The 71758-nt window shown below is 38.1% G+C and overlaps 5 protein-coding genes across 7 annotated transcripts; 4 read left to right on the top strand and 1 right to left on the bottom strand.

The window, feature by feature from the left end:
• Positions 1-17503: 17503 nt before the first annotated feature.
• AKINBETA1 (5'-AMP-activated protein kinase beta-2 subunit protein) lies at positions 17504-19861 on the top strand. 3 transcript variants are annotated; one of them, XM_089600875.1, is made up of 4 exons: positions 17504-17767; positions 18386-18531; positions 18618-18780; positions 19049-19861. In XM_089600875.1, the coding sequence occupies exons 1-4, from the start codon at positions 17588-17590 to the stop codon at positions 19379-19381; spliced, it is 822 nt and encodes a 273-aa protein (XP_089457001.1). In that variant the 5' UTR covers positions 17504-17587; the 3' UTR covers positions 19382-19861. The 3 variants fall into 3 exon arrangements, with proteins under 3 accessions (XP_089457001.1, XP_089457002.1, XP_089457003.1); XM_089600876.1 differs by having other exon boundaries at positions 17505-17740; XM_089600877.1 differs by having other exon boundaries at positions 17506-17722.
• Positions 19862-22930: 3069 nt separating this feature from the next.
• LOC149381011 (calmodulin-7) lies at positions 22931-24688 on the bottom strand. The gene is made up of 2 exons (XM_089600879.1): positions 24438-24688; positions 22931-23643 (listed from the first exon to the last, which is right to left on the bottom strand). The coding sequence occupies exons 1-2, from the start codon at positions 24511-24513 to the stop codon at positions 23270-23272; spliced, it is 450 nt and encodes a 149-aa protein (XP_089457005.1). The 5' UTR covers positions 24514-24688; the 3' UTR covers positions 22931-23269.
• A 10285-nt stretch (positions 24689-34973) lies between these two features.
• LOC149381010 (uncharacterized) lies at positions 34974-37559 on the top strand. Its single transcript, XM_089601266.1, has 7 exons — positions 34974-35411; positions 35528-35594; positions 35664-35839; positions 35922-36412; positions 36536-36679; positions 36852-36928; positions 37009-37559. Exons 1-7 carry the CDS (start codon positions 34974-34976, stop codon positions 37557-37559), a joined length of 1944 nt encoding a protein of 647 aa, XP_089457392.1.
• A 14127-nt stretch (positions 37560-51686) lies between these two features.
• LOC149381009 (Ubiquitin-associated/translation elongation factor EF1B protein) lies at positions 51687-56431 on the top strand. Its single transcript, XM_089600686.1, has 2 exons — positions 51687-51920; positions 54329-56431. Exon 2 carries the CDS (start codon positions 54352-54354, stop codon positions 56293-56295), a length of 1944 nt encoding a protein of 647 aa, XP_089456812.1. The 5' UTR covers positions 51687-51920; positions 54329-54351; the 3' UTR covers positions 56296-56431.
• A 5420-nt stretch (positions 56432-61851) lies between these two features.
• On the top strand, positions 61852-66061 carry LOC149381008 (uncharacterized). Its single transcript, XM_089630443.1, has 4 exons — positions 61852-62365; positions 63116-63475; positions 63678-65663; positions 65729-66061. Exons 1-4 carry the CDS (start codon positions 62191-62193, stop codon positions 66055-66057), a joined length of 2850 nt encoding a protein of 949 aa, XP_089486569.1. The 5' UTR covers positions 61852-62190; the 3' UTR covers positions 66058-66061.
• Positions 66062-71758: the final 5697 nt, after the last annotated feature.

The following is a 71758-nucleotide window of genomic DNA, read 5'->3' as shown; positions in this document are numbered from 1 at the left end:
CCCTCCTCCCTCGCCGGCTTCACCTTCGACGGCCGTTTATTTTTTAATTAAAACAACGCCCCTAATACTCGTTTTTTTTAGATTTTTTGAAGTTAAATAGGTGCAACTTTGGGTGCGACATGTCGCACCGAAAAGTGTCGCACCTAATATGTGATACTTTTAGGTGCGACGTGTCGCACCCGAAGCCTTTAGCGATAGACTTTTGGGTGCGACAATGTCGATACTAAAGTCACACCCGAAGAACTTTCGGGTGCGACATTTTAGGCATCGGGTGCGACTTTCGTCGCACCCGATGCCTATATTTGTAGTAGTGGAAGAATGAAGAAAGACGAGCTGCGTGGGGAGACGAGCGATTCAACCTCCACAAGCTTCTCAACGATCAAGCTTCATAAAAACTAGTAAACGTGTAATCACTTTTAGATAGTTTTAATAATAACATGTGCTTGCTCTTTGTCTAGGTTAGTAAAATCGTTTTACTTGTTTAAAAGAAAATTTTATATTCTGCCACATGCTAGAAGCGATAAATCTTTTCTTAACCCTAGATCTATTCCAACAAATGGTATCAGAGCTATGGTCAAAATTAAGCATGTACATGTGATTAACTATGAGCTTGAAAATCGTTTTTGAAAGATTACTCGTTTTTTGACAAGTTAGGATTGTTACATTAGATTATTTTTAATTTATTGCTCTTGTATTTTATTTAAAAATCATGTTGATTTTCTATGACCTTGGGATGTTATTAAAACACATTATAATCAGTTCTAGAAGTTTGAGAAATTTCGGGTAATTTTATTATAATGAAAAAACGTGTTTTTAAAGTTTGAGAAATTTCGGGTAATTTTATTACTAGTTATGTTGTCTTGATAGTTTTATTTATTTACTCGATTAGTTTTATGTTGTTGTTATTTACTTTTATACTATGTTATTACCATGTTAATAAAACACATATAAAACCATTAACAACTCTCTAACCGTTCCGTTACACTTGATTCTTTTGCACTCAAGTCCAAACTTTAATTCTTTCAAGTTTTCTTCGAGCTCGAGAAAAATCCACAGTAAAAGTGGCATAACTCTCAGCTAAGAATTTGAAATTTAATGATTCTTGAATAAAATTAAAGGTCTATTTGTCTTCTATCCAATGCAATTAGTTTTAGGCCAAAATGATGTCGTAGCCGCAAGTTATGGTGATTTTACTCTGAGGTGCGCAGCTGTTCCGATATTCCAGTTTTTAGAATTCCGGATTTCGGACCCCACTCCATGAGTTATAGAACTCTAATAAGAAAATTTCCTTGAGCAAATTTTTTTTTCATAAGATAATAAAAATAATGTGAAAGATTAAAATGTTTTGATTTTTGAAAAATTTACTTGAATCGATTTTTTTTTTCAAAACTAATTTGAATTTTGAAAAACCGTTTTCACTTTCAAACTTGAAAATATTTTGTCATCCAAATCAAATTAGTTTTGAAAATATTTTCAAAACTATATCTATATCACATATGTTCAAAATCTATATCCTCTTGAAAATTTGAGTGGGAGGTCTCCTCGTAGACGAGCCGAAAAATAAAGATGTGTAATCTCAAACTTTCAAGTGTTCGAGTTGAAGTTCACACTTCCCTCATGCACTTTCCCGAATAAAAAATAGGAAAATGTCCGAGTATGTACCTTGTGCCTTTATGCACTAACACCGTTCTTCCTTGAACATGAAGATCTAGGATTCCTTTCTAGAAGTCCACTCTATCTCTCCAAGCACTAGGAAAACATGTTTCCGAAATGTATTAGAGACGATGTACCTTTTCTAAAAACGAAGTGGGAGGGTTATACTTGTTGTTTACAACCCACGATCCCCAAAACTAATGAAAAATGTAATTGTCGCCAGACTAAGAGTCATCCTCGTGGCCCTCTCTTAAATGAGAGTACTCAACAGTGCTTTGCTCTTATCATTGCTCAATGAGCTACGTCCGAGAGTGAGACAATGAGACAAGGCCTCCCCTCAGTGGATTGTTTTTCAAAGTCGATCTTTTGGACTAAGTGGTTGGTTACACACTTAGACTCCATCCCTAGTAATCCTCCCCCGAGGCATTGCGAAAGGATGTGAGTGATCAAACTTTTTTATAAGGTGGCTAGTCAAATATGATGTATTGACATCTTGGCTATTCATTGATGATGAGTCATTTACTTATGAAAGGAGACTCGTTGCGGCCTTCCCTCGAAGGAGTAAAGTGTCATTTCGTTCATAACACCTTTGGATTTTTCCTGTCTTGTTCATCATAAAAACTTTAACAAACTTAAATCCTAAACCAAAAGACTAATCATAAACTTGTTTCAAATTTCAGCAAGATGTCTCCCAACCATCTCTCAACCGTCATTTCCTCAGAACAAACTCGAAACAAAAAACTACGTAACCTTAATATCATCCTTACCATTAACAAGCACAAATGGGTACTCACCACCCCGTGTCCTCCTCAGACGAATAATGATTCGACTCAAGAGGACAAAGACGCCTTGACGGCCTGGCTCCACTCCGATGAGATTGTGAGGTGCTATATCTTAGCATTTATGACCAATATGCTCCAGAAGCAACATCGTGAGATTGAGATAGCCGTCGACATGCTCTATAATCTCCATGAGATGTTTGGAGGGCAAAGGCGTCAGGGTAGACAACAAGCAGTCAGACAGTTTATGAACTGTCACATGAAGGTTGGGACTCCTATCAGGGACCATATGATGCTGATCATTAGTTACCTGAATAATATGGAAATCCTAGGATCCAAGATTGATGGGGAGACCAAAATAGATATCATCTTGGCGACTCTTCCCGAATCTTTCGACACCTTCAAGCTGAACTACTCCATAAACAAGCTAGAGAACACTGTTACCGAGCTCATGAAGGAGCTTGACACTGCTGAAGGTCTCACTAAGAGAAAGAAGAATCATGGAGAGGCATATGCTACTAAGCACAAAGCCTCCACCTCTGGATCTAAGAAGAGACCTTACAAGGCCAAGAAAAAGTACTGTCCTACCTACCTCAAAGCAAAGGAACATAATATTGTACTAATTACCGAAGCATGCTTAGTAGCTGATAATGTATCAACGTGGATTCTTGACTCCGCTGCTACTAACCATATTTGTTGTTCCTTGACTGGTTTCAAGAAAACGAAGAGCTTAGAGGAAGGCGATTTCTGCTTCAAATGGGGTGATGGGAGCTTGGTGTCTGCGAAGGCTGTGGGATCTGTGATGCTGTCTTTCGAAGACTGCACTTTAAACTTGAATAATGTTTATTTCGTTCCTTCCTTTGGGAAGAACTTAATATATGTTGCTCATCTTCGTGAGCAAGATTATTGTTTAAAGTTCATTAAGAATGGAATTCGTATTTCGTTTTCTGATAATTCTTTTCTCACTGATGCATGTATGAAGAGTGCTCTTTTCTACATTTATCCCACGCAACCTTCTCTTTTAGACACTGAAATAGATAACGATCTAGTTAGGGAGCCAAAGAGGATCAAACTTTCTGATAACTCTGATCTAATAAAATTAACATATCTCTGGCACTTAAGACTTGGTCATATCAATCTAGACAGGATTAAGAGACTTGTGAGGGACGGTCCACTCCAATTCTCTGCAATAGGTTCACTACCTACTTGTGAATCTTGTATAGAAGGAAAAATGACCAAGCGACCTTTCTCAGCCAAGGGTCGAAGAGCCACTGAGCTGTTGGAACTCGTACATTCTGATGTATGTGGTCCGCTCAGTACACAGGCATGGGGAGGATACGAATACTTCGTTACCTTCACCAATGATTACTCGAGATACGGTTTTGTCTATCTGCTCAAACACAAATCCGAGACCTTTAACGTATTTAAGGTCTTGCGGGCTTTAGTGGAAAAGCAAACTGGCAAACAGATCAAAACCCTTCGATCTGATTGAGGTGGTGAGTATATGTCTGGAGAGTTTGATGACTTTCTTAAAGAAGAAGGTGTCGCTTCTCAGCTTACAGCACCTGGCACACCTCAACAAAACGGAGTGTTAGAGAGAAGGAACCAAACTTTGATGGAGATGGCTAGATCAATGATGAGTTACTCATCACTCCCTCTTTCCTTTTGGGGATATGCCCTCGAAACAGCAGCCTACATTCTGAACCAAGTTCCGTCTAAAACGGTTCCTGGTACTCCTTATGAACGATGGACTGGCCGTAAAGTAAATCTAGGCCACATCCAAATTTGGGGCTGCCCTGCACATGTGCTAAGGCAAAAGACTAGCAAGTTGGCTAGTAGGTCAGAATTATGTTTGTTCGTTGGATATCCAAAGAAAACCAAAGGTTTCACATTCTATAGTCCCGAGGACGACAAGACTTTCGATAGCACGAACGCTCGTTTTCTTGAGGAGGACTTTATGAAAGATGTAAAACCTAGAAGCAAAATTGTGCTTGAAGAAAAGTTGGGTGAGGATGCTTCTACCTCATCTGTAAGAACTGTTCTTACCCCAACTGAAACACGACCTAACTCATCAGAACCTCGTCAAGTAGTACTTCGACGTAGTGGAGGGCTACTCAAAAGCCTGACAAGTACATGTCTTACGGAGATACTCTCGTAGTTGTCTCTGAGATGGATGACCCTGCTTCCTATAGCCATGCAATGGCTGGTTCTGAATCAAACCTTTGGCTTGACACCATGAAAGTTGAAATGCACTCGATGTATGTCAACAAAGTCTGGAAACTTGTAGACCTTCCCGAATGGATTAAACCCGTAGGGTGTAAGTAGATATACATTAAGAAAAAGGGTCCGGATGGGAACGTCGAGACGTTCAAAGCACGACTAGTGGCTAAGGGTTATACCAAAAAAGAAGGGATTGACTATGAAGAAACCTTCTCGCCATTTGCGATGCTTAAATCCATCCGCATACTTCTATCCATAGATGCAGCTCTCAACTATGAGATCTGGCAAATGGATGTTAAGAGTGCCTTTCTGAATGGCAATCTTGATGAGCGCATTTATATGGCTCAACCAGACGGTTTCGAGGAATAAGGTCAAGGGACCAAGGTTTTTGAGTTGATTAAGTCCATTTATGGATTAAAGCAAGCATCTAGGTCATGGAATATTAAATTCGATGAAGCTATAAAAAGCTTCGGTTTTGAGTAATCGATAGATGAGCCTTGTGTTTACAGGTTAATGCACTAGAGCAAAGTTGTGTTTTTGGTATTGTATGTCGATAATATATTACTCATAGGCAATGACGTGGGTAAGTTATCTGAGGTTAAAATCTGGCTAGCAAAGGAATTCGATATGAAGGACCTAGGAGAAGCCGCATACATTATGGGGATTTAGATCTTTCGAGATCGGAAGAACCAGACTCTATCACTCTCTCAACCATCTTATATTGATAAGGTGATGGATCGCTTCTCGATGCAAGACTCCAAGAAAAGCCAAACACCCTTTAGGTATGGAGTCTCACTCTCTAAGGACCAGTCTCCCAAGACTACACAAGAGATTGATGACATGAGAAAGATTCCTTACGCCTCAGCCGTAGGAAGTCTCATGTATGCTATGCTTTGCACTAGATCAGATATCTGCCTTGCAGTTGGCGTAGTTAGCCGTTTTCAATCCAACCCTGGACCCGAGCACTGGATTGCTGTTAAGCATGTTCTTAAGTGTGAGACCGACTTTTGTACACGTCAGATTATGTAAAAATTTACTCTCATTAATAAATAAAAGAAATTTTCTTCTCTCTTTGTGTTGAATGAATTACAAAATTCAAAATCCCTCTCATTTCAGATTATCAGAGATGTTCTCTCTATACTTTCTCGTTTCACGTTCTAAGTGAAATTTTAGAATTTCAGAAGAAATTCATAATAAATTTGGAAAAAAGAGAAGAAGAAAGTAATATTTAAGGTTGAAGAAATTTTGGAATAAAAATATTCGAGTAAACTCGATATTATTTTTATCTTTCCGAATAAAATTATTCGGAACATACTCGGATATTTAAGAATCCCGAGAGTAAAAATAAATTCTGAAAACCCTTAAATATATTCAAGGTAGCGGGAATTAGTGAGAATTTTCTCGGTTATTTCTCAAGAATATTTTCAACTAATCAAGGACGAAGTTGTGAAGTTTTATTTTGGAAGGACTTATGTGCAACAAAATGAGGGACGGGATTGAAAAAAAAATGAAAATGGGCTGTTTGGATACACATGTGTCTAGTAGTTGAGCAGCCACTTGTCTCCTACGTGGCTTGAGGAGGAGCTGCCACATGGATGTTTTATTTCTCATCCTCTCATTTTCGGCCACACTTCTTCCCCCCCCCCCCCCCCCCCCCCCCCCCCCCCCCCTTCTCTCTCTTCTTTCTTTCTCTTTTTTCTTTCTTCTTCTTTCTATTTCTTAGTCTCTCCCGCGCGCTCAAACTCTCAGACCTGCAAGCTAAAAGAAAAAAAATTGTTCGCTTAAATCATCATCAGCGCCGAGCCTCGCCATCACCACCCGACCTCGCCTCTCTTTTTCTTCCTCTTTTCTCTTCGCGCGCCACCAGCCGAGCTCTCTCCACCAGCCATTGATTTCGGATTTCTTGGTTTGAGTGGATTTCTGCCGAAAATCTCATGAACTAGGTTTTGAATTTGGGGCTTTTTGATTGTGCGTTTTAACTGATGATTCTGAGACGTGTTATGACTCTTTTAGTATTTGGGTTTTGGTTGAGAAGCCTCGTTTTGAAATGTTATGATTTTTGGACGAATTTCTTGAAATATGATGTCTTGGCCGTGTATGGTTTTGAGGATAGTTTGAATTCTGAATCCTGTTGTTTAATTGTTTCTGAGGTTGTGATGATGTGTATGAGATGCTGAATATTCTGGTTTGAATTGTGGGTTCGGCCATGTGAAACTGTTTTTGGCCGAAAGTCTTGTCTTGGCCAAGTGTTGTTTTGGTCGTGTGAAATGCTTTGGCTGGTTAAGTGTCGTAACGTAATTTGAGCCTCGTTAAGTATTTTGTGGTTGTTTATGATTGAATTGAAGTATATCCGGGGTCGTTTGAGTTTCGTTGTGATTTCCGGTTTGTTGAGAACGGTTTTTGGTTTAGTTCGGGTTTTGGGTCCAGATGCCGGGATTTGAATTTCAGGATTGATTATGAGTTTGGAATCATGAAATTGACTCGTTATCGGATTCCGCGACCTGATTACAGATTTAGACGGACGAGCGAGAACCAGCAGAGTCGAAAGCAACGAAGCCGAAATTAGAAATTTTCAAGAAAAGAGTTATCGAAGTTAAAGCTCGATTAACTCGTGAGTCTTTTAATCGCTTATAGCGTTTAAATACTCTTAGATTGATTATGTAATGTATTTCCTTTATTTAAATAAATAATTTATGATTATTTATTTTACAACGTTTAAGAATTTAATTTAATTATTCACTTTGGAATTCTCAGTTATTTTAATTCGGATTAATTAATTTATTTAAGACTCATAGTTTGACTTTCGAAAAACCAAAAAATAATGAATTAAATTCTCGAATTCCGAACCGACTCGAATCTAATCCCGACAACGAACCATATCTTCTTCAAGTAGATTCAAATCCAATAACTAACGAAGTTTCAACTTCGGATTCTAGTTCTCTTGACGCTTCAGGACGTGCTAAAGGTCTCGAGAAGCGTGTAAAGCAACGAGACTCCGAAATTTATCAAGTTCTCCGATAAACTTTTTCGGGTAAGTGGGATTTAGGTTTGAGGCGCCAAAAGGGGAATGGTGCCTAGTAGAATAATTGTTTATGTTTATTCGTTTAATCCTAAAACCAAGAGAAACCCACAGTTAGACAAGACGACCGAATAAGGCTTCGGCCACTAACTAATAAGATAATAAATGATAGGGTTAAACGATTAGCGAGTTAAGAACCTTGAAGCCTTTAAAGCCATGTTAAGCTTCTGTAATAGGTTTTACCCCTTGTCCTGATGAGGAGGGCAGCAGGAGGAGGAAAGACGGTATCCTCCGGATTCAATCCCGAGAGGAACTGTTCTAGGAAGAGGTCCAGCTTCACAGCTGTTGACAATTCTTTCTAAAATACGTAAAGAGCCATACAGTGGAACTAATAACGTTAATGACGGGCTTTATCCCGATAAGATCTCCTCCTGCAATAGGATAGACATGTAGGCTGTGGACAGCTTCTATAAAACACAATGAACCCTTGTCGGCAATGTAGTGGGTGGCATCCCCAGAGACCCTTTAATAGGAAGTCGACGGGTGGCTTCAGGTAAGTCGATGGGTGGCTTACCTGTCCCGAGGGGAATATGAACCCTGGATCAACCAGGGATTGGTGAGGGTTTGATCCCCTCTACCAAATGCGCGTTAAGGCCCTCTTACATGTGCTAGTGGATCCCAGACGTTAAAACTTAGGCCTTCCGAGGACTACGCTCGAGTTCTCGGAATGGTTTACTCATCTCTTATGAACGGCTGTGGAATGAAGTGTTGATTGGCCAGTCCACTGATATAAGGCGCCGAGATGAGTGAGATTGATGAGTTTCTAGGAAGACGGTTATTAGCCGGATTCCTATACGATTCTGTGTTTGATTGTTTTATAACTGAGTTCTAAAACTGGTTATGTCTCTGTTGATTGAATGATTGAACTTATTTATTCTTTTGAATCTGTCATTTGCATTCATCATCTGCATATGTGTATCTCATGTAGTGCTAGGTTAGATATCCTGCTTACTGAGTCGGTGTGACTCACCCCATAAATCCATCTCCTTGTAGATAAAGGAAAAACTCAGGCGAAGCAGGAGTGCTATTCGAGGAAGATCTCATGACGGCCTGTGGCATAGGAAATGTCTTTTGAGAATGGGTATCAGTTTTTGAAAACCGAGCTTGTATGCTCGTGAAAGTTTTTATATAGCTTTTGAAAGAACTCCTGTAATATAATAACTTATAGATAACCAGCCCGAAACTCTTTGTACGTTTTGAAACTCAGTTAGCACGATTATGGGCCCGTGCTTACGAATAGGAAGCTAGGGTAGTCCGCATTTTTGTAACTCTTTTAGAAGCGAACAAATTTACTGGTTTTTAGCGAACTAGCTCTAGGAACCCTTGCTATTCTTTATATGTAAATTAATTTTATTTTCGTTGTACGTTTGATAAAAGCGTGTATGTAAAGTATGTTTGAAATGTTTTCTTTCCACTTTCGGTTGGAAATATAATGGATTATTAAAATAGTTACGGGAAAGGTCGCGATCCAAGGACAACGGGTGTCTTACGGGTCGTGACAGATTTTTTGGTATTAGAGCCACAGGTTTAGTATTTTCTGTAGACTGTGGGATCTATTAGTCGACTGAGCATCTTGTTTACGGTCTGAGTGTCTAATGTGTGACCTTTTTTCTATGGTTACTAGGAATATGAGGGTGTGAATGTGTCGGTGTGCTGTGTTTCCCGTTTGAATTCGTTGAAGTGTATGAAATGCTATCTTGAGCTTTTTGGCGTCCCTTAGTTTCTGACCTGGCTATTTTTATGAGATCCCTTCAGAATCTGGGAGTAATGGCGGAAGAAGGGGAAAGTCTTGACGCTCGTATCGCAAGGATAGAGCAATCGTTGGAATGACAGGCTAGAGAAACGCAGCAAAGGGATGAACAAACGGAGAGACAGACTCGTTTGATGGCATTGCTGCTTGAGCAAATGGATCGGCAGGTTCAACCGGATCCTCCTCTAGTTGCCGAGAACCAAGCTCAAGGACCTCTTCCAGCCTTACCGGTAGTGAGAGCGGAGGAGCTGAACTACCGTATTCCTGAGGTAGCCCCTGTTGTAGGAGAGCCAGTGTACGAACGATTCCTGAAGCAGAAGCCACCAGTGTTCGAAGGAGGTCCAAACCCTGTAACAGCTGAGAATTGGATCAAGAGGATCCAACAGATCGTCAACTACATGCAATTGTCCGACGCGGAGCGCGTAGCTTGCGCGATCTACCAGATGACTTCTGAGGCCCGAAGCTGGTGGGAGGTAACTGTCATGTCAGAGGATGTGAAGACCATGACATGGGTACACTTCATCAACCTATTTCACGAAAAATACCTGAGCGAGGCAAGCACATCCGGCAAGATTCGAGAGTTCATGAATCTGCGCCAAGGGAAGATGTGTGTTACGGAATACGTTGCAAAGTTTGACGAGCTGGCAAAGTTTTCTACGTCCGTGGTTCCGACTGATCAAGCACGGAAGAAAAAGCTTATGCACAGTTTGAACGTTGAAATCATGAAGTTGGTGGAGAGCGGAGACACTGGGCCCAGAACCTACGCTAGTGCAATTCAAAGGGCGTTGAGGATCGACGCTTGGCGTGGAGATGTGGCAATTTCAGCTCCAACCCCTCTGACTGTAGTGCCGCCACCACAAACTAATTCAAACACAGGGAATCAGTTCAAGAGGAATCGCTTCCAACAGCAGTCGGGACACCGTAATCCGACGAACTATGGAAATCAACCTCACCAGAGGAATCGGTATCAGAGCGCTAAAATCGGTTTTTCACATTCGTTTATCGTTGGATCATTGTGAAATTTGAATAGAATATTTGTGACACATATTCCTTTATTCTGCATGGTTGGATTGTAATTTTGGGCTCTTAAAGTTTGTCTGTCGGGTGACGAATTGCGGATTGTATTTTTCGCAACAACTCTACTCAGTCCATCCAAAATTGAGTTTTTGCATTCGTCACCCGTTGGATCATTATAGAATTTGAAAAAATATTCATGATAATCAAAGGTATGTTTTGAACGGTCGGATTGTAGTTCTGAGCTTTTTAAGTCATTCTGTCGGTGAATCACACAGCTACGAATTGTTTGGGTATTTTGTTTTGCATTGGGCATTTTGGTTGTTTGTTTGCAATTTATTTCAATTTGCATAAGAGATTATCTTTTTGGGGGAAGTTTGGATTTCTAATTCAGGCTCTTGAAATTTGGTCGATTGAATTTTGGGCATTTCTTCTATGGACACGAATTGTTTGAGCAGTTACATGTCTCGCACCCTCATGCCATGTCAGTCTCATCTTCTAAGGGTTTGTCACTGTCATTTTCTAGTATCACATGTATTTCTACATGTCTTCATTTGTTTCATTGTCTCATCATCCTTCTATTTCTATTATGAATGCTGGTGGTATTCCTATGTCATTGAAAGGTGTTGATCATGTTGTCACATCTCATGTCTCCCTTTATAATGTCTATTATATTCCTAGTTTTACTTTAAATCTTGTCTATGTTAGTCAATTGTGTAAATCTATTTATTCAATCTATTTTCTTCTTCCGACTGTTGTATTCAAGATTCGCGATCTCATAAAGTAATTCGGACAAGCCGTCTATTTGGGGGGGGGGGGGGGGGGGGGGGGGGGAACTCTATGTCTTAGACAAACTCAAAGTATCACTTGTTACAGCCTCTAGTGGGGATTTGTACTCTTTTCAATTGAGTCCTCCATTCTCTTATTTTTATCTATGGCATTCTTGTTTGAGTCACGTTTATGCGTCTCGTTTGCATTTTTTGGTTTCTACGGGAGCTTTAGAAAATTTGCACACTCATGATATCTCTTATTAAAGTGGTTATAAATTGGCCAAATTTTCAGCCTTACCATTTTCTAAAAGCATTCCCTCTTCTCTTGCTCCTTTTGACATTGTGCATTATGATGTGTGAGGACCCTATCATGTGGCCACTAACGGGGGTTCTAGGTATTGTGATTCTTTTATTTATGTTTTCACTTGTTATACTTGAGTTTACCTAATGAAACGTAGATATGACTTTCTTACCAGTTTTCGTGATTTTTTGAGCTCTCATAAAAACATAATTCTCCGCGATTAGAAATGTTTTTGTTTTGATTTGGGGAGTGAATACACTTCTAACGAGTTTTTTGTAGCTATTTTCTTCTGATGGGACAATACATCAAACTTCATGTACTAACACTCCTCAACAAAACGGTCATGTCGAAAGGAAACACTGTCATCTTGTTGAAACAGTCCGCTCTTTTTTGTTGTCATGTGATGTTCCTAGTGTGTTTTTAAGGGGAAGCAATTCTTACCACTGCTTATCTGATCAATAGAATTCTAACCTATCACAATTCAAGTTTGTCACCTTTCGAGAAGTTGTATGGGAACATGTCTTTGGTTGTGCATGTTTTGTTCTCCAACCTCATGTTGAGCGTACAAAATTGTCTCCTAAGTATGTCTTGTGTGTGTTTTTAGGTTATGGTACTGGTCAAAAGGGATATCGTTGTTTTGATTTGATTAGTTAAAAATTGTATGTCACTCGCCATGTCGTATTTTTAGAGAATATTCTATTCTTCTCTATTCCTGATAGTTAACATCACATAACACACTCAGATCTTATTTGTAATGATCATGTCGATCATGATACTAACAAGGCTCCACCCTCAGACTCTGATACTTTAGTTCTCAACATATAGACGCATATGGCCTCTCATCTGACCTCATCGCCCACTACTTGTCAATCATCTCATGAGATTGTGTGCGATCCTCTTCGGCGTCAGCCCACTCGTCCTAGTAAGTCCACTAAACTTTATGACTTTTCTTATTTCTCATACTTTTATGCGTTTGTTTTCTTTCTCTTGTCTATTCACTCTCTGTATGAGCCTTTAACCTATAGAGAGGCTGTTTGTTGACCTCATTTGACATACTGCTATGGCTGAGGAACTTAATGCTCTACATCATACTCACACTTGGGACTTCGTACTGCTGTCGTTAGGGAAGCGACCCTTTGGCTCTCATTGGGTCTATAAGATCAATACCAAATATGATGGTTCGTGGAGCGATATAAGGTCCGTCTAGTTGCAAAAGGCTATTCACATGAGTATGGTATGGATTATGAAGAGACTTTAGCGCCAGTTGCGAAGATGACGACCATTCGCACTCTGATTGTCGTGGCTTTCATTCATCAGAAGATATCTTAGATGAATGTTAAGAATGTTTTTTTTGTATTGTGATCTTCACAAATAGGTCTACATGACACATTTTTCGGGTGTTGCACACCAGCATGTTCATGTGTGCAAGTTGCGCAAAGCTCTCTATGGTCTCGAACAAGCTTCCGAGCTTGATTTGAGAAGTTCTCCATCGTGATCACCTCTCTTGGTTTTTTTCATAGTCAGCATGATTCTGCCTTGTTTGTCAAGCGGACAAGTACATGTTGCATCCTTTTTTCCTTGTACGTTGATGATATGATTACTATCAGTGATGATTATGATGGGACTGAATCATTGAAGTCTGACTTGAAACCAATTATTGATGGGTATAGAGGTGGCATTCTCTCCGAAGGGCTTTTAGCGCACTCTTCTCACTGACAACAGGAATGTTGACACTCCGCTTGAAACCAATGCCTTCTATTCTCCATCTTACGGGTCTCCTCTGCCCGATCCTAGTCTATATCGTACGGTGGTAGGGAACTTGGTTTATCTCACGCTCTTATGTCTAGTAAGCTCATCCCACTTGCACCAATGGATTTTTCGTTCCTCCCCGCTATTGCCCCACCAAAACTTGGTCACCGCTTTTTGAATAGCGGTATTCTCCGATATTCTCCGGAGAGTAGAGGGGGGACGGCCGATATTCTCCGATGGCACTTTTCCGAAGACGGCGAGTATTCGGTGAGGAGCGGCTATTGGCGTGCGTGTATCTCCTTGGTGAGGCCGAGCTCTTTGACCCCCTCGGCCTCGGCAACTTGGTGGAACAGTCTTTGGAAACTCTCGGTACCCCGGAAGATTAAACTCTTTATTTGGCGAGTTTGCAAAGGATGGATCCCGGTGATGTCTCTCATTTATCAGCGAAAAATCGCCAATAACGACCAATGCCCATTGTGTCATGGAAGACCGGAAACGGTCAATCATGGTATATGGGATTGTAATTGGGTGAAAAAGTGTGGGCTCTAACGAACTTCGACGTGATCATTAAAAACAGCCGAGGGAAAGACGTGGTGAGAACCTTCCTTAAAATTTCAGAATCCATCGAGGTTAGTAACTTTGAATTCCTTATTGTCTTGGTGTGGGAAATATGGAACCATCGAAACAAAGTTCTTTCCGGGAATTCGAAGTGGTCTACCGAGGCTCTTGTTGATTAGGCCGGAGGCTTCCTTGAGGCCTATCGTGAGGCTAACAAGCCAAGGGAAAGTGAGGGCAGCAAGGATACGGTCTCGGTTTGGCCTCCTCCGAACCCCGGGGTGTGTGCGATTAGTGTGGACGCGGCGGTGGATGTGATGGGCAGTCGCTATTGATCCGGGTGTGTGATTCGAAACAACCGGGGTATGGTGTTGGCTTCGGAGGTTGCGGCTAAAACTCTTGGGCTCTCGTCGGAGCTTGCGGAGGCGAAATCCATCCTTCAAGGACTTGATCTAGCTAAAGGCTTGGGCCTCGAACGGGTGGTGGTGCAGTCCGACTGTCTCCGTGTAGTCAATGCGATTAAGAAAAGAGATATCCCTCCTACGGAGCTTGGTACTTTACTAGAAGACATCAAGGTTAGTTCGTTGAACTTTTTGGATGCTTCTTTTATTTTTATCCCCCGCTCTTGTAACATGTTTGCTCATAACTTGGCTAAATATGCCCTTTTTGTTAATACGGAGGCTCGGTGGTCGGGGCTTGTCCCGCCTTGTGCCGTCCGTGGTGCTCTTAATGATATTACTTCTTTGTAACCACGGTGTTCATTCGTCATACGTGAGGGTGTTAATGTTACTTCTCGTGATGCCGTCCACGTTTTAAAAAAAAAAAAAAAAAAACTAGAAAATATGGTTTGGAAAGAAAGAATTTAGTGAACAATTTGTTCGAGGAAGGAAACGAATCGTACGGTGAATAAGAAAATATAGGCTTCTGATGTTATATTAAGGATATACAAATGCTTGGTATTTTGGTTCACTAGTTTTTTTTTTTTTTGTGTTTTTAAATATACTTAGCATAATCATCCTCCTGAGTTTTTGGTTTATAATATTTGTGTCTGCAAGAGCTACACGTGGGTTAAAATTTTCTGGTTAATTTATTTTTGTCTATAAGAGCTTACACGTGGGTAGAAAAAATTATGATAAGCCATTTTCAAGCGTGGCCCTGTAAAGAATTTATCAAATCATTGCAAGCAGAAAAAAATTGATGTCTTGACTATAAAGGGCATCTCCAAATTGATAACACTATATTTAATGTAATTTTCATATCAAATATAGTATAACTTTTACACCAAATTTTTATTTTATTTTAATGATACACCACCAAACTTTACACTAAAGAGAATAGTCTAAGAATATGTTTTTTTTTATTAAATTTCGTAACTTCCTTAATTACTAATTATATGTCTAATTATATATATATAATAATGTAATTATATTTTATTTATTAATTACGTGTAATATTTAGTATAAATTAATAATAAATTATTGGGCATCGTAGTTTAATAGCCAATAAAAATATTCATATTTTGGAAATAGTCAACGTTTGCAAATTTTTAGAAAAATAGCCAAACAGTTTAGGTGATATAAGTGATAACTAATAAAAATTACTTTTATGACCTTAGCTTTTAAATTCGTCACTTTCTCTCTCCTACTTTCTTTCCTACATTTTTTTCATAAAGACTTCAAAAATTCATATCTATCTCCTACGAACTCGAAATTGAATGATTTCAAATCCTACGGATTCGGGGCGTCGAGATCTTCAAAAATAGATCAATTGTGTTTGATGAAAAATCATGTTTAATGCGTCATATTTATGTGTGTTTCTAATGACTTTTATTTCAAAAAAAAATTCAGTTATATTCATATCTAAGACAGTAACGTGATTTTTCTACTTTTGAAGATCTCGCGCCACGAATTCGTAGGATTTGGAATCTCTCAATTCGAGTTCATATGAGATAGATATGAATTTTTTAAGTTTTGATGAAAATATGTTTAAAAAAATAGGAGAAAGAAAGTGACGAATTCAATACCAAAAGATAGAGAAATTGATGAATCTAGAAGAAAAAAAAAACCGCTAAATTGATTTAAGGACACATTTGGAATTTTAATCCATTACCCCAACTGCCACCTCATACATTTGGCTATTTTCCCATAATTTTTCAAATGTTGGCTAAATTCCAAACGTTAAGATTAAGATGCCTTAGTTAGTTACAAATTCTAATTTAACATATAAAAATATAATTATAAAAATTTAAAAATTAATAAACTTCATTACATATATATTAGAAAATTTATTTTTTGAATAAATTATACACCATATAAAAACATAAGTATGAAAATTACATATCATTAATTACTATAGAAATAAAAAAAAGTACATAAAAAATTAGCATACTAAATTATTTAAGTTATATTGAATAAAATAATAAGCTCTAAACAAGTAAAAATAATAATTATTAAACTTAGGTTAACTCAAATATGTGTGTTTTAAATCATGGATTATAAATTAATTATATTACAATAATACTTAAATATTTTGTGTAATGTTGACACCAAATGAACAGTGTTACGTCAAATTTGGTGTAACACTGTTAATTTTGTGTCAAGATTACACCAAATATAGAGTTTTAGAGTTTTGACCATTGGAGAACTCTAACTCTATTTATAGAGTTTTGGAGTTCTCCATTGGAGATGCTCAAGTAAACTTTTGATAATGTTAGTGGCTAAATTTGTTGAATATAAGGAGGGATAATTTAATATAAGATACGATATGATTTGAAAAAAAATTAAATAAATAAATAATGAAGGATAATTATTTAAGCAGCTATTAAATTAGAGAGTTAGATATATTTTCTTTATTAAAATTCTAATTTAATTATTAATAAAATAAATTTATAAATAACTAAGCTACTAAGAGTTTGTGAATTGTTAAATAGTTAATTTTTCTCTAATTATAGGTAAATTGTAATTTGTTATTTGTCATCATGTAGATAATTTAAGCATTCATATATATTTTTTTGTATATTACGTAAATTTGGATATTTATATAAATTTGATCATTAATAAAAAAAAAACGTGAATATTTATTTACAATTAACTAAAGGAATAGTTCTATAGTAATTTTATTATGGTTATAGGCTATATATCTCGAGAATTCTTAATAAAATAGTTTAAATCAAGACTCTATATATATAATGTTATGAGAGAACTATAATTTAAATAAATAAAATTTGCGTTTTGAATCATTAATGATAAAGTTGAGATAATTGAATAAATAAATACATAAATATTCACAACCATTTTGTCTAATTTATATATTTCTTAATTATATTTTGTTAAGGATCTGAAAACAAAAAATTCATCCGGTAGGTAAGTACAAAAGAAGAAAATATAAATATTGGCACAACAAAGGTGAAAAGTCGAAGATAGTGGACCCCACATTCTAATTTCATCCCTATCTTGTTAAGATAATTTATTAACGAGCAGAGGCCCCACGTGAGACCCACTATCTCACAGACAGACATAGTTATCGGGTTGGCTAGTGGGACCCATCAGTTTATCCTATACATATTAAAAAGATTTTCAAAAAAAAAAAATACAGATTTTCTCAGCTCTCTCTCTTTCTATAATATATATATATATATATATATATATATATACACATATATGCGACGACTGCTTCTCTCGTCTGGATCTTCGCAGTCTCTGCCATAGACTTCGCTTGATGGGAAATGCTAATGGAAGAGAGGAAGGAATCGCCGATCAAAGATCCAACGGCGATTTGACGGCGCGTGGTGACCACTCGTATCCTTCGGCGCGCGTGGCCTCGTCAGAGTCCATGGCCAACGTCACTCCTCCCGTGAGTCCCCGGGGATCGGTATTGCCAATCTCCTTTGCTTCTCAGGTCTCCCTAGTTTTTATATTCCTCTGTGTGTGTGTATATATATATGTGTGTGTGTGATTACATATGTGCAGACAGTGTTATATCAAAGTAACAAATTAGCATAGTTGGTGTTTGTTCTGCTATTGATATTTAGTAATCATAATTGATCGTAACATTTTGAGGTCAGGCAGTAATTCTTGAAACATGCATATTTCTATATATCTCCTTAACCTTGAGTGTTTTGTGTTTGATATTGACCTATATTTCTCGGAATATCATTGTAATACTCGGATTATTATGTCATTATTATAATTTCTAGATGGTCATGCTGTTTCATATTTCATTATTCATAATGGCTAATTAAAGAATATTCATCATTTGAAACGTGTGTTAAGGATATTCTGATAATCTCGGATAATTATCTGATTATCGTCCACTAATCGGGATTGCTATTTTTAACTTAATTTTGCTCGTCTCAGCTGTAGTCTTGAGATATCTAGTTTCTGGTTTTGATTTTAAAGACATCTGGTAGCAATTTCGTATAAGGATTTGATGGGAATCAAAAACATTTCTTTTTATGTGAAATGAGCGATTGCACTTGGGTCGGATCTGAGAGATGTTTTCTGTGGAATTGTGCAGGCTCCGGTGGGAAAAGGCTTTCTTCCACAGCCAATGAACGACGAAGAAGATTCGGCTCCCGAGAAAGGAGTTCCAACCTTGTTTACATGGCCGTACGGCGGTGACAGCGTGGCTTTGGAGGGCTCTTGGGACAACTGGGTGTCTAGGTAAAACCGATCACTTACATTTTTCGTGACCCGAAGAAGAAGATATAAACGATTATGTTACATACTAGTTCATGATCTGTGTGCAGGAAAACAATGCAGAGAACAGGAAAAGATTTTTCGATCCTGCTGGTTTTGCCTTCTGGTGTTTACCACTACAGATTTCTCGTCGATGGTGAATGGAGATACATCCCAGAATTCCCTTTTCTGCCTGGCGAGTCGGGCCATATCTGTAACGTTCTCGATGTTAATGTACGTATCCTTAGAACCTCACTTTCTTCATGGCGTTCATTCAGATCCTCGGTGCTGACTTATTGAATTCATTCAGATCCTAGAACACCGTTTGAAACTCTCGACTAATATTGTACTTATCTTAGATCTATGATCAACTCGTACAATTCGTTCGAGTGAAGTAATGAGAGAGCTGTGTGAAACCGTGTTCGAGGGCTTTTCTGTTATTTTCATCTCTGGCCATGAGTCCTTATTGAAGTCAAAGTCAACGCATCGTTGTTTTGTGTAGGCATACGTACCGGAATACCTTCACGGCGTAGCGGAGTTCGAGGGACCATCGTCGCCGGAGTCAAGCTACGGACAGGCGTTCCCGGGCGAAGAAGAGTTTGCGAAAGAGCCGGCCGTGGCTCCGTCTCAGCTTCACGTCACCGTCCTCGGAATGGAAAACTCGGCCGATCCCGACCCTCCATTGTCATCCTCGTCTAAACCGCAACACGTTCTACTTAACCACCTCTTTATAGAGAAAGGATGGCCATCCCAGCAAATGGTCGCCATGGGACTAACTCATCGCTTCGAGTCTAAATACGTCACCGTAGTCCTCTATAAACCGCTCAAGAAATAGGTCTTACACTTTTGTAAATTAATATATACAACACTGTCATATGTTAAACGAATTCTGTCACGGGTAACTTCCGGCTCTGCTTACTGGAAATTCTGTCGTTGCTTTCTGAGAATAACGCGAGTACAGTGAAGCTTTTTGTCGGGTTTCTGATACAGGTGGCGAAAATTTACCGGGTTCTTAATTTCACCTCGACGAAATTTCGGATGAAATGGTATGTGTTTAGTTTTATCGATGTGAGCATATCAAATGATCAAGAAGGTGCATATTTTTTGTGCATCCCAAACAAAGAACGGTGTCATAGCACTTGGTTCTTGAAGGCTTGAAATGGGTTTTTGTTATGTTTTTTTGTCTCTTGTGTTTGTTGGTGATTTGTGCTGTGTTTGTTTTTGCATATATGTTTGTCCATTTGTGGTATCCTGGGATTTAGTTGCGACGTATGCTCGATGAGAATAATGCATATATTGTTTGTGTTTGACATTATTACTCTTTCAAGCAAATCAACTTGTGACTCTTCATAAAGTCCGCTGCCTAATTGAGAGTGTTAGATTTTTGGAGTCCTCTGTATTTGTTAGATTTTGTGTTGGTTGTTAGGGACTTTGCATATATTTTCTTTTTGTTTTCCCAATGATGGCTCTTTATTCTGGTGAAGGATTTTTTTTACCCATTTTTAAAAATATATAATAAATAATAAAAATTAATGGGAGTAAAGTCTTTCTATGAATTCAGTTCTAGCCTCTCAATTATTTAACAAGCCTTCCAAAATGGGAGCGAGTTTTGACAAATTCAATCACTAGTGAAGTTACGTTGCAATGCAGGGTGACATTGTTGTTTTGGTAATTTGTTTGACAGCAATAATAAAAGAGACCACGGAAGTTGACTTTAGAATAAATGATAAAGACAGGAAATCAAAGAGTTCATTGTACATAGAAATATAATATTGGATTTATGGACCATATTTGATAATTTACTTGCCATTTAGCTATAGGATAACGCAATCACGGATTCGATCTCTGCACCTGAGTTTCTTTCCGTCCGACGAGTACGACCTTGATCTTCTTTCTTCGAACCTCTTTTGCCTCTTCCTGCAATTAACCAAAAAGGGAAACAAAATGTCAATGGTCTAGTCAAATTAGTTATCAAATATATAAATACATAAATAAAACATATAATGAACAGCCTAATTGAATTATCCCAAAGGGTATAAATAAGTGAATTTGATTTTGGCTACTCTGATTATAAGCAAATGGTCACCACTTGGAGCTCAATTTTGATTTATTCCCATATAAAAAGTGGAAATTCTAGATACCGTTTATTTTTCCAAGAAGAATACAAGATTTCTCCCGTTTCTAAACTCTGGTTACAAGGACCAGTTTTTTTAAATTAAAATTGTTATAACCCTTAATCTAAATGAAATTGTAATCGTAATAAAAAAAAAGATAAATGAAATTTTAAACCGTAAATATTTAAATATATATATAAGATAAAAATAAAATGGTCTTTTAAAAAATTGGTATGATATATAGTGACGCATAGTTGGAAAGTAACTAGTCATTAAGCCTGGCTGTTTAATAAGGTGAAAATTAATAGAATATAGAAAAAGGAGAGGCTGGATTGGTCAAAGCATGGTGGCAAATGTTGTCTCGTGTGGTTGTAGAAGAAAACCAAGAGAATATATGCGCTTTGTTACTTAATACAAAAATAAGAACAATCTTAAAATAAGAAGAAAAACGCATTAAGCTTAATTAGAATCCAATTTTCGGTCAAGCTATTTTTCTTTCAAACGTAGCAAAATTAGAAGAGATTACGAACAATAAATTTGAGTCTCCTCAAAAATTAAATAACATTCAAATTATATTTTCCATATTTTGAAAAGCAGCATAGGTAAACTAAACTTCAAAGTTACGGATATTTTTATTTTACTTTTCATTTTTGCTCTTCTCAAAGTCGAGCTTTAATGAGTATGGAAAAGTAACATTATGTTCCTTTTTCTAGCCAGATATATATTTAACTATATCGGAATCGGATACGATACCAAACCAATTCTGGCATTTTTTTATATGCTTAAGTTTATGACGTCCTAATTAGTAATTGATGTGTTTCTGTTTATCTGAGCTAAAAATAAAAATAAAAATAAAATTAAAAAAAATAGCTTTTTATACGCAATAAATTTTTCGACAAAAAAATGTACTTACTAGGAGTACACATATTACAATTATTAACACTTAAATTAGCCGATGTGCACAATAGTAACTTGAATACATTTTTGTAAAATATTATTATTTCCTGGGTTTCTTTAGTATTCTCTAGAGAAATCTAGATATTTATTGCGTCTTTTTATTTTCTTAAAAAAATTCTACGTTATATTTTGACCTTCAATCCAACATTTGAAGCGAAGATATTTTTTTGTTTTCCTTTTATTAAAAGCTCACGCTGCTATCTCGGTATTTCTAGAACACAACAAAAAAATCCAAAAGCAAAAAAGAAAACAGTATGGTGGGATAGTTTTGTCTACCACAAAAAGAATATATTCTAAATTTCACTATATAAAATAGTAAACTAAATATTTCTAGTAACTTCTTCTTTTTATAACCAAATGGAGCAATTGGTTTCTGCATTATTCTACGGTCCACTATCCAAAAAGCTAAAGAATTCATTATAGGTCCCTTTTGAAAATCTGACGACTACATGGAGGCTGGAGCTACTTGAAGATGCTAAATAAGAGGAAAAGAATCGGACATACTAGTACTGTACAATTATACTCCAAAGGGTATCCACTTCCATTTCATGATTTTCTCATCCCAACATGGTTTACCGAACTTAATTGAAGTCATACTACTTCACCCAAAATTCTCAAGTACTTTTCAACCATTAGACAGTAACAGCTCATTAGAAGGAAATATGAAAGGCTGGTTCATATTTTTCTGCGTTGGGGCTTCCGAGTTCAGGTATGTGGGTAAAAACACAGCAGATTTCAGCAACTTTAGACACCTAGGCTGTTTAGATAAGCAGAGTTTTTTAAGGTTATGAAATCTAACCCATAAGAACAAGTGTAGACTTGACAACCGCTTTTGGGGGCTGAGCAGGCTAGGCATTAACGAGAAAACAAGTGTAGACTTGACAACCGCTTCTGGGGGCTGAGCAGGCTAGGTATTAACGAGAAGATTCACCTACAACTCGAAACTGCTCTACAGAACATGACATGGGCAACAAATGACAAGAACAGATTTTTAAGGATGGTACACAAGATTCAAGGGTAACGAATGAAGAGATTGTAGTCCACAATTCATGGAATCTGATCACAGGTATAACTGGCTGTGTTTATCTCATACGAAGACATGAGACATTTTTGAGAGGGGCTTGTATGAACCAAACTTTACTATTACAGACATTTATTAGAATATTTCAAACAAGTAGAAAACACGGCTCAGACATATCAAGCACAGATAAAGAAATGGATGTTGTCAATCACTACTCTGCAAACCAATGGAATATGCATAGAATCAAGTCAAGGAAAAACCCGAAACTTTTAGGCTATAGACAATAGAGATGTCACCCATAAGCGAAAACATCAAATTCCAACAAATTGTTCTAGGTTCACGACAGCAAATTATAGATTGAAATACAAAATTTAAAACGCTACCAAAAACAAACTACTGGACAGGCAACAAACAAAAACAGATGCTAATGGAAACAGTACCCACAAATAATGCAAACACAAAGATAGACAATCGACTAGCAGAAAGCTAGTAGAATCAGAAATCAAAGATGTCTGAAAAGCAAACAGAAATCTCATCATACTTATCTGCCTTTCGTTCTCTCTTCTTCTTCTTTCTTTCTTTTTTTTCATTTTTAATCTTTAAGCTATTTTTAAATCTTTTAAGAGTTTCCTCACTTGGCCATCATGACTTTGACAAACTCCTCGTAGTTGATCTGGCCATCGCCATCGACATCAGCCTCGCGGATCATCTCGTCGACTTCGTCGTCGGTCAGCTTCTCGCCAAGGTTGGTCATGACGTGGCGGAGCTCGGCTGCGGAGATGAAGCCATTCTGATCCTTGTCGAACACACGGAAGGCTTCTTTGAGCTCCTCCTCGGAGTCGGTGTCCTTCATCTTCCTGGCCATGAGGTTGAGGAACTCAGGAAAATCGATAGTTCCGTTACCGTCAGCATCGACCTCGTTGATCATGTCCTGAAGCTCGGCCTCGGTCGGGTTCTGCCCTAGAGATCTCATGACAGTTCCGAGCTCCTTGGTAGTGATGCAACCTATAATTTCATGGTCATCCAAAATGATATCAGACATCAAGTGAATCATATATTGAAATGCAGAGAAAGCACATGTAAGTATAACACATAAAACTAAACACAGCTAGCCTGTGTGTTGTCATAGTGAAAAAATAAGTTTTTTTTTTTACAATAATAAAATAAAGAGGAAACAGAGAACAGATCACTTTGTTTAGAAGAATCGTATGTTAAAACGGGATTTCCAAGGAAATCAAAATCAAATAACAAAGCCAGACTACCCATATGAATTGCCAGAAAATCTTCTGAACAGAAGGTCATCAAGCAATGAGACGAATAGATCTCACACGATACAACATCGAAACAATAACTCATATATTCAAACAATATTCCAAAAATTGAGGAAGTTTCTAAGATTTTATCAACTATGTATTCGTTGTGAGCTCAAAGAGCTCAACCACGTAAACCAATAAGGACGGCTCAAACACACATTTCATGAACCAAGCATTTTCATAACATATATCACCAAATTTAAAAAAATCGACCTAACAACTGACAATTCAAAGATGTTACCAGAGGAGCCAATGAACGAAAACAAGTTATGAATCTACGACTATCCGGAGTCCGAAGAACCGAAAGGTCCGAAACAGATCAGGAATAGCCCTAAACGAGCACAAATCCTGGACAACAATCACTCTAACAAAACAAAAACAAGCAGATCTGAGTGGATCTAAAAAATGAAACGAAAATTGAAAGGCGAATAAAAAGGTAATATCGACAGAAATAGAGATCTAGAGAAAGAGAAGGAGAGAAGAGACCATCGCCGTCCTTGTCGAATAGGCTGAAAGCCTCCTTGAACTCAGAGATCTGGTCGTCGGTAAGTTGATCGGCCATGGCTTGTTCGGAGAAAAAGAATAGAGAAATCACAGAGAGCCAAACGACGAGGTTCGCTGAGGCAATGAGGGGAAGGAAGACCAAGACTCGGCTCTTGTATCTTTCGTTGTGACGATATTTGTGTATGCGTGTGTGAGTTTATATAATAAGAGAAATGAAACGCTTTTTTTTAATATATTTGAAAAATCAACTCTGGATTCTGGAAATGAAAAATAAATAAAATAAAACTAAAATAGAAGCAAACGCATCTGGTTCTCCCTCATCCGCACACCGCACGTAATCCCTTTCCTCTATTAACTAATTATGCTTTCTTTTTTTTTTCTCGATCAAAAAAAAAATTATGCCTTTTTATTAAGACCACTTTGCCCATTTTTTTTTTTTTATACAACCACTTTGCCCATTATTTTGACCAATGCCAACGATTCATCGTCCGACAAATCAAGAGCATTGTCAAATTCGGCGGTTTACTTGTTATAAATATTGAGAATGGACCACTGGTACACATGTAATAGTTAGTGACGTAGATTAGTATTGTATAAATATGGTGACTTGTTTTTCAAAAAAAATATATATATTTATGTATATATAACTGGTGACTTAAAAAATAGTGTTAATATGGTCCACGAAATACGAAATGATTCCATAGTATGTGTTGGTTCTTAACAGGGTTTAAAGGAATTAAATTATTGGCCATAAGAAACGATAATGAAAATCCACAACTAACATTATATTAACAATTGCAAGAACATGACTTAATAAAACAATTACAGTTAATAGCGAATTACAACTTAGCAAACATGCTTACTCTTAATGTATTATACGCAAAATTATAAAGAGTTGTTATGACCAATCCATGTACTATCACACAATAAAGAACTTAAAAATAGTAGAACACCAAGTTATGTTTTTGTTATGCCCCATAATTATGCATCACCAAACTAATTTCTTTTATAAAGAAATTTAACTCATGATTCAAATTGGGTAATGTTCGTGCATAAAAAGTTATTTTCTCGTGGAAGAGAATAAATGACAATATCTCATTTTTTAAAAAATATTATTCTCATTCATATTCATGAGAGAAAATAAATGACAATATCTTATTTCTTTTTAAATATTATTCTCATTAATATTCATGAGAGAGAATAAAAGACAATATCTTATTTCCTTTTAAATATTATTCTCTCCTCATATTCATGAAAGATAATAATGACAATATCTTATTTCCTTTTAAATATTTTTCTCTCTCCTTTATTTAAACAACTAAAGAGAAAATATTGGTAAGTACCAATAAGACATGGACGATTTTTATGGCAACAAGGAGGATTTCGCGCAAATCTTGTGTCGGGATCCTCCAAAATTCGACCACCTCATTTAGTGCAAAGACCCAATTGCTTAAAACTCAATTAATTATTTATTTACTTGGTTCAACAAGAAACAAATAAGTAATTGATTAATAATATGCTTGATCATACAATAAATAATTAACACTACTATAAATAATTATTTAATTATACAAATACTCATATTCAAGAATGGATGCTGTCAATCACAACTACAGCTAGTAAGATTATAATAATGAAAAAATTATTATTCGAAAGTTCTTATCCGCCTTTATCAGAGCCGAATCGGGGGCTATGGACCTAGGATTAGAAGCTTAACAAATCCGATGAAAAGATGAAAAAGTCATTTCTCTTTTCTACATCGATTTGTCTAATCTTGGTCAGACTCCACCTTGCAAGCCAAGACTGAATCCTCATTGATACTAGAATTATATTTACTCATCGTGATGAGTGTCCACTGATATAGTCAGTTCGTGATCAAGATCCTCCAGGTTCAACTCGTGTTGAGAAAAGTCAATTATTTCGTTATACTTTTCTTGACACCTATAAGCCCTAAGCATTGTTGCTTCCAGATTCTTCCGAACTTCCAAACTTTGGAAGTGCGCGCAATCTATCGATTCTGGAATCAATCCTTAGGTGAGAGAACATTTACCTTCTTTCAGGAAGGCTGGATTCCATATATGTAAATCATTTCACACTCGAATTCCACAATCCTCCCAAGAAATAAGCTGTGATTAGCATGATAGTGGCCTTTTAGCGAATGAGTCAAAGAGTGCGGTAACATAATCCAGTGTCCATGATCACTTTAGGATTTAGATCAAGTCTCACTGTGACCATCATTTGTGATCTCAGTTAGTGTGTCGTAACGGTCCTTAAACGACACATCTACAAGCAAGATCTGTCCGGATCGTACACTTACCGCAAGAGTAGAACGCTCCCACTAAGTGATCAGCCTTTACTTGTGTTCCGCATATATGATTTCAGATTCGGCTACCTAGGCATGAACCAATCATCGACCGATTTTAGTTCACCATCCGAGCTCAGATGTCGTGCATATGACTCAGTTCGATACGGAGACTATGGGTTGATGAATGTTTGATAAATCTTAATATATATAAGAAATAACGCTTTCGATTCGAATAACTTATAAATGTCAAAACTTTATTTTATTAATATTTCGGCGAGACCATACGTGAATTTGATGTTCGTGTGAGAGGTCTCTCTAATGAGTCTCATTCTCTTGGCGAACCCATTTCAAATGCCAGTCTTGTCAAGAAGATCCTTCGTTCCTTGCCAGAGAGGCTCAAAATCAAAGTCACCACCATAGATGAAGTCCACACCACCTCTCAGATGAAGGTGGATGAACTTATTGGTTCGCTACTCATGTATGAAATATCACTCAAGGCTGATCAACCTTACAAAAACCCAAAGTGTTTTGCATTTAAAGTAACCAATTATGAGCCAATCTCGCAGAGTTCTGAAGTTTTTAATGAGTCGTATGAGGACTCCGTGGCTTTACTCGCTAAGAACTTTGGAAGGATCATGAGAATACTCTAGAAGCGACCAAGCAAAAAAATCATTGGTCAACCTAGTGCTCCTTTTAACATAGATAAAGCTATTCAGAGTTACAAACTTGTGAATAATTACATGAAAGGAAGAGAAGATCGTAGAAGTGGTCAACAAAACAAAGGCAAGGGAATTCACTCTCGTGAGTGTGAAGGTTTTGGACACATTCAAGTCGAATACCCTAACTATCATAGAAAGCATCATAAGAACTACAAACATCACTCTCACTGATGATGACAGTGACTCTGATAGTGGAGAAGAAGAGACACATGTCAACAACTTCGTTGCATTTACTGTAAAGAGTTCAGAAACCTCTGAAGGTGTCTCTGATGGATCTGAAACTGTCCTTGTGGTAGGAATTATGCCCTGCTCTTCTAATCTCTCTCGGGCTTCTCATTTTGATAATGGGGAACTAAGTGATGAAGTTCTTCAAGAACCATACGAAACTCTTTTTGTCAAATGGGTAGATGAATCTAATGCCTTCTTGAAACAGATGAACATAATTAAAGAATTGGAAGCCTGTGAAGCTGACTTGTTGGAGAAGATTGCTGAGTTAAAAATGGTTTCTCTTGATTCCTTGAAAGAGAGGATTTATACTCTACTTTCTTAGAAGATCAATCTTTTGGAAATCAACAATAATCTGAAGAAACAAGTTGTTAAGCTCACAAGTGGTTTATCCACTATGACTAAATCTGTTCAAATGCTGAATTCAGGTACCTTAAATCTTAATGACATTTTGAAGATAGGACAACCATCCTTCATCCATAGAGGTTTGGGTTTTCAGTCATCCTCAAGTGCTCCAAAAAAAGACTCTGTTTGTTCCTCTTGTAAAGCCTGAAGAACTGTGTCCCAGAAGACGTCTCCGTCAAGATTTGGAACATCAAGCAGTCATAATCCTTTTTATGGCTCCAATAACAAATGAAGCTGTCAGTATTATGGAAATAGGGCCACATTCATCCTTATTGATATGTTCTTTATGGAAGGTATTTGGAGAATAAGTCACATGTTCCTAGTTTTGGGCAGTTCATCCCTTTTACTCATAGTCGATATCCTCGTGTAAAGATAGAGTTGAATGAGATGACCATCAATAGTCCCCCATGGTGGTTAATATGGAGTGGAGAGTTTGTGCTGATCATAGAGCACTTTATGTTTACACTTCTCTGAAAGCTATAGCCAAAGAAGATTGGTACTTAGACCGTGGTTGCTGTTGGAATAGATCTATGATTAAGAAAAGATTTTTGCTTCTAGCAAGCGGCGGAATATAAAAAATTTCTTTAAAAACTCGTAAAACATTTTTACAACCTAGACAAAGTGCATGAACATATAATTTAAAATTTTAAAACTACATTTAGTTTTTACTCGGTACCAACCTTGAATGGAGCTTGAACATTGAGAAGCCTTAGGAAAGGTTGAAATGCTCGTCTTCCCACGCAGCTCGCCTCTCCCACTAGTCTTCTTTGAACCTGTGAGTAACCACGAAAGTTTCTACCACTAGAGTCTTTGAGTATGGTTAGGATTTAGTGTGTGTGCACTTTTAAACACTATGACTCAAGAACTAGTTTATGAGCCAAAGAGCTAAAACAAAACGCTAGGTCTAATGAGGACCTATGTGCCAAAACAAAAAGAACAAGAAGAGATAGAGAGAGAGAGGGTGGGCGGCCAACTTAGAGAGAGAAGCTCTCAATCTCAAAATTATATGTTGTGAATTGTGAAAGAGGTGGAGTATTTATAGGAGGAGGATTACCTTGAAAAGGTAGTTTCCTCTTCTCTATTGAATATCACATATTCATGAGAAAATATTTGGTTTCCTCTTTCCTTACCTTGGACGTGCAACATGATGCACCAAGCCCTTGGATTTGTTTCCTCATTTGTTTGCTTCCCTCTTGGCCGCCCACCTTGGTTTCCCCTTAGAGGAAATTTGTTTCCTCTTTTTCTTTTGACAAGTATCTTCATACATCAATGCACAAAATAATCTCTCTTTTCTCTCTTGGTATGGACGGTTTTGTAGAGCTTCTAGAACATGCTTCTAGATGTTTCTTTATTTGTTCATGACAACATAAGAAAAGCCCATTAAGAATTTTCACATAAAATTCCATGAAATGAAATTCAATCCTCAAGGCCCAATTACATTAATATGGCCGTGTGACTTGATCTCATTTTCATTATATGACAATGTTCAAAAACTTATTTATTGACATTCATACCATCCTATGTCCAAAAGGACAAAATTAACCTTTAGACAATTTTCCTAAAACTTGTCTAGTTCAACATTTGAACTTGTTTTGACTTAGCTTTCATGTTTAACTAATCCTACTCTAAAGACTTGTGGTAGTGACCTCATGGATCCAAATGAAAAAAGCTTGAGCTAGCATACTTGGACTCAAAAGTTCATGTCAACTGACTCCACTAAAGAGTTGACACTGAAATCTCTTGGTTCAAATGAATATATTTTTTACTCAAGAATTCTACTTAATTGTAATGAGTGGATCCATTGAATATTATCTATGTTTACCATTTTACCCTTCATGTTGTTATTTCCTCAACTCCTTTGTCGCTTGTGAATAAGTTAGAAACAATGTATTGACGATGAGCTAACAAGTCACATTGATTCATCCAAAAGAGACACGACTCAATTTGGACACTGACCAGTTTATTTATTCACATTCCAATGAACAAAGCATGAGGTGATATACATTGCATTTCAGCAATCTTGTACATGAATTCCATATCTATGAGATCTTCATAAAGTTGTTCATGACATCTTCATAACTTAGTACTTCACCCATAGGTCTTGTCTATATCACATAGTAAGTCTAGAGCTCTGACTTTCTCAAATGAGAGTACGTAAGCTATGAAATGATATGTCTCATTTCAGGTAGGCCTGTGCACGGTCCGGTCCGGTCCAAAACCGGCCAAAAAACCGGACCGGACCGTTCAAAACGGTTCAAAAAAACCCAAACCGGACCGGACCAAAAATCTGTAAAAACCGGACCGGACCGGACCGTTTTAAATCATCTAAACCGGACCGGACCGTTTTGAACCGTTTGGACCGTTTTGAACCGTTTGGACCGGACCGAACCGGACCGTTTTGGGCCGTTGGACCGTTTTGAACCGTTTTACATAATTTTTTTAAAAAAAACCATTAATTTTCCACCAAAACACAAACATATAGTCATATATGGGAGTTAAATACATGCAGAAATGCCTAATTTGGCTAATTGGACATTAATTTATTTTTTTTTAATTTTTTTTTTAAATAAACCGGTCCGGTCCGGTTTAATTAAAAATAACCGGACCGGACCGTTTGCATTGAGTTAACCGGACCGGGGAAAAAAAAAACCGTTTTAAACCGGACCGGCGGTTTAAAAATCACCGGTCCGGTCCGGTTTACGGTTTTTACGGTTTTTTTGCGCCGCCCTAATTTCAGGATTGAGGTAAGCATGATGCAATTCATACATAGTGACTCCGAGACATAAGAGGTTAAATGGTTTGTTCTTATTCTGTCTCTAGAAGTGCACTGGTCAATTCAGCACCTTCAAAAGATACCTAAGAAGAACTATAGAGTCTTCAACTCTCAAAGCCTCATAACCAGACATCATAGATTCTCCTAACAATCATACTGAGATCAATAGCCCTTTGATCCTTAGATTGTGAATATACTGTTTTAAACAAACCATGAAGAATTTGTTCATGCAAATTTATAGTTGACTCTTCATTTGTTGTTAGGTTTGTTTAAGGACTAAAGACTATAGTTTATCATAAAGCTTCAAACAGACAAGGTAGAATGAATGAACGTTTCAACTTTTATTAATTATTCAGCAGTTACAAGCACGAGTTTTCATGAGACTTTATTACATCAAATGTACATAAATAAAGACTACTACTCTTCTTGTAGGCACCATTGACAACAGTTGCTCGTGTCACATGACTAGTGAGAAATCCTATCTGAGCAATGCGAGATCATGTGCTAGAGGTCATGTAACTTTTGGAGATTGAGCTATAGGCACAGTGGTGGGAAAAGGATAACTCAATTTCATAGGATCCCAACTCTTGATAATGTCTTGTTAATAGAAGGTTTAACTGCTAATTTGATTAGCACAAGTCAACTATGTGATCAAGGATTAATTGTCAATTTCTTCAAAGATTGGTCTTCTGTTGTTACCCAAGATGAGTCAATCATGTTGAAGGGCATTAAATCCCTCGATAACTGTTACTTGTTGAATGGTCCCTCTATTACTCCTTCTATTGCTTGTCTAGGAAGCAGAGAATAGATCATAAATAGTGGCACAAAAGGCTAGGTTATCTAAATCTAAGAAACATGGTCATTAATGATGATGAGAGATAAGATAGCATTAGAGATGAAGATGAAGTTGTCATTACTCAAAGTCCTGTCTCTGGTGTCTCAAATGGTGTTGCTGACACCAATAATGACAATTAAGACTCTAACTCTAGATCTAGTGAAGATGCCTCTATTAAGAAGCCCTCTAGTCGAGTCAAGAATAATCACCCCATTGACTTCATCATTTGAAATCTGAATGAAGGAGTTACTACTAGCAGAAAAGATCTAGTGAACTGCCTGGAAATGATTGGTAATGTCTGCGCCACCTCTAGAAAACTAAAGAATATTACTAAAGCTCTTCATAATGAATTATGGGTGAGTGTTATGCAAGAAGAACTGGTTCAATTCGAAAGGAATAATGTGTGGGAACTTTTCCCAAGGCCTAATGATGTGAATATCATTGGTACTAAATGGATTAAGAATAAATTTGATGAGCATGTGCATGTCACTCGCAACAAGGCAATATTAGTCACTCAGGAGTATACTCAAGTCAAGGAAGTTGACTTTGATGAGACATTTGCTCATGTGGCCAGGCTTGAAGCTATTCATCTTCATTTAGGAATCTCTTGCCATCTAAATTTCAAACTCTAGCAGATGGATGTCAGAAGTACTTTTTCAATAGGGCTATCAATGAGGAAGTGTTTATTGAGAAACCTAAAGGGTTCATAGATCCCAAACTTACTAACCATTAGTATAAATGGAATAAAGCAAGCACCACGTCTATAGTATGAATGCTTTGCTGAGTATCTTACTCGAAATGGCTACTCGAGAGGAATCACAGACAAGACCTTGTTCATTAAAAAGGCCAACTCTGAAATGATGATAGGTCAAATTTATGTGGATGATATTGTATTTGGTGGGATGTTTCAATTAATGGTGAAACACTTTGTGGAACAAAAATGCAGTTTGAGTTTAAGATAAGCAAGGTTGGAGATCTCACTTATTTCTTAGGGTTTCAAATTAAACAGATGGGAGATAGTATTTTCTTTCACAAAGAAAGTATGCAAAGAATATTGTGTTTGCTTGAAACGTGACAAACCCAAAAGAACTCATGATGCCACTCACTTTAAGATCTCTAAGGATGAAAATGGTGAAGTAGTTGATCCCTGTCTCTACATGAGTATAATAGGAAGTCATCTCTATCTCACTACCAGTAGGCCCAATCTTTCCTTCTACGTGGGTGTGTGTGCCAGGTATCAAGCAAATCCAAAGGCTAGTAGTCACTTGAGCTTTGTCAATAGAATCATCAAGTTTGTTCATGGAACCTTAGAGTATGGGATTCTCTTTTCTCTTGACAGAAACTCTTCTCTTGGTTGGTATTGTGATGTTGATTGGGCCGGGTAATGTTGATGATAGAAAGAGCACTTTTGGTGGATGCTTCTTTCTTGGAAACAACTTGATCTCCAAGTTTAGTAAGAAACATAATTGTGTATCTATGTCTACCTCAGAAGCTGAGTACATTGAAGCATAACGCAGTTGCACTCAACTTGTCTGGATGAAACGCATGATACATGAATATGATGTTCCACAAGATGTCATGACGCTTGACTATGAAAACAAGAGTGTCATCAGCATTGCAAATAATCTTGTTCAACACATCAAGATGAAACACATTGATATTCGTCATCATTTCATCAGAGATCTTGTTAATTATAAAATTATCTCTCTTAAACATGTCAGCACAAAGAATCAATTCTCGGATATTTTCACCATAGCCCTTGACACTGCTCAATTTGAAAAATTGAGAGCAACCTTGGGTGTTTACTTTCCCGAATTTTAGCAGTTAATTGATGGGTCAAAGATTGAGTGGGCCATATCTTTGATCATTTTTGGGCCCATGGTGTTGGATTATAGAAAACCGTCAATTCAAATTGACGTGTCCATCTGTTCTGACATTTCGCTGGGTAAGACGTTTATTTTTTAAGAAAAAACTATTTGGTTGCAATTGCCACTTTCTCTAAAAACCATTTCACGCTATTCTTTACTTTCAAGAGTATTCATTTTTCTCTCAGTGTGATCTTCGAATTTGCCCTAAATTTTACCAGAAATTCTTCAATCGCGAATTTGCCTAGAAGAAGAAAGTTGTCAAAGAAGTTGTCTATAAGATGATTATGCTCAACCAACATGGGGTTAAGACATTTGTGGGATCCTTGTAGGAATCGATGGTCAAGGCGGAAGTTTCTCGTCTATGGTTCCTCGTTCAAGATGTTCCGGCACCTATTGAAAGAACATCTCTTGTAACCAAGGATTAAAATGCCGGGAAATGTCGTGGAAATGACGGCAAAATCGCGGTGATTGGAGGAGGCCGGCCAAAATTTGCCCATTGTCGTTTTGAGTTATTTTGTTTGAAATTCCCTGGAAATGTCGTTTTAGTTTCCATGTCGTTTTACCGATTGTGTGTCGTTTGGTTCCTTGTATAAAACTATCATTTTCGAGAAATATCATCGAGTCAAATCCGAAAAAACCTAGCTATTCCTCTACTTGAAGTCGACGAGGATCACCGACACAACAACGCAATTCCTATCGTGCCCTGGTAATTTCGAGTGTCCATGAACAAATCAACATATTTTCGGTCATTTCGTCTTCAAGTCGCCATGATATCGGCAAAGTTTCCAAGGATTTGTGTCGGACTAAGAGAAATTTGGCATTTTCGTGTGTTTTTGAATTTTTTTTGTTGATATGATACTAAATAAAAGTTGTTTATCTTTGGTGCGGTTTTCATATTTTTTTTTTCAAAATTTTTTAAACCCATTCCGAATTTTTTTTAAATAGTTTAGAATTAGATTTATGTTAATGAAATTGTTATTTGAAATTAGAAATAGTTTGTTTGTGTTAATGAAGTATTAGATTTATGTTTATGTTCATTGGTTTTAAATTTGAAATAGTTGGTTTGTATTCATGAAATTTAGATTTACATTTATGTTCATGGAGTTGAAAAATCAAATAGTTGGTTTATGTTAATGAGGTTTAGATTTATGTTTATGTTCATGGATTTGAAATTTGAAATAGTTGGTTTGCGTTCATGAACTTTAAATGTACCTTTATGTTCATGGATTTGAAATTTGAAATAGTTGATTTGTGTTCATGAACTTTATATTTATCTTTATGTTCATGGATTTGAAATTTGAAATGTTCATGAATTGTCATAGAATTGTTAGTTGATATTTACTAATTTCTGGACAAAATTATTGTTTAATGCTTGTATGTAAGTAACGATGGCAGATAAAGGCGTACGAAAGAATTGTACGAAGGTGGCGGGGAGCCATAATCATTTTACATGCAAGTACTGTGGAATGACGACACGAGGAGGGGGTGTGACTCGTATGAAACTTCATTTGAGTGGAAACGACCCGAAAAAGAATGTGAAGCGGTGTGAGAAGTGTCTGCCAGAAGTTAGAGAAGAGATGACGTTGTTGCTACAAGAGGCAGAAAGGAAGAAGAAAAATAAACAAACCATGGAGGAGACAATTTGGAGAGAGAGGCGTACGACTTTTGGTCCAGTTGATGAAGAAGGAGACTTCGATGCTGAGATGGAGCATGACCTATACAAGGCAATGAAGAGAAGTCGTGAAGAAGCTGCTGCAGAAAATTGGAGATCCGGTCCAGGTGGAGGTTCACAATCGCATCGTGATTTGGGAAGGGGGACGTCAACGGCTACACGATCTCTATATCGATCAGATAGTGCACGATAAGTTACCCTTAATCCGAAGGCAAAGACGTCCCTGAATAAGCGTTTGGGTAAAATTGTGAGTCGTTTTTTCATTCACAGAGTGTGCCGGCGAACAAAGTGAAGTCCCACCATTTTCAAAATATGATGCACGAAGCGTCGGAAATAGGTAAGGGTACTTGTAATATGATGTACAATTTTCTAATTATTGGGTTATGTAAAATTTGTTTGTTTACAGGTCGTGTTGTCCCTTTACTTTCACCATACGAGATTCACAACACGTATCTTAAAGAAGAGGTGGCGGATGCACACGCTTACGTTGATAGTCAAAGACCAATATGGCAAGAGTATGGGTGCACCATCATGTCTGACGGTTGGACTGGATCAATTAGATTAAGCATTATCAATGTCATGGTCTACTCCGTTGGAAAGACTATTTTCTTGAATTCTATTGACGCGTTGGACAAGATAAAGAATTGGCAATACATTTATTTAGATATTGTCGGAGGTGGTGAAAGAGATCGGGCAAAACAACGTCATCCAAGTTGTGACGGATAACAGATCGGCGTACAAAAAGGCCGGAAAGAAGTTGATGGATAAATTTAATTTGTATTGGACACCGTGTGCCGCTCATTGCATGGACTTGATGTTGGAAGACGTTGGTAAGAGAGAAACTATCTCACGGGTCGTGAAGGATGCAAGGGAAATTATCAAATTCATCTACAATCACGGGATTGTGTTATCGAAGATGAGAGAGCAAGGAGAAGGTGAGATTGTTCGCCCAGGTCTGACAAGGTTTGCCACCAACTATTTAGCCCTTACAAGTTTAAAGGGCAATAAGGGAGGCTTGAGGAAAATGTTCACCTCTGATTGGTGGGAGACAACCACGTTCCATAATACGTCGATCGGAAGATTTGTTGAATCAAAAGTACTCGATCAAACATTTTGGTTATACCTTGACGGAGTTTGTAAGGTGTTTGAGCCCATGTATACCACTCTAAGATTCATGGATATAGAAGTCGTTCCAACCTTATGTACGTGTTTGAACTTTGAACATATTATGTCACGAACATATTACGTTATGAGCTTATTATGTTTTGAATTTTTTAGGTGCGCTTTACCACGTATTCAACTTGATGAAAGCAAAGTTGGAAAAATTTCAAACAAGCAATGGGTTGTGGATATCGCAATCGAGCGGTGGGAGAGACAGCTTCGTCACCCGTTACACGAGGCGACCTACTACCTAAATCCGAGGTGTCAATACAATTCAAGCATCTTAATGAAGCCAGAGCATGTCACTGCCGTGACTACCATATTTGAAAAATTGCACCCACATGATGATTGCTCTACCCTCGACAATGAAGTACATGTTTCAAATTGTACATGTTTTGTTGGAGGTTGTTTTTATTGAGACCTTGTTTTTTAGATTATCCAATTTCGTGAGGCAAAAGGATTATTTCGGGAAGAAAAGTGCGGTGGCTAACCGAGAGAAAATGGCCGCTGGTATAATTATCCAAGTCATGTAGTTTATGTATTACGAACTAATTCATTATTAAAGTTTGATTATAAACCTCATTTTGTAGTCGAATGGTGGAACATGTTAAGGATCGAGACACCGACGTTAAAGAGGTTGGCCATGCGAATCCTTTCGCAAACATCGTCGTCATCGGCATGCGAACGAAATTCGAGCACATTTGCTCTAGTCCACACCAAACAGCGAAACCGTCTTGCTTACAAAAGGTTTGAACAACTCGTCTTGTGTACCTACATTATGAAGTTACAACTCCGAGACCAAAAAGACAGGTACAAAAATAATGAGAGGCGAGATCCGTTAGACATCATAGAAAGTTCCATGCAAGCCATGGGAGACAATGTGGACGATGATATTCTTCTTGAATGGATTCGACCTGCCCACCTTGATGATGAATCGCAACGGCTCAAGCCACAAGTTTCTACACAAGCTCGATCAGAAGGTATCAATGTCGAACGAGTATTGAGTGAAGATGTGGGTGTAACTTCATCCGACGATGACGTTGATGATAGTGATGGTGGTGATACTGGTGGTACTGGTGATGGTGGTGGTGTTGTTGACGTTGCTAGTGGCAGTGGTGGTGGTCTTCCTTATGATCCCTAGACTATGGAATCAGGATACCAAGCTACGCAGGATGAGGACCACAGAGCGCGCGATCCAGTTGGAAGGTATGTTAATTAATATGTTTTATGTATTCGATTGATCTTCATGCAATATAATATGTCTATCAGGTCCGACCAATTCTTTGATTTTGAGACTGAGCAATACAATGGTGGTAGACAAATAGGAATGGGTTCCACCATGTTCATGACCTCTACTGATCATGATGTCAACTCCATAGCGGCTCAATTTTGTTTAACCAAATGTTGACTCAATCATACGGTGAAGGTTTGTATGCGTATCCTTACCTATGTCCTTATCCAGTGCATGTGCCTGTACCTATTCCCATCCCCACCTCCATGAATAACGTAGATGATGGTTCGCCTCAAATTATTGGATATACGGTCGAGACGCTTCATGGGGCATTATCGGAGTATCCTGTCCTCTGCAGTGTTGTTGGAGATAACCAGTTTAACTATAACGCTCATTTCGTAAACTACCAAACCAACTATGAGGACCACATGACATAGGCTCACACTGTGATCTCCAAGCACGAACGGGGGGTTTCTACCAACCCAACCGCCACTCGACCTACTATTGAGTCGTTTTTACTTTTCTTGAACTGGATAGGTTTTTATGTTTTTTTTACATGTGTGAACTTATTACGTGTGTTGAAGACTTGAATTTGGAGTTGAAACTTATTATATATGTGCGTTTGAAACTACTTTTCTTACGTGTTTGAACTATGAATTTTAGTTTTTATATTCATAATTATGCAACATTTTTTCGTCGGTATTTCCGTGTTTTATCAAAATTTATGTCGGCACCGCAATTTCTGTCGGCATTTTTTAAGCAAATTTCCGCATTTTTTCTGTCGCAATTCCCATCGGCCACCGTAATTTCTATTTTTTGAGGTCATCGGCATCGGCATTTCAATCCTTGCTTGTAACTACATAGGATGGTTAAAACTCTACTAAGCATGTTGATCAAGTGAGTCCTGAAGATGATCAAACATTGGCTCAGATGACTGCTGATCTCAGCGAGTCAGTGTACAATTCTGAAGACATAGCCAAGGGGATTCAAAAGAATGACCCTCAGTACAAGGTGGTGAACACTATCTCTGAACAAGGCTTCGTGAAAGCCATGAGTGGTGATACTCCTAGTTCAGTGAAGAGCTCTGTTGTTTCTAAAGGGAAAAAGGAGAAAAAAAAAGTGTCAGGGAGAAGATTGTTGAGCAGAAGAAGGCTTATGGAAGGAAGAAGCCTGCTCAAGACAAGAAAATAAAGATTACTGGTGAATAGGATCCTATTTCCAAAAGGAAGAAGGTTGACGAAAAATAATAAAGGAAATAATGTTGCATAGGATTATGTTCCTAATTATGTTGCTGACAATGTCACTAACATCCTTGAAGAGGAAGAAGAGGCCGGTTGAAGCTCAGAGAAGAAGAAAAAAAGCCAAGGAACGAAGTTCCAGACGTTCCATTGGATGGTATCTCTTTCTATTCCATTCAAGATGCAGGTCGATGGAAATTCGTTGTGAATAGGAGCATTGCTCCCGACTGTGTGCAATAGCCCTTCAGTGCACGAAGATCATTTAACTCATCAAGGATGAGGACTTGATGATGACAATCACCAACATAGGATCCTACCATGCCCACTTGGTTAGGGAAGTTATTGTCAACCTTCCAGAGAAGATCACAGACTCAAAGTCTTCTGATTGTCTAAAGGCTTATGTTCGCGGCAAGTGTGTTGAATCTCTCCCAAGGTCATCAACGTGTACTTGGGAAGGACGGCTCTGTCTTCTGTGGATCCTCTCTCTTCCAAGACTTAGCTTGTCAAAGAAATTACTCGTAATAATCATCTGAGTGGTTGGCATGACAAGGTTATTTTTCCTGCCTCTAAGAAGGGTACCAAGTACTTCATTCGTCACAAGATTATAGTCAAGAATTGGGCACCCCCTGCTCATTATACTGGTATATTATTGAATCTTGCTCAGTTCATTCATCAAGTGGGTGTTGGAATTGATCTAGAGTTTAAGAAAAAGTTTAGCGCTTCGGTAAGCGGCGGAATTTTAAAATTTTTCTTTTAACAAGTAAAACGATTTTACTAACCTAGACAAAGAGCAAGCACATGTAAATAAAAACCATTATGAGCATAAAAGATTACTAACCCTTTTAGAAGCTTGAACGTTGAGAAGCTTTTGGAAAGTTGCAACGTTCGTCTCCCCTCGCAGCACATCTCTCTTCCTTTCCTCGCCAACTCGAGCAACCACGAAAGTTTCTATCACTAAATCACTCGAGAGAAAAGGAATTAGTGAGTGTGCACTTTTAAACACGACGACTCTAGAACAAGTCTAAGAGTCGAAGAGCTAAAACCACTAGGTCAAATGAGGACCTAGGTGCCAAAACAAAACTGAAAAATAACTAGAGAGAGAGAGAGAGATGAGTTCGGCCACAAGGTCTAGAGAGAGAGTCTCTCAATCTCTAACTTATGTAGAATGAATGAAATGCGAGAAGTGAGGTGGGGTATTTATAGGCGGAGGATTACCTTCAAAAGGTAGTTTCCTCTTTTCTATAGAATATCAAATATTCATGAGGAAATCTTATTTCCTCTTTTTTCCCTTGCTTTGCACGTCCATGCTTGTCCAACAAAGCCATGGATTTGTTTCCTCATTTACTCTCTCTTAGTTGGCCGAAATTCCCTTGCTTCTAGAAGCAAATTTGTTTCCTTTTTTTTTATTTTGGCAAGTATCTTCATACATTAATGCACAAAATAAACTCTCTTTCACACTAGGGGCTGCACAAATTTTATCTCCAATTTCCTTGGGTTGGACGGCCAAAAACCTTCTAGAAAAGCTTTCTAGATTTTTCTTTACTTGTTCATGACAACATAAGAAAAGCCCATTAAGAATTTTCAAGTAAAATTCTTTGAAATGAAATTAATTCACAAGGCCCAATGAACACATCATGGCCGAGTGACTTAGGACATCGTATGACCATGTCAAAAAAATTTATTGACATTCATTTCATGCCATGTCCAAAAAGACAAAATTACCCTTTTGACAATTTTCATAAAACTTGTCTCGTTCTTGTTTTGACTTAGCTTCTAGTTTAACTATTCCTACTCGATGTGATTTGTGACAGTGACCACATGGATCCAAATGAACAAAGCTTGAGCTAAACACTTGGACTCAAAAGTTCACAAACCTTTTCCAAGTTTAGCTTAATGTCAACTGACTCCACTAAAGAGTTGACACTGAAAATCTCTCGGTTCAAATGAATTTATTTTCTACTCAAGAATTCAACCGAATTATGATGAGTGGATCCACTAAATATTATCTATGTTTACCCTTCATGAATATCATCAACTAGTCGGGATTTATGAAATTACCATTTTACCCTTCTAGCTGTTATTTCCTCAACTCCTTTGTCGCTTGTGAATAAGTCAGAAACAATGTATTGACGAGGAGCTAACAAGTCACATTGTTTCATCCAAAAGAGTCAAGACTCAATTTAGACACTGGCCAGTTCATTTATTCACACTCCAAGGAACAAAGCATGAGGTGACATACATTGCATTTCAGCAATCTTGTACATGAATTCCATATCTATGAGAACTTCACAAAGTTACTCATGACATTCTCACAACTTAGTACTTCACCAATAGGCCCTGTTCAGAATCACATAGTGAGTCCGAACTCTAACTTTCTCAAATGAGAATACGTAAGCTGTGAAATGGCATGTCTCATTTCAGGATTAAGGTAAGCACGTTGCAATTCATACGTAGTGACTTCGAGACATAAGAGGTTAAATGGTTTGTTCTTATTTTGTCTCTAGAAGTGCACTGGTCAATTCAGTACCTTCGGAAGATACCTAGAAGAACTATAGAGTCTCCAACTCTCAATGCCCCATAACCAGACATTATAGATTCTCCTAACAATCGTACTGAAGTCAATAGTCATTTGACCCTTAGATTGCGGATATATCGTTTTAAGCAAACCATGAAGAGTTTGTTCATGCAAATCTACATTTATCTCTTCATGTGTTGTTAAGTTTGTTTATGGACTAAAAGACTAAGGTTTTATCATAAAGCTTCATACAAGGAAGATTGAATGAACGTGGGTACATCAAATGTACAAAATAAAGAATACAACTCTTCTTGTGGGCACCATTGACAACAGTGGGTACACTTGCTATTATGGACTTTGGCCAACTGGTATTCGATCAAGTGGTTAGACATGTTGCGTCATAAGCCATTAAGCTCCCGATTGCATACCATTTCCTGTTGTGTAGGCTGGTCCTCAAGCAGCACCCATATGTGGTAAAGGATGAGGAGTTGAAGGCTTTTTGGTTGCTCCACGGAATATCTCTTTTAGTTACAAGCTTTTTCAGCCCCATCATACAGTCGATATCAGCCTGCCTTTTTCGGTTCACATGCCTTAAGGTCTTTCTATGCCTACTGATGCTCCAAGTGTACCTCCAATGTATGACTGAACTCTGGTCCCTTTCTGCCTGGACGTTGATCATAGAGCTCAAGCATCTTGATGATGTCATCAAGAATACTTCAAACATGAAGAAAAGAGATAGATGAGGTGTTGAAGTTAATGAATTTTTCAGTCTACCTCAACTCATACGACTGCTATTTTAGAAGATGTTGATAAGGACCCCCTTTTCCAATGCCTGATAAGTTCAAAGCTTGTTTCCGAGTTCCCTATGAACTTATTTTATTTTAGAAAAATTGTACGAACTAAGCCACTTGAAACGTTGATATTGCAAAGCAGCCAACGTTTCACTAAAGTTTCAATTGTAGCCATTTTAGATGATGTGGACATTTTAATATGAAGTCAATTTACATAATTAACCTTTAAATGCTTTCTATAAAAATAAAAAAAATAGTATAACCAAAGATTGAAACACAACAAATAAGATATTTTATGCGTTAGTTCCTATATGATTTCCATTTAAATTCAATCAATTATGTTGGTATGATTCCTTGTTTAAAGGAAAGTAGTTATGCAGAATTTAAATGGAATCTTCGTACGTGTGACATAGGAAGTTATCTATTTTTGTTTAAAAAATATGCCATATATGTGAACAACGAATTGAATAATCCCTATTTTTAAACATTAGTTTGTATTCAACGTAATACATTCATGCACTAATTCATATTTGCATTATTGAGCGCTTTTTTTCTCTATGTGTTCTTCTTTTTTAAATTTGACAATCGGAGTTCCTCCCGGAGCCGTCGAGATGTCGTAGTCCTTCGTCGTCGATGTTCGAAACTAAATTGCTGGTCTCGCCGTCTCTCATCCTTGACCACAAAGTCAGATCCATGACTCGATGTCGCTTGTCTTTGACCACGAAGTCAAATCCCAGCCTCCATTGTCAAGTTCATGCTCATCAACAACTCGTTGTCGCTTGTCCTCGACCACAAAGTCAGATCAACGATCTGAATGGGCCTCTTAAACCTCTTCGGCTCATTCCATCGCAGCGCCTCCTCGTCGTTTGAGGTCGAGACCCACAAAAGCCTCTCAAACCTCGAGTGGGCGTGCATCAGTCTCTCTCTCTGCAACTTTCTCGGATTCAGATTCAGGTGTATTTCTATTTAACTGTATTTACTTTATGTTTATTTGTGTTAATGTCAATAAATTTGTTTTAGAAACGCAGCCGAATAATATGAAAGACTACGACGCAGCCTTGAGCGCCGTGAAGAAAGTCTCTTGGTCGGTCAGATCCGTAATGAAGTTCTCAACATATTTTTTCAATTTTAGCAATTTTTGTACTATGTAATAGGAAGAGTTATTTTTTTGTCATTTATTTATTTTTTTTGTTAATAAATTATAGTTGGTAACAGTTTTATTTAATGAAGGGTATTTTGTATTTTTATATTGGTTTATTTCAGTAATTGGCTAGATTACAAAATTTATCAAACGTTGACTATATCCTTAAAACCAAGTTTGAAATTGGCTACGTTGCTAGATCGCCCTTTATTTTAAGTTTGTATTTTTATTAGTTTTCTCTCCTCAAGCTATCTCTGAGACTTGTTTCTATTCAGGATATGTTTTGGTTTGTTCCTCTATCCGAAACTCATATTCTATGTTAATGATGAAGACTGTTGGTTTGTTTGTTTTTAATCTCTCTCAATCACTTTGACATGATGATTTGTGATGTGTGAGTGATGGTTCTCTTTTGGCTGATTGGTTTATGTAAGGTTCCTAGTTTAGCAGAGTGTTTTGCCTACTAAAAGCCAAAATGAGAGTTTGTTATTACTATGGATTGATTGTTTTTGTCAAAGCTGATGTCCTTCATGTTGTCAGAAATATGTATGCTCTAACATTTAGTGTCTTATTCCACGTCAAGATCAGTGACATGAAATTTTTTGTAGACTAGTTTTTGTCTATCTAGTTTCTGCGCTTTTTTTTTTATCGTCCACTGAGGTTTCACCAAGTGCATTTAAGTTATAAAATCACAAGAGACATCTCGAAAACAATACATTTACTTTTTCACTATGTATTTCCCTCATCAAGTGGGTTGATTTTCCATTTAACATTTTCACTTAGCTTTCTTACTATTAAACTATCCACTCCTCGCCAACTTTCACCTATTGTGTCTATGCTCTTCTCACTTACATCTGTTTGCCTAACTTCTTACTACTAATAATCTACTATATATTTGAGTCATCAATAAAAGTGAGAACCTATTTTAGATATTGAGGAGTACAAACTCTAGGTGTGGTTACCAAATATCACTGTGAATTATAACAACTACATGTGAACTTTGACATGATTTAGGGAAGAAATGGATTTTATGGCCTTTTGCAAGTTGTCAAACTGTACATGAGAAAAGATCTTTACTGGAAAATAGTCGTTTAAAAAATACATAAAGTTTGGACGCCCAAGAGGATTATGAAAATAACATTACTTGGTGGAAAAGAAAGAGAGAACTGAATATATCGTCTTTGATTACTCATCTATCGATACCATAGTCTTCGAATGCGTTCTCCAGATAAAGAGGGACTAATCGGTGGGCTATCTAACTCAAGTCACACTCATAATAAGACACACGACACAAGTAATCCATAGAGAAAAATAATTTGCATACCTCATAAAATTTTTAATCTGTTTCTTTCTCATTCAAGCTCTTATGTATATCCTTCCAAAAGCAATGAACTTAGGAATTAAAACTTGAAAGATTTTCTCTCATTCGATTTAGAAATTATCTCGACTACCAAATCTTATTTATAAGAGAGATATTTTATTGCATTGTTAGAGATCAGATTCTCTCGGCCACTATATCTCATATTATGATTATGAGTCTCATAAGTATGGAATTCATATACAAGATATTCCTGAACACAATGTATGTCATCTCATGTTTTGTTCTTGAGAATATGAATAAATAAACTAGGGCTAGTATTCAATTGAGTTCACTCATTAAATCAAGTATTGTGAGATGATTGTTTCGTCTCATTGAGAACGCTTGTGCTTATTCACAAACAACGAAGTAGATAATAAATAGAAGCATAATGGTAACTTTGTAATATAATCGAGTTAATGACATTCATGAAGTGTAAACATGTAAGCCATTCAGTGGATCCGAATGATTTATGTTGTAATGCATAAAGTATAAACATAAAACATATGAGACAAGATTTTTTCAGTGTCAATTATTTAGTGGAGTCAATTGACACTAAGAATGAACATTGGAAAAAGTTTGTGAGCTTTTGTGTCAAATAGCTCATATTTAAGTTTTGCTCACATACGTCCATAAGGTCTCTACAACATGCTATAGAAAGTATTTTAGTTGAACTAACTATTGGAATAATATTCAATTGTTGAATCAAGTACATTTTGAGAAATGCACTTGAATATGTAACTCGGAATGAAAACTAGTTTTTCACTAGACTTGCCAATTTGTCAAGATTTGATTTTGGTGTTTATCATATGATGCTAAACAAATAAATACTATTGGTAATAAATCTGATTTATGGTCGTGGGATTTAAAGTGGTTTTAGGGAAATTAATCATTTCCACATGTCATTTTCCCATTGGTGATAGATTAATTTAAGGAAATTAATTAAATGAAAATTTGTGCTTGGTTATTGAATTAATGACAAGGATTATATTTAGTCGTGTAGGCAAGAGAAGACTCGTTCTTGAGAAGTTTTTGTACACTTGTCATTTTGTGGTATTTTCTTAAGAGAAAAAGAAAATGATTTAAGGAGTGTTTAATTCTCATTAACTCACTTCTTTGGATCAAGGAAATGAATCATTGTCCGTGACATGACTTAAGAGAGTGGGAGATTGTCTATAGTTGCGGAGGTCATGGACCACATTTTTATGGTTCATGGGCATGTTTTCACACGGCATCATGAAGGCTACAATAGCCAATTCATGTACTCTCGGCAATATACACTTGAATCAAGCTTGTTTTGCTTAATTATTTTCTTTTATAGATATAACTCTCTTTTTCTTTGGGACTCGGTCTTGTTTTAATAGAACCAAAACCTTGAAATTTTAGTGACTTGAAAATCAATTTAAGTCATTAGAATTCACTTGTTCCCACACATATTCCATACGAGGTTTCTACAGTATTGTTGTTATTTTTGTAGTTGCTCTTCAAAATCAAGGAGGAGACATGCAAGGTAGTGAAAATTCATAATCAAGAAGCTCATTTTAAGAATCTAAAGGTTAGAACTTTTACAGTTTTGTGTATGATGTTTTTAGGCATACATCTATAAACAAATTAAATCTACAAAATTAAATATCTTAATTAAAATTAGTGTAATGCCAATATACTTTCCCTTTTCATCTAGGGTTGTGCACGGTCCGATTGAATCGAGTCCGAAATTGGCCAAAAAAATAAAACCGGATCGATCTAAATGGTTTTAAAAAAATAAAATCGGACCGGACCAAATAAGAAAAAAAAATCGGACTGGACCAAACCATTTAAACGGTCCAGTCCTGCTTAGAACGTTTCAGACCGTTTTAATTCGTTTTGGATCATTTTTACTAGATCATTTTAGACTGATAAATCATTCTAAATCGTTGCAGACCGCTTGCAAAATATAAAATAAATAAAACGTAAAAAAATCCAACTGCACTAGTTAAAATTGCTACAACAAAACAATAATGAAAGTCCATAATTCACAGAATCCGCATTACTATTTAAAAATGCGACAACAAAACAACAATAAAAGTCCATAATTTACACATTCTCTGTATCAAATAACATAGTCTTCACACTGTCCATACTACCAAAATCAATCACATAGTCCATAGTTCATCAACACATATAAGCTCATACAAAATTATTAAATAAAACTAATAAAAAAAACCTTCAGCAATGAACATAATCAATTCGAGTCTTCTTCATTATCATCAATTAGGAAATTTTCCTAATGAAAATATCTTCTATAAATTTGATCCCATTTTTTGAATTACCAAAATGTATAACACATGAAAATAATATCAAATATTTTATTTGCTGTGTCAAAATTACGAAAACCATAATTAACATTTGGATAAATTTTTTACTAACTAAATAAACTTGAGAGATTTGTTAGTAACTAGCTTGTTTATAAAGGGGTGTTAAAATTATAGCAAATCTATTAACTTATTTAAAACAACAGCCAATACCAAAATGGGTTCCAAAAAGTTAACGTTATCCCCTTAAAATTACAATACCATCATACAATCTTCGACACGCCTTAAATCAAGAAACAAGAACACACTACACACACAATTTGAGCAACTCTCTTATCACCACTACCAATCCGATTATTACTAATATCGATCTCAAACTCAACCCAGTTGACGAGTCTGATCATCAAACCCTGATCTAATCTCTAGTTTATCATCCCGCTTTCCAACGCGACGAACTCCATGAACCAAACCCCCAATTCGTTAATAAGCTGTCTCTCCAGCCTTGTCGTCTAACACAGCTCCGATGGCCTTGCGTTCTCGTCTTTGTCGGTTTCCACCAAAACCAGCCTCTTCCTCACCGACGCTAACGACGATGGTCAGAGATTCATCTTCTCCGAATTGTAGGCGTTTCGCCGCTTGGATGCGCTCAAATCAGAGGCTTTGTTCGGTGCAATTTCGGAGATGACGGAGAGTGAGAAAGAATCGTCATCCTTCCGTTGATGTGCCTCACCAAAAGTGGCGGCTCGGATTGAGGCGATGTCAGAGAGCAATTGTGTTACTTGTTTGTGGAATTCCAGGTTTCTCAGCGAAGGATCGACCAAGTCTGTATGCAACCCAAGACCCAAGATGGTTACACACTCTTTACCAAAAATCATGACGTACAGGCGTGGAAGTTTCGCGAATGGTTGTTCGACCTGACGATTCTTGATAGGGCTGAAACTGGGTTGGTTCAGTTTGGTTTTGGTCCATTTTACGAAACCGGAACCGAATTTTCGGTTTTCAAATTTTTGGACCAATAACCGGATCGAATTGGTCCAAAACCAAAATTCGGTTATCGAAATTTTTGGTTAACCGAGTTATGAAAAGTGATATCCAATTTAAAAACTGAATTTCAAAAGCGGTTATCCAGTTTTGAAACTGGTTATCCAGAAAATCAATTATCCGGTTTCATAACCGGTTATTCGATTCAAACTAATTTGTTTTCCTATAATTTTTTGCTAATTTAGAAATAAAAAATAAAAAATGATTTAATAAGTTTCAAAATTGTTTATCCGATTGAAATCGGTTATCCAATTTCATAACTTGTTATCCGGTTCAAATCGGTTATCTGATTTCAAAACTGGTTATTCGTTTTATAAAAAAAAAACAAAAAAAGTCGGTTAAATAACCGATAACCGAATTCTTAGATTTTCAAAACAGATAACCGGTCCAGTTTCATTAATTTGGATTGGAAAACTGAGCAAGTTTTATAAACCGGATCGGATAATCAAACCGAATTTTCGGTTTGATGATGTGGCACCGAATTTCAGTTCCGGATCGATTCGGTTATCGGTTTAACCAATTTTCAGTCAATTTTTGTACATCCCTAATTCTTGAAACCCTAAAAACCTCGATTAGTAGAATCCTCTGATTCCCTCCTGATCTGCTTCCCCAACCTCGTGGTCCACCACAACCTTGATGGCCTCGCGTTTTGTCCCCGCCGGTCTCCGTCGGAACTAGTCTCTTCCTCTCCGACGCTGACGACGACGACCGGAGAGTCCTCTTCTATGAATTGAATATGTTTCTCCACTTGGAAGCGCTCGAATAGAAGGCTTGGCACGATTTTGGCGAGGACGGATAGTGATAAAGAATCGTCATCCTTACAGTGTGCCTCGCCTAAAGTGGCGGCTCGGATCGAGGCGAGACGATGATAATTAATCATATTTTAGTAATTTGGATGTTAATAAGATTAACCATGATAGTTAATCATATTTACTATCATGGTTAATATGATTAAATATCATGGTTAATCTTATTAACATCCAAATTACTTGGTTAGTTAACTCTAATTTGTACTATTATAACACTTTAAAATAAGAAATGAGTTAAAAGAGGTATGATTCCATCTGCTTTGTTATGTTGCCAATGATTCAAACTATTAATGGTTTATATGATTAACTATAATTTTAATTAGTTAATAAACTTTAACTACCTCTACTGGTGGCGTGTCGAGTTCGCCGCCAAAAACCTCTCATACTCCGGTGCTTCTCAACGGATTTTGTGAAGGTTAGTTATATTTACTTTGACGATAAATAATATTAACCATTTCATTTATTGGACAAGACAATGGGACTTCATAATCACGACAACGGTTCCATTCAACGTAACGGATTGGAGCGGATGAGGTGGCTGTGAGGGCTCGCTAGTGACGCCCGTTAGAAATTCGATTGAGGCTCGACCGAACGGAGCTTGATATTAAGTAGCAGATTTGTAAAGATTTAAGTTATTTTCAGTTTGCTTGTAAACTGTTGTTTGTACAATTTCTTGCACTTGAGTTTGTTTGTTTGCTTTTAGTATTGAACTTGTTATAGAATGTTAAAGGAGTGTGTTCTTATGAGATTTTGGATTTTATTTCCTCTGTCAACTTGTTTGGACGGTAGATTAGAAGACTAAGTCTTAGGCATGGTTTTGATAGAAGCTCGTTAGGAAATTCTGAAATCAAATCATAGTTCTAAATCCAAATGTTAGAATTTTATAACAATGAACGCGCTCAGAATTAATTCAAGAATGCACTATATAAGAGTATCATGTGAAAGATTGAGTTTGAAAGTGCAGCTTGTTTTTGGTCGCATAGTAGGTAAGTAGAAACATTTTAATTGTATCACAAAAACAATGTGTTGTGTGTGGTTGCTTGTGTGCTTGCATTTACATGAAACGATATGTGATTGTTGTAATTATTGCATATGCATACATGTGCATCTCACCTAAAAATAGAAGAGTTTTTATGAGAAATGAGGTTTTCGAAAAGAGTGTGTATTGTGGGTCATTCATAGATGGCTTGACTAGTTCCTAGGATCAAGGAACTGATTCAACTAGCTCGTACGATCCGGGTGGGGGAGGGTCATTTGCAGTATTAGTTACCTTATGACCTCGATTGTGAACCATTTGTAGTATTGACTACCTTATGGTTTCGACTGCCGAACAATTTGCAGTGTTGGTCATCTTATTATTTCGGATTTGAATTAGTCATGCATGTACGCAAGCTAGGCCAGAGCGAACCTATTGCAACACATACCACTTGCGCGATTAAAAAAGAGTTTTCAAATGAGAAAAGATGAGAAATTGCATGAGTTTGAACGTGGAAATGATATCATATGCATTTTTTTTACTTATTGGGCGTTAACTCACTCGTTTTTGTGATACAGGTGAGGAGTGTGCGTAGAATATGTTGATACAGTAGCTGGTTGACTAGCAAGCACGTCCATGGTGAAGAGACTTTATATATAGGCTATTTTGATCCAATGGGCCTTCTAATAAGTAAACGTTTTGAGTATTATGTGCTTGCTTTCAAGCTTAGTTGAGAAGTTGTTTGTGAAGTCTTTTAGAAATTTGGAGTTAGTAACTTGAATTCCTTGTATGGTGTAAACGTATGTGTAAGTTAGAAGTTCCCGAACCTGAGTCATGTCAATAAACATTTTGTATGTAGATACGAAAAGCAGTTACGACGTCGAGTCGTTTATTGTTTTGTTTATGAATATATATATATATATATATATATATATATATATATATATATATATATATATATATATATAAACTGTTGGTCGGGGTGTGACTACAATTTTGAAAAAAAATATGCAATTACATTAAAGAATGTTCATTGTTCTAGGTAGTTGATAGATTGAAATTGAGGTAATAAATATTCTGTGGAATGATGATTCTAATCTCATACAAATAAACTAAACAACATAATAGACTTTTTTGGAATTCATTCCATTTCATTCACTTCTCATTCCTTCCAACCAAACATATCATAAGACCGAAAATCTAACGTGGCATATATAGAGACTACATCAGTTGATAGAATGAGATTGATGTAATAAAATTATGTGGAATGATGATTCTAATCTCATACAAATAAACTAAGCAACATAATAGACTTTTTTGGAATTCATTCCATTTCATTCACCTCTCATTCCTTCCAACCAAACATATCATAAGACCGAAAATCTAATGTGACATATATAGAGACTGCATAGTGATTATGTAGTGGCGGTCAATAAAAAGAAGACCCCGATAAGTATCAAATTTGTTATCCACCACATTTGTCGCTTAGTTGAAAAGGTTGGTAGCGGTCAATGTTATTTGAGGAAAAAAAAAAAATCAGTCTTGTACAATTGAACTATTCTTATTTTCCTCTAAAAAAAAAAAAAAAAAAAAAAAAAAACTACTTGATTTGCAGGAAAAAAGAAAAGAAAAAAGAACCACTCTTATTGTAAATTAAATAATAACAAAAAAGAAGTTAGTTCAATAAAAATCCATTATACCTTGAGAAAAAAAAATCCATAGCCAGCACCATCATTATTATCGGAATAATGATTTATTATTTACGAAGGACGCGTGTGAGTGAACAATGAAACTGGAGAAGAAACTGAGGCTTGGAAGTGGTTAAAACTTAAAAATGAAACAAAATATATAACTTAAAAACAAAAAAATATAAATAAATTAATAAAATAAATTAGAAGGCGACGAGACAATCTACTATCTTCTGTTAATAGAGAATTTGGTCTCTCTCTCTCTCTCTCTCTCTCTCTCTCTCTCTCCTCAAAACCCTAATTCTATCGCTCCGATTCAGTTTGAAACCTCAAAAATCCCTGTTTCTCTCTTTCTGCAATTTCATTTTTCTTTGGCGAATCTCACTCCTCAGCAATTTTTCTCCCGAGTGTCGGTCTACATTCACAGGTTCGTTCCTCTCGCATCTGCAATTTCATTTATCTGATCTCAATTCGTTTCCTCTCTGTGTGTCCCATTGAGTTTCTTCCGAAATTTTGCATTTCTGTGTACACTTCGTGGCCGTTTGAATAATCTCCGTCGCTTTGTGGCGATGTTTGAATCTCGCCCTAGCGGATTCCGCGGGTGGAGTTTTTTTCTTTGAAAAGTTTGCAAGTTTGACGATTAGATAAAATTGGTTTTCTCGGCTGTTCGATGTGGTTTATCCTGTGAGTTAGTGAATAGTTGGGCTAAAGTGGTGCTCCCCGATCCGCGACGGTCAATCATTGATTCTTTTAGCGCTCCGGCAATGAAGTCTAGGGGATTCATGTTCTTTCGATGTGAAGATCCTTAGTCAGTCGAAATCATGTGTTTATCATGATCCGTGGCTAGCTAGTACTTTTGAATTTGTTTACGATGAGATGAAGCAAGTTTGGTCTCTTTCTGCGTATCTGCTTATTGGATTTCGTTTGATGAGTTGCGAAATGGTTGTTTAGCGTTTCTTTATCCTTCTTGGTTCGTGAGAGGTGGACGTATTTGCGTCAGTTCAATGAAGAGGCGATCACGTATCACTTAAGCAGATGAAGGTTGTGAATGAATAAATTTGGTTTACAACAGTGGTCGAATCCGATGCTTTGATCATCTGCCGTATTTTCCCGCTTCCAAGGCTTCCATCCAGTCAGCAGATATCTATTTGAAAGGAAAAAAAAAATAAGGAACTATTTCATTTGGAAGATCACAGACCCTTTTCTTGATCAAATAGTTACCGTTGGTTCGTCTGATATAATTCGTATTGTGGGGATGTGAGGTAGTGCACATGTAATCTGCAGCTTTCTTTGTTATGCTTCTTGGTTTTATTTGGTTTGGGGAGGGAACAAAACAAGTGTAGCTATCTGTCTATGTTTGTAATACTACTTAGACATGGTTTAGTTGATGCACTTTCAAGTCTTCTAGTACAACTATATTTTCAAATAAGCTTTTGCATCAGGCTGCTCTCTGAATATGAATGAATTCTTTTTTACACTTCCTACGACCTTGACAAGACAAGAATGGAAAAGTTACTTGTTTGTATTTTCCTCACGCCCAAAAAAACTGTTCTTGACTCATGCATTATGCTTCATGTTGCCATTTTATTTTCAGCTCATAGTTATAGGAAGAGTTGCTAACATGCATGTTATGACGGAAAATTATATAATTTTCTTTTATATAATTTGTTCCTTTTTCTATCAGCACTAGCATATCATAAGGTAGGAATTCTGCCACCAATATCTTCAGATTATATATTTGTTACCTTTTTTTTTTTTTTTTTTTTCAGGCGTTTCTTAAATTCTTTGCAATATCTTTGTTTTATTTTAAAGTTATATTTTTATAATTCCTTTACCTTCCACTTTGCTACCTCTGTGGGAATACATTTCTTTGTTCATGATTACCTCTCCGTTCTATGTGTTTCTCATGTACCTCACACAGTAGGATATTATGAGCATTTAAGCTCTCTAGTGAAAGTTGTGTTGACATATCAGTCTACAGTGTAGCTTTGCATTCCACGCTGTATAACAAAAGTGGATGTGTTAGAAAGAAGAAAGACCTATGTGAACTAGTGGTTCAGTTAAAGGATGGTTGAATCCAGACGCTTGCCATATCTATTGTCCTCAGGAACATATATTAAAGCTGATGGTAAATCGATCCTGAGATTTGCTTCACCCATGAGGTTTTAGTCGACGGGCCCATGGTTGGCTACCACGTGGTCTGGAATTCGATTCGTTGTGAGATACCTAACAATTTCTTCCTGAATGCATTAGGGTATAGTGGGTGGACCGATAAAAGAAATCACGAGCTTTATTTTATCAAGTATTAGGAAAAGCCATCCCTCAGAAGGCCCACTTATGAGGTTGTAAGATTCTTTCCCTTGACTGCGGATGTGGGTGGGGCAAAGTCATTTCAATATTTAGAACCTTATTTCTCTATGCCCCTGTTCAGTTCATTCAAACCATCTATATCATCTCTACCATACCCGTAGTAGCCATCGCTCCGCCCCTTGGGCTTAAAATTTTCATCAACAGGAAGCCATGTACTTCCACCCCCGCGTGTGAGTCATAGCCATGGAATCTAAAGACTGGGCCTTAAACTTTTATAGATTGTTCGATTGTTGAGAATGTCTGGCTGATTGTTGCAATGTTGTTTTTGTAGTAGTATCATCCAAAAGGTTGTTTCCAGTACTCTAATTGATTTTCTTATCCTAAATTAATGCCTTTGAACTGCAAATCTTTTAGCAATTACAGATTCCATTTAGTCATCATCTCACTGTGTGAATTAAAAGCATGTTTTCTTTTTTCTTTTATGTCGTATATATTTAAAGGTAACCGAAAAAGTTGAAATTGCAGGAAAGTAGTTGCTCCTGGAAGAGATGTCTCCAGCATCAAAGTCGAAATCAAAAGACAAAAAGGCGAGCAAGGAATCTCAGAAGGCTGGCACAAAGCCTTCAGTTCCTGCTAGTCCCAGTAGTGGTGTCCCAGCCAGTGCATACAATCCAATCTTGGGAACATTTCACACACTGGAGTTATCATCAACGCCTTCTGCATCGTCTGTTCAAACAAATGGTCGTTTCCGGACCATAGATGAGTCAGATGAGCACTCAGGGAGCTCGCTTCCAGCAGGAGCCGAGTATGATTCTGTTTCCAACACTGGAAGCTGGTCTGGTGAATCAGAAGACCACAAAGAAAAGTTGTCCAACCTCACGTCACGTCCAGAAACTATACCCGGAGCTGACAATGATAAACGAGAAAAAATACGCCAGAAGAATGAAAAAAAGCATCAGCGCCAGAAGGAGAAGCGAGCTCAGGAATTGCACGAACGGTGCACTGGCTATCTCATGTCGAGAAAGCTTGAAGCACTCGCTCAACAGCTCGTGTCGATGGGATTCCCGCAAGAACGAGCAACAATGGCCCTTATACAGAATGAAGGTAGAGTAGAGGAATCAGTCGCGTGGTTGTTTGATGGTGGGGAAGAAACTGATAAATTCAGGGATCAAAATCTTGGCGGTTCAAATCTGAAGATTGATATATCAGAAGAGGTTGCTCGGATCGCAGATCTGGAAATAAGGTACAAGTGCTCAAAACAGGAGGTTGAAAGAGCTGTTGTTTCAAACGAAGGTGATCTTGAGAAAGCTGCGGAAACCTTGAGAATGTCGAAGCTAGACCCGCCTTCTGCACCGCCCAAGCCAGACGAAACCGGCGATCCAACGAGTGTAGTCAACGGCAAGCTTTCAGTTTCGAGCAGCCAAAACTTGAGACCTCAACCAAAATCGAATCTCCCTCCGACAATACAACAGAGAAAAGAGGACAGAGATTTCAACTACACAAAGCCAATAGTCACGGACTTTGCAACGACGAAAAGTTTGCAACCGCCAAAGAGGGTTCAGGCAAAGATGGAATGGGCAAAACCACCCCAACAAGCTCAGCCGGCAGACAAAAGGTGGACAGGTGCCGGAGCGAATTCATTCTCCCTGGTGTCACCGTTACAGGTGTCGTCTTTGCCGGCCAAAGCGGAGACCCGTTTCGTGTCCGTCGGAAATGAAGCGAAAAACGTTCAGGCAGGAGCGGTGAGAGAGCCAGTAATTATGATGCAGCGGCCTCAGTCGGTGAACACAAAGCCACAGGTTCAGGCGAGTATGGGGTCGCCGCTCACTGGTGCGGCCCCCAGTTGGTATCCGACGAATAACATTGAAGTTATGAGGTCAACCGGGTTCATGCCACAGATCCCTAGTAGCACTAGAAGCCTGAGCCCAAACACAAACCCGATGTACCTCCACCAACAACAGCACCAATTCCATTATCAGCCACAGCTTCCACATCAGCCGATGTATGTCCCCGGAGCGAGCCCAGTCGATTCCCCCGGAACCAGCCGAGGGAATGGATTGTGGAGCAGAGCAGGGTCGCCGGGCCTGTCAGCGGCTTCTTCCTTGGGGCTCTTCTCGGCCGGGTCTTCGGGCGCGTCTTCCCCGGTGGACTGGAACACGGGCGGGTCGATGCTCCATTTAGATTACACCAACATAGACTGGACCTTGGACCGGGGCTTGCCTCCGTCCAGGCCCAACGGCCTCTTGCTAGGGGTCGCCTCTTATATGAAGAGCAACACAAGTATGAACATGTACGAGGCCAAGGCCTCCGGTGCTCAGCCATTGATGAGACCGGGGTCCGCGTCTAGTAATGTCAACGCCGTCTCCATCGCCTCCGGAGCTTCGAGTTCCGATTCGGCCACAGCCGCGGGGTTTCGGGATTGGACGTCTCCGTTTGAAGGGGAGGATCTTTTTACCGTACCTAGACAGTTTGTTTCTTCTCCTTCTCTTTAAGCAAATCAAAGTATTTCAATGAATAAAACTCTTATAAAAAAAAAAAAAAAAATGTGCGTGGATTTGCTGTTGCTGTTGGTTCTTGTGATGCTGTGTGAAAAGCATCTGAAAGTCCTTTTCTTTTACTTATTTTTTCCGTTTGTGCATTTCCTTTACTTGCATCGGATGGAAAGGGGAAAAAAAATTAGGGGAATAGATATTTTTATTAGCAGCACGATAAAATTTAGTAACTAAGTAAATACTATACAAGAAATGACTAAAAATATAAACATTTCTTGATCTACGGATGAAGAATATAATTTTTTTAGTAGATTTAATTTTGAACTGAAATGTAGAAAAATTTTGGATTGATTATAGGATGAACCTAGTAAATTATTATTTTTTTTCATGTACACAACATAGAATCAAAGATTTTGATTACTAAAAAAAAAACCGAATGAAATTGGAAATATATAAAACAAGTTCTGAAAACAAAATAAGTTCAAAGAATCATCGAAAATCATTAGAAACACTGAACATTTTAGAGTGACTACGGGAATCGAAAGCAGAGGGAATGAGGGGAATATCTAAAAGCTAGATAATTTTTAATTAAATAAAATTTGTGGTAATATTTTAAAGAAAGATAATGAGGAGATAGTTTCACATAGAGCTAAAGAAGAATTTATAAGTATCCTAAAAGAGCCTCAATAGGCTAAACAAACGTTTCGCACAAATGCAGAATATCATCACATCTTTCTCTACTTCTTCAGCTACATGTGAGCTTCTTCTCATTTGCTCAGTTTATAGTAGCATCTCAGTTGAGTTGAAACCAAAGATTCACTTTTTGGGGGAATCGGACGGAAACCGGCGAACCGGAGAGGATCGGGAGGGTAAAGGGATACACCGTTTTCGTGTCTAGAATCCGGTCGGAACCCGATCGAACCGGACCGGATTCCTTTGAAACTGTTTCGGGAAAACCTAGCTTTCCGAGTTTGAGTTTGACGAAACCCTTTCCCCCTGATTTCTGTTTCCTCTAGCGTAAGTTGACTCAGATCCCGGTCTAGTTTCACGATTTCCATCATCATCACATTGCTTCTCGGCGGATCCCATTCTTCACAGATTGATTTTGTCCAGTTTCCGGGGTTTTCGAGAGGTAAGTGACGAAGATTTATGAAATTTGGGGATTTTTTTTTTCAAAAGTTCGTGTTTTAATCCTAGAATATGATAATGAATTGATTATTATAATGATGAATTGATGATTGTGATCATGATTATGTTGAATTAGAATTAATTTGATTATGAATTGATGATTGTGCTGGTGAATATGTTGATTTTAAATTAACTTGATGGTGAATATGTGGAATTAAAAAGATTATGATGATGAAGTATGACGTCCGACCCGGCACAGAAGTATTGTGACCCGGTCGAAGGACGACCGAGTGCAAGCAAATGCAAGTGGCACATCATGGGCGGTGGTGGAATCATTCATGTGAAGAACCACTTGACGAATGTGGACAAGACAAAAAGCGTGAAGTTGTGCGATAAGGTTCCTCCTGAAGTAAAATAAGAATTGCGAGAGTTAATCTGCGGGAACTCTAAAAAAGAAGAAGCAACGTAAGAGTTTGGGTGAGTCGATACGAGCCGACCTCCGAAAAAGTCTAATGGGGAGACGAGACTCTGACGAAGAAGTAGACGTACGAAGAGCAAGAACTCCATCGGGTAATGAGGGGGTCCTGAGAAGCACAAGCAGCCGAACAATGGCGGAAAGAACATGAAGGTCCACGTGGATCTTCCGGCTCTCCCTAGCTAAGAAGATTTGTTACAACCGCACCGTCGTTCTACTAAAGCGACAGTGCGCGCCAGAGGAGGGTGGACGAATCGCACCCCGGGATAGAAGAGGTTGGCCAAAGTCATCGGCCGATTCTTCATTCACTCGCAAGTTGCCGCAAACAAGACGCTTGACTATCACTTCATGAGCATGAGCATGATCGCAAACAAGATGCTTGACTATCACTTCATGAGCATGAGCATGATTCATGTTCCCGGTAAAGTGGTTAAATCAAAATATTTACTTGCTTTTACAAGTATGAATTGCAATCTCGTATATTTGATATATTGATCTTGTTTAAATATAGGACCGAATGTACTGGTGTCCAACACGAAAGACATTCACGGCTGGATCCTCGACAAGGAGGTAGAAGACATGCGAAATTATGTCGAAGAACAAAATATCAAGTGGTAGACGTACGGATACACCATCATGGCGGATGGTTGGACCGGACCCACGAGATTAAGCATCATAAACATTAGGTTTATTGTGGTGGGTCGACCGTCTTCCTGAACTCAATTGACGTGTTCGACAAGATCAAGAGTGCGGAGTACCTCATCGGGATATTCTCCGAGGTGATAAACAAGTGGGACCCGCGAACGTCGTATAAATTGTCACCGATAACGGGTCCAACTACAAGTCTGCGGGGAAGAAATTGACGCAACTTGTACTGGACCCCTGCTTCGCACATTGCCTAGACCTGATGTTCGAAAATATCGGGAAGAGGCCACATGTCGACAACGTGGTGAAAGCCGCTCGGCGGATGACCAAATTCATCTACAATCACGGCTCCGTGTTGTCCAAGTTGAGAGAGACTAGTCCGGGTGAAATTGTGAGACCTGGGGTGACAAGGTTCGCTACCAACTACTTGGCTCTCAGAAGTCTCCGAGCCAAAAGACCACCTCTCAGGAACCTCTTTGCCTCTCAATGGTGGGAGGATTTGAGATTTTTCGTCTTCTCGAGATGGGAAATGGGTTGCCGAGAACGCTTTAAAATCCTATTTTGGCAAGGAGTCGACGATGTGTGTGCTATATTCGAGCCTATGTACACGTGTCTTCGACTAGTGGACTCGGAGGTGCATCCGACCATGGAATTATTGTACTATGTGTTCAATGAGATGCGGAAACGGTTGGAATCTCTTCACGGACGTCGCTGGGTCGTAGAGATTATCGACAACAGGTGGAATAACCAATTAGGCCACCCGTTACATGAAGCAAGTAACATCTTTTTAAAATTTTAATATTATAATTATGTCCCTAACATTATATAAAATTATGTGCATCTTTCTTCCTTAATCCAAATTTATAGTACAATATGGGAATCAATGAGGATAGTACCCATATGGCCGTAGTGACCAAGGTGTTCGACACTCTACACCCCGACAAAGATTCCTCGACGTTGGCGAGTGAGTAGTTATCATTTCGAGATATGCGAGGTGACTTTGGATAGAAAAGTGCAATGTCTACTAGGGGGACCAACACAGGTACAATTTTATTAAAATGTTATTTAGGTTTTATTAACTTATTAACTACATTCATCTTGACTACAGCTACGTGGTGGGAACTATATGCGAATCATACACCTATGCTGCAGAAGCTGGCAAGGCGAATCCTATCGCAAACAGCGTCCTCATCTGCCTGTGAGAGGAACTGGAATACGTTTGCTTTGATCCGCATGAAGCAAAGGAACTTTTTGGCGCACTCAACACTCGACAAACTTGGTCTTTGCAAGCTACAACATGAAGTTGAGCTTGAGAGACAAAAGAACGAGGTATGCGGATGAAATAGAACCTCTCGATCCTCTTGATATCATTGAAAGGGCTTTCGATAGATCTGGCGCGGATAATGAGGGCGACGATATGAGCTTTACCATAGGATCGATCCGTTGGCGGAATCTCATGCTCAGGCAGAAGGAATAAACGCCGAACAAGTTTTGAGTGAGGAAGTCGGAGTTGATACCCGTGATCATGATTCCGATGATAGTGGTAATGATCGTGTTTACTATCGTCTTTACTATTTCAATACTGATGGTTCGAATGATTATATGTGACAACGACAAGTTGTCGTGGAGGCCATCAATTTAGAAGTGGCAAGTCGTCACACGGGGGGGGGGGGGGGGGGGGGGGTAGCAGTCACCACACGGGAGCAGCGAGTTTCAATACGGGGGCAGCGGCGGCGGGGAGCAATCCAGGGCCGGAGGATCTCAATACAAACGTGGCGGGGGAACAATACGGGGACGAGCCATTCAATCCGTTCCTTTTTGCTCCGGGAAGTGGAGGGAACCAAAGAGGTATGAACGATGCGATGTCAATGTCGGGTAGTAATGACATTTATATGTTGACTTCTGAATTTGGATTGTTCTCTCTTACACCCGACGGCTCTGAGACTAGTTATCCAGTGCAAATGGCGTCATACGACCCTTACGAGAACCAGTCTTACTCTTACGTCCCCATCCCGTCCCCGTCCCCTTAATACCCGTGATCCCAGTGGAAGACACACATGAGACGTACTGTGACTACAGTCAAACCCTTTTTAGATGTTGGGAGCTCGGATATTGTCCGTACTCACGGCCTATCAGTCTTAGCCATGAGACAGACTATTATCACTTTTGTACGTGGACGAGCACATATTCTAGTTCCATGACGTGGTACCAGTATAACATGATGGTGGATCAACCACGGCGCACATCTAGATCGCGTAGATCTCAACCTCCGAGACACCCCGCTTATAATTAGTGTATTTTGTCGTACGTGTTGTAATAAATTTATACTCTACTTATGACACTTTTTGTTATCCAACTCAATTTATATTTGGTATGAACATTTGAAGTTTGAAATATGAAAAATATGTTTATTGTTGCAAAATATTTGTCTGAATATCCCTCGATTTCTTACATTTTTTGTCGGTTTCTTCTATGATAAACGGTTTTCTGCCGGTACCGAATTTTTTTTTTGTCTGAACACTCATCGATTTCCCCTCCGTTAAGCGGTTTACCCACAAAATTGAAGTCCCGGTGCGATGATGGTAACGATGGGGCGAACCTTAATTGAAACCACGAAAACCCTACTTGTAGTCTTAAATAATGATTGTACACCCATTGGTTGATACGAATAGAAATTCTGACAGTGTGATTTTATTGAGTATTTAATTATCTATTAAGACGGGTATTATATAGTTCAAACTTCAAACTAGCTAGAATCCAAATAATTGTGTGTGCCCTATACTGCCCATAAAATTATTAGTTACCCCTAACTTCAACAAAAAAAAAAAATTAGTTTTTTTTTTATTATTGTTATTATTACATGGATTCAACATTGCTACCTCTTTAACATTGCTACCTAGTCTGATATAGTGGTGATTCCACGCTTTTAGAGGACGTGGATTCCATCTCCATTGATAGTAGTAAACACTCTTCGAAAAAAATAAAACACTCCTTACAAATTTACAATTAATTAAATACCAGGTCTAAGCTCGCAGTCTAAAACGACTTTCCAAGTCAACAATATTAAAAAAAAAAAAAAAAAAAAAACTAACGGGAAGCTGAATCTGTCCAAAAGTAGTTGGTGAGTGAAACACTATCACAAGTCAAAAGCTGTACTAAAATCATATTCAATACTTGGTTTGAAATCTTTTTTTTTTGTTTTTTTGTAACATGAAAATAAGGTAACAATTATCCAATATATATAACAATGTGTTGATATGTTCCCAATAATGAGCATGGCTAGAATTGGTTTGTTCTTGTTTGCCACAACACTTGTGTTGTTGGTGGCAAAAACAGCTACAAAAACCCCAAACCTTTCCTCAGACAAGTCCTCACTGGCTGCCCTAAAACCCTACATTGCTTCAGACCCAAATAACGTGTTGGCGAAGGGATGGTCCGATTCCACTCCCGTCTGCAACTGGACGGGCGTGAAGTGTCACGGAAATCCCCTCAGAGTGATCGGCCTAAATCTTTCGTATGCCGGTCTGGTCGGAACCGTCCCTCCAAACCTCGGAAACCTCTCGTCCCTCGTCCACCTCAGCTTCGCAAACAACAGTTTCCATGGAGCGTTGCCGAGCGAGCTGTCTCGTCTGAGCCGCCTAAGGACGATGAACTTCGGGTTCAACGCTTTGACGGGACGCGTTCCGACGTGGCTGGGCTCTCTGTCGGGACTAAAGAGCTTGTCGCTGCCTGGTAATCGCTTTTCGGGCTTCATTCCTACAGCCATTTTCAACTTGACTTCACTCCGAATAATCAACCTAAGCAATAATCTGCTCTCGGGTGGTAAGCCTAGGTGGAGATACATGAGCTTCCGCTTAACCTTTTATTTTATAGAATATATGTTTTTCTTTTTAAAAAATATAAATAAAACGATATGTTGTACGTTTTTTTTTAGCTTCTGTTTACCTACCCGTTCCTAAGAAGTATTAAGAAAAAAAGTTACTTACATAATGTATATGTTTCTGTATTTTATTCCCTTTCTTAAAGAAAATCCTAGGTCAGTTACCACTCTAGTTGTATGATCTGATCACTGTTGAATTTAAAAATTGATTTTCTAAATATGAAGAGCCAAATTTGTACACCTTTAAAATCATACTTAAAATTAGACAATAAGAACAAGTTAAGAGGACTCTCATTTGATCAGATAGTAACTTAACTGTTAAGTAGTCTTCTGAGATTTCAGTTGTTACAAAATACAGATATTTTCTTTTTCATCTAGTAAATAGGAGTTCGTATTTTTCTTGGGTTCTTAAATATTGCTTGCTGGAGTAGACATCAGGCATGTGTCTGTTACTAGTTCCCGTGTATTTCTAGTCTCTCAAAACTAAAATCCATATGCCCTCAAAGAGCTATAGTCACTACTAGATTAAAGCCAATCACCATCAATAAAAAAAGAGATGTCACTTTTCGAGAAACACAAAAATGTTTTAGCGTCGCTTTTTTGAAACCAAGGCTCGCTGAAGAGGAACTATGTCAACTCATTCTTTGATATTTCAATACTAATACTAATAGATTTTCCATATGTACTTGAAGAAATCCCACAAGAGATTGGTAATCTGCGACGGTTGGAGAAGCTGAGCATACAGAGGAACTCTCTAAGTGGTGCGCTTCCACAGAGTTTGTTCAACATGTCTTCTTTGAAGTTCATGATTTTGTTTGAAAATAGATTTATGGACAGACTTCCGGATAATTTGTGCGAACGCCTTCACGCCATCCAGGGTCTGGACTTGTCTGGAAATAGACTCAGCGGTCCAATTCCCTCCAAATTATGGCAATGCAGAGAGCTTTACTTTTTAGGCCTGGACTCCAACGAATTTAGCAGAGAGATACCAAGAAATATTGGAAACTTGACAAGCTTAAAACGGCTTCATCTCAGCAATAACACGTTGTCAGGTACAGAAATAAACGATTTTAATTAATCTCTATGTATCTCCATTCCTATGATGTCATGATTCTTCAACATCTTAGCTCTTTAGGGTGTGTCTACGGAATGTCTTGAGGTGAAATTCTTGAGAGTTTATTTTTCTTCTTTGATTACTTAAGTTCATCTATACCCAGAAGTATGAGCTTGTACAATTGATTGTTGTTGGTTCAGGTACTATCCCAGAAGAGATAGGAAAGCTTCAAAATCTGCAGGTCTTGGCTCTCAATGGCAACGAAATTAGTGGCATTATACCACCCTCGCTCTTCAATATCACCACAATTGAGGCAATTGTGCTTTATGCCAATCCACTCTCAGGTGGTCTCCCACCAAACTTAGGCCTAAAGGCTTTCAATCTAAAGGCTCTTCACTTGTTCAACAATCAACTCACCGGCCCGCTCCCAAAATCCATCTCCAACGCTTCCCAACTCACGACTTTAGAGATTTCTCATAATCGCTTCTCCGGTTCTATTCCTGACCTATCCGCTTTGACGAAGCTCGAATGGCTCAACTTGGAAGACAACGATTTCACCGTTGGGAGCGATAATATATTCTCGGCCATGTCGGCTTTGAGAAAGCTCAGAGTATGTGCCCTGACATTCAACCCCTTGAATGTTACTCTTCCCGCCTCATTCGGATCGAATATTTCCGACTCTCTTCAGCAATTAGACTTGGCTCTTTGCGATTTGAGTGGCCACATTCCTGCTACTCTTGCCAACTTGAGTAGCTTGATACTTCTAAGCTTGGCCAAAAACAAATTTAGTGGACAAATTCCAGCGTCTATAGGACAGTTGGAAAGGCTTCAAGTCTTGCATCTCAACCGCAACAAACTTCATGGGTCGATCCCGTCAGAGATTTGCCAACTACAAAGCTTGTTCAGACTACAGCTACACCAAAACATGCTTTCAGGGTCGATTCCTTCGTGCTTCGCAAACATAGGAGCCACTCTTAGATATTTGAACTTGGGCTCCAACAGATTGACATCCACAATACCTCCCTCAATTTGGGGACTAGACTATCTTTTGGGCATAGATTTGTCATCAAACTTTCTTGTTGGATCTCTGTCTTCCGATGTGGGAAACTTGAAAGTCGCCACATATTTTGATGTCTCAAACAATCAGTTGTCGGGTGACATCTCCAGGAGGATCGGCGAGCTCAACGACGTAGCTTATATGTCACTGGCTAATAACAAATTCGCGGGTTCGATTCCCGATTCATTGGGAAACTTGCAAAGCTTGTTAGTCTTGGATTTATCAAACAACAGTTGTACGGGAGAAATCCCGAAATCTTTGGAGAAACTCTTGAAGCTCAAGGCTTTAAACTTGTCTTTCAACAATCTTTATGGCGTCATTCCAAGTGGCGGACCTTTCTGGAACTTTTCTTCACAGTCGTTTATGCGAAACCAAGCTCTTTGTGGTGCGCCGAGGCTGCAAGTTCCCTCTTGCAAAATTGCATCAAGGAAAGGCGACAAAGCACGTGTCTTGAGAATCGTCATACCTTGTATCATTGTGGCCCTTGTCTTGGCGGTCCTCTTCGTGATTGTAATATTTTGGATGAAAAGGAATACAAATCCCGAAACAGAGGCCGCCTTAGTTTCTCGGAGAGGAATTACCCGGTTCGAGCTCTTAGCGGGAACAAACGGATTCAGTGAAGAAAACTTGCTGGGCAAAGGGAGTTTCGGGTCAGTGTACAAAGGAACGCTCTCTGACGGGTTAGCCGTAGCGATCAAGGTTTTCAATTGGGCATCGGAAGAGGCATTTGCGAGCTTTGAGAGGGAATGCGAGGTGCTAAGCAACATTCGTCACCGCAACCTCGTGAAAGTGATAACTTGTTGCAGTAGCCCCGATTTCAAGGCATTGGTCCTTGAATACATGCCTCAAGGGAGCCTCGAAGAGCGTCTCTACTCTCACAATCACGGCCTTATTCCTTTGAACATCTCACAGAGGCTGAGCATCGCGATAGACGTCGCGTCGGCGATGGAATACCTTCATTACGGCTATTCAACGCCGATTGTGCACTGCGATTTGAAGCCAAGCAATGTGTTGCTGGACGAGGATATGGTCGCTCACGTTGCCGATTTTGGCATTGCAAAGCTGTTGTGTGGACAGAATTCTATGACCCAAACCATGACTCTAGCTACTATTGGCTACATGGCTCCAGGTAATTCATATGTATCAAACAACACGTGTGTCAAATTTTTATAAACATCGAGAATTGTAATGCAGAGTATGGAGCGAGTGGCGCAGTGTCTAGAAAAGGAGACGTGTATAGCTTTGGCATTATGTTGATGGAGATTTTCACGAGGAAGAAGCCGGTGGATGAAATGTTTTCGGAGGAAATGAGTTTGAGGCAGTGGGTTGAGAATTCGGTGCCACATTCGATAGGTCAAGTGATCGAAGCTGGTTTGTTAAGGAGAGACGACACGACCATGAAGGAGTGCGTATCCTCTCTCATGGAATTGGCTCTCGCGTTCTGTGCTTCAGCTCCGGAACAGAGGCTCGGCATCAATACGGTCGCTTCCACACTGCGCAAAATCAACAACAAATACTTTTAAGGCCGTTTATGCAATGTTATAGTGCTTGATTGAAAACTTTTCTTTTTCTTCCTTATATTCACCACTATTGCCATTTATAACGATCGTTCCTTGGTTGCTTATTTGACAAATTATGAAAATTATTTTCTCAACTAATATGGAATTTGTATACGGTTTTTTTTTAATGGGCAGAAAGTTTAAGATTTTGACACAAATATTATTAAATTTATATAACTCTATTTAAATCAATCAAAACTTATAATTTAACAATTTTTTTTATTTTGTAACTTATCTATCACAAAATTTTAAAATCGTTCAAGAAATATATATTTTCGTGACCGGTTTATCACGAAATTATGTATTTTGTGATTAATCTGTCACGAAATTATGATGGGTATTACAGTTCTTACACATTTTGTTTAGTAATAAAATTGTCAAATTTTAAATTTGATTGATTTTGGTAAAATGATACTAGTTTAATAATATTTGTGTTAAAATCCCAAGAAAACTTACATCAAAACACTTGTTTAACTGTGAAAATAGTGGAAATTTACGTCGGGCCTTCCAAGTGACAGAGCTAGCTAAAATTAAAATATATTTGGCAAGTAAATGAGCCAAATTATTCTAATCCCGAAGACAAATGGAGAAAGCACAAGAGGAGAACGGTGATGAGAGGAGGTGATGTCGTCTAATACGAGTTCAAGTCAGGTATCGGGGAGCCCGGAAGGAGATGAGATGAAGGATAACGAGGCAGTAGAAGAGAACATAGACTTGACTTAGTTTTCTCTCGTGAACATTAACCGGAGGCTGCAATAGTTGATAATTGCGATTGATTCACACTTATCTCGACCTTTTAATATGATAATCAACGCTTGTTCTTAGGTTATTTAATAGGGTTTTTTTTTTTTTTTTTTTTTTTTTTTGTTTTTTTTGTTTTTTATAGTGATTTTTCAGGTACAATAGAGCAAGAGAGGGTTATAGTGCAAAAATGAGCGCAATCGGAGCTTAAAACTAGAGAGGTCAACATTATCCTCGCGCGTCTGATAGGTGCGTTTATTACGCGTAAAACTCTTATTTCCCGGACTAAAAACTAACGAGTCCTCAAGTGTTTTTGATAGTTTTTATGTGTTTATGAGTGATTTTCAGGTTTAAGAGGTCAATTGGGTCTTAAGGAGGTTATTAGCGCATCATGTGACGATTTCGAACAATTTCAAGGAGAGCCGTACACATTTGGACAACTTGGAGCGAAACAAGGAACACGACGTCTTCTTCTGCAGGATTATGAGATTTTTAAATGATGATTTTGGATTATCCACTTTCAGAACTGGATAGATCTCTCTCTTAGCTTTTGAACGCGTGTTTATTTGCAAAAATCGGACGTCGGAGCTAGGAGTTACGACCGTTTAAAAACCGGTGCGCAGCGAGCGGAAAAAAGCGTGCGCCGCGCGGACGAAAAATTCTCCGTTTTCACCTCCAGAGTCGTACGCGCGGACCGTACGAAGCCGAAAAAATGGACTGCGCGCAGACAAAAGGGAGCGCCGCGCGGTCCCAAAATCAGCATTTTCGAATGTTGCATTTCTGAGTGGATTTTGGCCATTAGATCAAAATGAAAGGTCCATGTGGCTCTGAAAATAACCTCATTCAACCTTAAAAAGACCAATACTTTCAGAAGAAGTCATGCATGGAGGGAGATTTTGTAGAATCTATCAAGAACACATTTTCTTTGTCTTAGCTTTTCTTTAGTTTTTCTAAATGTTTCCATACTTGTTCATACTTTGTGGCTCCAATTTGAAGAGAAGGAGAGAGCTGCAGAGTTCTACCGTTGCTACAATCTAATCAAGTGTTCTATTCTCTAACCCTTACTATTTTTAATTCAAGTTTTTCATTTGATCACGATGTCTCTTGATGTGTTGTTCTTGTGCTCATCTTTAAGTATTTTTATTGTCATAGTCATCAATATGAACTAGTCTCATGTAGGGCTATGGTGTAGCGGGGTCATTACGATGTAGGATTCATGGTATTAGAATTGTTAGGTTGTTGTTTTTCTCATCACTTTTACTTAATCCACAACTATGCTTAGTGTTTGTATGAATGTCATGAACTCATGCTTGTTTTATGTTCAACTCTAATGCTTGAGAAAGATTAGGTTGTTGTGATTTTGTGTGGGTTACTAGAATACATTCCTAGGCTAGATATAGCTAGGTTGTTTTAGACTCGTGTGAATACTCTTGATTTTAATGCTAGCCGTGCTTGTTAGGAGTTGAGATCGATAGATGATATTCCGGTATCAGTTTAGGTTGTTAAATGCTTGAGAGAGATCTATCAATTCTATTAAAGTGAGTATGAGTAGTGAAAAGTGTGAATCTCAATAGCTTGATTCTTTTCTTAATTCAGGGAATCCAAGTTGTTTTGTGAACCCGTGAACCATAGTCCTCCCCTTTATTCATTAGAAATTTTTGTGCATCTATTTGTTTAATTTTGTGACGTGTTAATAAATTTTTGTGACAACGATTCCATCAACGATATTTAGTTCTATATTAGCTTGTGATTATCGGATCCCTTATTTAGATAATCCTCGATGGATCGACTCGTTCTTACGATTTATTACTATTGCGACCATGTGCACTTGCGTGTGCGAGAAAATTCGCAACAGCGTCGCACATGTCTCACAGCTCGACGTGATAGAGATTTCAGAGGAACGCGACACGCCATACTAAGGACGCATCGCGTAAGCGTCATTAAGGATCTCTGATCCTAGCGCGATGGCCGGGCTGAGCTCCATACATCCAGGACCCGAGTGTGACGTGCACCAACCCGCACGCGACACATAGAGTGATGAACCTTGTTTTTAAAACAGCTCATCCAAGCGCTGGTCTTTGCCATTATATCCTATACAAGGGCCCATAATGCTCCAAAAATATCTCCTTGTATGCCATAAGGTCTTAATTGGGTCTAAGTTCATAGTTATCACATACATTATACAATACTCCATAGTTTTAGATCTAGAGACCCATTTTCTAGAGAGAGAGAAGCCATTAGAGAGCTCTTGGAGTGAAGAAGAAGAAGAAAGAAGAAAGAAGAAAAAGAAGAAGAAGAAGAAGAAGAAGAAGAAGAAGAAGAAGAAGAAGAAGAAGAAGAAGAAAAAAAAAAGTGACAACATCAATTTAGACTAAAATAATGAGAAAAGTCTAAGTTTGGGGGAATGTGAAGCTTTGTTCTTGAGACAAGAAAAGAAGGAAAGTTTACAAGAAAAGTGAGAGTGTTATCTTTGGTGAGTTTGAGTTGCTAGGGCAACGATTGAGCTTCTTTAAAATTCATATTCTACCCGTGAACCTACCCGAACATTACAAGTCGATAAAAGACTTTCGGACTCTCATTAGCTCGTCTAAATCGAGTGGAGAGAGAGTGGTGAAAAATATTATGGTTCTCCAAGTTCTACTTTGAACACATCTTTTCAAGATTGCATGTTAGGGTAGGTGGGAATATCTCTAGCACACCTTGACTTGGGCTCGACGCAACCTACTACACGGGGATTCTCAAGCAAGGTAAAACCATAAGAGAATTGATTTATCCCTTGTATTCATTGGACTTTAAATGTGGTTGTTCTTACTCTTGGAGTCGATTTTATCTAGAGGAGACGTTCAAGCAAGTCCAAAGGTCGTTAGCAAATTTAACACTCAACTTTCTGGTCTGGTTTAGTTTAGTGTAACTTCTTTCACAAGTTAGTTTCTTCTTTATTAGTTTAGCTTCTTTTGTTCATGCTTGTCTTTCCTAGTTTACTCTGTATAGTTGTTTTGTTACTTGAGGACAATCAACAATTGTAGTTTGGGGGTATTTGATAAGTACGATTGATTCACACTTATCTCGGCCATTTAATACGAGAATCAACACTTGTTTTTAGGTTATTTGATAGTTTTTTTTTTTTGTAATTTTTAGTTATTTTCGGGTATAAGAGAGCAAGAGAGGATTACGGTGCGAAAACGAGAAGAATCGGAGCTTACATGCCCAAGAAACGACCCTTGAAAATCAAAGTCAAAGCTGGAGAGAAGTCAACATTATCCTCGCGCGTCACGCATGTCTCACAGCTCGACGTGTTAGAGGATTTCAGAAGAGCGCGACATGCCATACTAAGGATGCGTCACGCAAGCGTCATTAAGGATCTCTAATCCTAGCGCGATGGCCGGGCTGAGCTCCATGCATTGCGCAGGACCTGAGTGTGACGTGCACCAACCCTTACGCGACACATAGAGTGACGGACCTTGTTTTTAAAACAGCTCATCCAAGCGCTGATCTTTGCCATTAGATCCCATCAAAGGGCCCATAAAGCTCCAAAAATATCTCCTTGTATGCCATAAGGTCTTAATTGGGTCTAAGTTCATAGTTATCACATACATTATACAATACTCCATAGTTTTAGATCTAGAGACCCATTTTCTAGAGAGAGAAGCCATTAGAGAGCTCTTGGAATGAAGAAGAAGAAGAAGAATAAGAAGAAGAAGGAAATGACAGTCCCCTTCATCATCATCATCATTAGCGTCATTCTTTGTTATCCCTTTTTTCTCTACCCTTCTTTATTTTCATTCTTGTTGAACACTCTTTTACTTGTTTTCTAAGTTTCTTGTTTGTTTTAGCTACTTTTGAGTCTTGGATCTCGGATTTGTGTATTAGTTTATTGTTCATTCTTGTTTTGTTGGAATTGAATCATGGTTTTGGATATTGAATATAGTTTATTTTGAGTTTTTATTTGAATATTGTGTCTCTTTACTTCTTAGCTTTCTTGCTTTTACTTATTGTTATTTTACTTTGTTTAATTTCAATTATGAGTAGCAAAATTTGTATAGGGACATAATGTAGTTGGAGATTTGATAATGGTTGGTTCATAGCCTTAGGAATATAGTTGTTTTTCATGAGGGAAAGTAAAAGAAATCTATGAGAATGTGGGTGTGTGTCATCTCTAATTGGACTAGCTAGCTAATTAGTGAATCTCTAGGCAAGTTTTGAAACCGAGAGATAATAAACATATGAGCTCTACCCTTATATATATATACATACACACACACTAGGGGATCGGTGTAGTCGTGTGAATCCCGGATGCACTGTAGTTAATTGTTTTAATATGACCCAAGTCGAGAGGTGTAAGTTCGTGAACCAACTATGTCCCTAAAGACTCGAGAGATTAGTGGATAATTCCGAGGGGTGAGACTAAGTTTCCCGCTCCAACCCGATCCAAAAGTGAGCTCAATAACCACATCATTGAACTAACGTAGTCATGTCTATTGCTTTCATATTATTTGTTTACAACTCTTTATACTTGCTTGAAACTTTCTTACACAAAAACTACCAACCCCCCATCTTTTATCGCTTTATTTTTATAATTCAAATTATCGTGAGAAATGAAGAGATTCTAAATATCGAAAAGTTTAGTCCTTGTTGGTTCAGAAATGGACTCTAATACCGCAATGGTTGTTGAGGGAGCAAGTTGCGACATCGACATTGATGAGCGTCGTGGTGGGGCTGAGATGAAGGAGCTAAACGGTGATACAACAGGAGGGACAAGGGATACTCGGGGCTGATATTGGGAGCTAGGATCATCAAGGGGATGAGACGTCTGGTCGATGAGGTAGCGCGTGGGTCGAGTTGGGGTCAACCAAAAGAAATAAGTCAACAATTCTCTCAAATTGTTTTTCCTTCCTATTGTTGTCAGGTAATATTTATGGCCCGT

The sequence above is a fragment of the Urtica dioica genome, chromosome 11 (genome assembly GCF_054948205.1).
Source record: "Urtica dioica subsp. dioica isolate 48M chromosome 11, U.dioica_male_clone48M_v1_H2, whole genome shotgun sequence".
NCBI classification, from domain to species: domain Eukaryota; kingdom Viridiplantae; phylum Streptophyta; class Magnoliopsida; order Rosales; family Urticaceae; genus Urtica; species Urtica dioica.
The sequence above is the reverse complement of the archived record's forward strand: the minus strand, read 5'-3'. Positions and strand labels throughout refer to the sequence as shown.

Excerpts from the sequence above, each read along its gene's own strand:
- AKINBETA1 (XM_089600875.1), top strand. The coding sequence starts at position 17,588 with ATGGGAAATGCTAATGGAAGAGAGGAAGGAATCGCCGATCAAAGATCC. Across the intron at positions 18,532-18,617 it reads TGGGACAACTGGGTGTCTAG|GAAAACAATGCAGAGAACAG; the intron begins GTAAAACCGATC and ends ATCTGTGTGCAG. Across the intron at positions 18,781-19,048 it reads GTAACGTTCTCGATGTTAAT|GCATACGTACCGGAATACCT; the intron begins GTACGTATCCTT and ends TGTTTTGTGTAG.
- LOC149381011 (XM_089600879.1), bottom strand. The coding sequence starts at position 24,513 with ATGGCCGATCAACTTACCGACGACCAGATCTCTGAGTTCAAGGAGGCT. Across the intron at positions 23,644-24,437 it reads ATTCGACAAGGACGGCGATG|GTTGCATCACTACCAAGGAG; the intron begins GTCTCTTCTCTC and ends ATGAAATTATAG.
- LOC149381009 (XM_089600686.1), top strand. The coding sequence starts at position 54,352 with ATGTCTCCAGCATCAAAGTCGAAATCAAAAGACAAAAAGGCGAGCAAG.
- LOC149381010 (XM_089601266.1), top strand. The coding sequence starts at position 34,974 with ATGGCAGATAAAGGCGTACGAAAGAATTGTACGAAGGTGGCGGGGAGC. Across the intron at positions 36,413-36,535 it reads TGTAAGGTGTTTGAGCCCAT|GTGCGCTTTACCACGTATTC; the intron begins GTATACCACTCT and ends TGAATTTTTTAG. Across the intron at positions 36,929-37,008 it reads CCGAGAGAAAATGGCCGCTG|TCGAATGGTGGAACATGTTA; the intron begins GTATAATTATCC and ends CTCATTTTGTAG.
- LOC149381008 (XM_089630443.1), top strand. The coding sequence starts at position 62,191 with ATGAACTTCGGGTTCAACGCTTTGACGGGACGCGTTCCGACGTGGCTG. Across the intron at positions 63,476-63,677 it reads CAGCAATAACACGTTGTCAG|GTACTATCCCAGAAGAGATA; the intron begins GTACAGAAATAA and ends TTGTTGGTTCAG. Across the intron at positions 65,664-65,728 it reads TATTGGCTACATGGCTCCAG|AGTATGGAGCGAGTGGCGCA; the intron begins GTAATTCATATG and ends ATTGTAATGCAG.